This window comes from Streptopelia decaocto, assembly GCF_964273445.1.
Source record: "Streptopelia decaocto genome assembly, chromosome: Z".
In the NCBI taxonomy this organism is placed as follows: Eukaryota; Metazoa; Chordata; class Aves; order Columbiformes; family Columbidae; genus Streptopelia; species Streptopelia decaocto.
The window spans coordinates 804,530-876,225 of NC_138657.1; the positions used below are offsets into that span (position 1 = coordinate 804,530).

General features: G+C 46.0%; 1 protein-coding gene and 1 long non-coding RNA gene across 2 annotated transcripts; both read left to right on the plus strand.

The window, feature by feature from the left end:
- Positions 1 to 9,525: 9,525 nt before the first annotated feature.
- Positions 9,526 to 46,082, plus strand: LOC309451115. The gene is made up of 2 exons (XR_014186184.1): positions 9,526 to 9,649; positions 44,269 to 46,082. It is a non-coding gene; the product is annotated as an uncharacterized lncRNA (long non-coding RNA).
- On the plus strand, positions 16,437 to 46,082 carry PCSK1 (proprotein convertase subtilisin/kexin type 1). Its single transcript, XM_082074573.1, has 14 exons — positions 16,437 to 16,629; positions 18,426 to 18,530; positions 21,948 to 22,058; positions 24,202 to 24,348; positions 24,807 to 24,883; positions 26,927 to 27,015; positions 30,879 to 31,051; positions 33,245 to 33,457; positions 34,625 to 34,725; positions 35,685 to 35,918; positions 37,417 to 37,574; positions 39,592 to 39,725; positions 41,545 to 41,706; positions 42,751 to 46,082. Exons 1-14 carry the CDS (start codon positions 16,447 to 16,449, stop codon positions 43,111 to 43,113), a joined length of 2,250 nt encoding a protein of 749 aa, XP_081930699.1. The 5' UTR covers positions 16,437 to 16,446; the 3' UTR covers positions 43,114 to 46,082.
- Positions 46,083 to 71,696: the final 25,614 nt, after the last annotated feature.

The following is a 71,696-nucleotide window of genomic DNA, read 5'->3' on the forward strand; positions in this document are numbered from 1 at the left end:
ACGTTTGAAACAAGATAGCTGCAATTAGGATGAGAGGCACTACAGAGATCAAGGGAAATGCTTCTTCATAAGAACAAGCTGGTGCTTCTCTCAAGGGGAGCGAGTGCGAGGGGCGGGGGGAAAGGTAGCCTGCTTGAAACAGGCTGGCTGTATAAATTAGACAGAAAACTCAACACAGAGAAATCTTCTCCTCCTTTGAGCTCACAACTGATTTCAACGGAAAAAAATATTATTAATCTGGCATCTTGCTTAGCAATAAACAACTCCTGTTTTTCTCTTCATGTCGGGAACATAATTTTTGACTGCTTCTGTAATTTTCAAAGATTCATGGGCGACCACCACGGGGACATTTGAGAAGGACCAGACAATATTTAAGAACCCATCAGTGGATGTTTAATGGTGTCCCAGGTCTGCGGTCCCAACAGGGCAGCTCATGGATGCTGGTGGTGGGGATGCTGGGCTGTTCCCAAAATTTCTGCTAAATAAACTCTTCCCTAAATCAGCATCCCCCACTAGCACAAAATTCTGATCAGAAATCTCACTTCACCTTGCTTATCTCCTTCAGGGATCATTTTAGTCTTGCATATCCAACACAGTCTGCAGGTTGCTGGTATCTCTAATTTTCTGATGCCACTTTAGTTGTAACACAGTTTGGATGTGACCTGCTCATCCACAGAAAGCTGGAGATTAAATTTCAAGCACTTGAAGAATATGCTGAATGCAGAGCAGCTGATATTTTCCCTTAAAAGTTACTTAAAAGCAGCACTAATTATCTTATTTTTCTGAAATTCTGTGAATGACATCAATGCTTAAAAAAATCAGTACAATCTGGAGAGGAAGGTTTTGCTGGAAATGTCGAGCAGAGCTCCGAGCTGTAGATGTTAAGGTCACAGAAAAAGGGAGCACAGAAGCTGAATTCCTTCTGGCAGCCTTCCTGGTACGGCAATGCTCAGTATCGTAGAGAAGCAGAGGTTTTCATCACTAAAAATAAGTCCAAACAAGAGCAAAATGAGACCGTCTTAATAGCACAGTGCAGCAGTAGCCGTGGCACTGATCTCCCCAAAGCTCCAACTGGAAAGACTCAGACCACTGCCTTTCATATATTGTTTAAATTGAAACCCTCAAAAGAAGTGTCCTGATTTTGTCTGGAACAGAGTTAATTTTCCTCCTAGTGGCTGGTGTGGTGCTGTGGTTTGGATTTAGCACGAGCAGGGTGTTGGTCACACGCTGGTGTTCTGGTTGTTACGGACAGCCAAAGGCTTTCTGGCTTCCTGGAAATGCACGAGGAGCTGGGGGAGCAAAGCCGGAGAGTGACCCGGCTGTCCAAGGGCTGTTCGTGCCCACGCGCCGTCACGCTCGGGTGTGAACTGGAGCTGCACGGGTGGCAAACCCCACTGCTCGGGAACGGGCTGTTGGCCGTGGGTGGTGAGCAATTGCATTGTGCATCACTTGGTTTGTATATATATATATATATATGTTTTCTCTCTCTCTTCCTTTGCTGTTCTTATGTCAACACATGAGTTCTTTTCCTTTCTCTCCATTTCCATTCTCTCCCCCACCCCACTTGAGTGCGCGGAATGACTGAGCAGCTGCCTGGTCCTGGTTGCCAGCTGGGGTTAAACCACAACAACAAGCATCCAACAAGTGTTTTGACAGGAAAACATTGCCTTCAGGTTTCTGCTTTTTCACATGCTTTTTTTTTTTTCTTAAAAAAATTCCTTCCTGTCTATGCGTTGTTCTCCAGTCCATATCAATATAGCAGAGCTGGGTCCTCTCACGGACAAGAAGCCGGAGAGCGGTTTTGATTCTCGTCTATTTCAGATCAAAGGGAAGATAAAAAGACATAACAGCAGCACCTGGATGGAGCACAATCGGTTCTTCAAGTAAAATCCAGGATCAAGCCCCTCTTAATACTAGAGGAGTGCAGCAGAGGGAAAACGGGCTCGCAACCGGGCATCTGCCCCAGGCAGAGCCCCCGGCCCGGTGCTGTCCCGGCCCCTTGTCTCACATGGGAACAACCCAGTGGCAGCAGCGGAGCCCAGGGAGGGGACACTGGGGACCACACGTGCTCCTGAAAACCTGCCGGCATCGCTGCTGCGTCCCCAGGATGGGGAGGGGGCTTCTCTCCCCGGGGCACAGACCCACCTGAGAAAAACAGGCAGGGCTGTTGTTGGAGTCACACAGCCACGGATTTTCCTGTGTTCAGATGACAGCGTTCCTTTGTCTAAGACACATGCATGTTTGGAGGGGTAAATCAAACCCAGTGTCACTTTTTCCCTGAAATGACGCCTACATGGTCAATGACAGAGACAGGACTAGACGTATCTGCAATGCTTTGCCTCCTGCCCTTAATAAAGCTTAAAGAAGATTTCTAAGGAACCATGGGCATTAGAATGGAGAGGTGCTTCAATAATAATCAAAACTGAATTCATTTTCATCCAGCCAAGACACAACACCGACCACCGCGACAGCAAGGCCTGCAAGGCCCTCGTCCATCCTTCACCCCCAGTAAAGCTCGGGTAAATGCAGTGACACTGGTGCAATTTATGCTGAAGGTGTGGTGGAATAAGGACAACTTCAGGTTATGTATGAGTTGTCTGTACATCATAACTAATTCTGTGTCGTTCTGCAGATAAAATTGCCCCTTAACACTTTCAGTAGTATTAATGTTTTTGGTTGGTTGGCTGGCTGTGTTTTTTCCCCAAACTAGAATTTATTGCTGCTGTTTTGTGGGCATATGTTCACTTTTGTTCAGTGTCAGCAAAGTGTGCTGTAGAGAATGGGATTTAAAAGCTCTGAACAATGGTGATTGCTGTTTATCAGTAAATATCTGCTTTCTCTTCTCTTTGCAGGGGAAAGAGAACTTGCTCCAAGAGGAAAAAATAGGAACATTCTGAGTGAGATATTTCAGTGCCTGGAAACTGACTCCCAGTAGATATAAAGAACCAAACAGGCTGAAGTTTTTATGTTAACTCGTGTCCCGAGGGAGCACTGGGACGCCCGGATTTTCCCTGCCCTGCGTGGTCTCTGCTAAGTCCCCGCATCTCCCTGTTCCTCCACCTTCCCTCCGCATAGAAGAGGAATAACAATTCTGTTCCTCACTGTGCAGTGTAAGCTGATGAATCATGCAGTATTAGTGCTAGATCTGTTAACTTATCATTCTCCCAGAGGAAATTAACTGAGAGCGTCAGAGCACATATGAAAAAAAAAAAAAAAAAGGGATTTCTGCCCATGATTTTCTTTGCATCTGTAAGATCAGAACACATATTGTTTTATTCAGCTGAAATAGATCTACAATTTTTTGGCTGTCTTTCCAAAGTAGGAGCTGACAAACTGGTGTTAGAAATGGTGGGGGAACGTCTGGTCTGAAAGGTTTGTTGCTTTGTTTTTAAACTTGCACGCCAGCGTGAGAATTCTGCGTGGCAGCTTTGTGTTTCACCATTTCCTTCGGTCCCCATCACTGTTTGCACAAGACAAAAGGAGAGGCAGAAATGGAGATGACATCCTCCCAGCCCTGCCTGCCCCAGGACCGTCACCTGCCCCGGAGCCGCCACCAACGGGGCAGCCGGACAGACGGACACCAGTGGGACCTTGGCAAACGCTGTGGGCGTGCAAGCGCCCGGCGGTCACGGCACAGACAAAGATCTGGAACAGCAGCAGCCCCAACACCGACCGCTGAGGAACAGCACGTGTCTGCTCTCCACTTGGACACCGAGCCACCGACCGCTCCTCTCCGAGTGTGACCATCCCACCGATTCCTCATCTGTCAAGCGGTCCATCCATTAAACCCACGTCTCTCCAGTTTAGATGCACGGGTGTCGTGTGGACAGTGTCAAAGGCTTTGCACAAGCCCACTGTCTCTGACATTTTACCCTGCTGCCTGAGAAATCCAGGGCTCTTCCCTTCTCCTTTTGTTTTTATTTCCTAGCCCAGAAACGCTGCTGAAGGAGATGGTTTCAGAGCTGTCTTTTCTCTCTCATCTGCCTTTTGTTTTGAATTTTTCTCCAAGAAGTGTTTATCGTGAGAAGTGCAATAATAGGTTGAGCGACATGGTCACTTTGAATTCAGCAGCATCTGCCAACCACCCTCTCCCGTCTCTGAAGTCAGTGGGTAGGTGATGCACGCACCGCGACAGTGCAAACAAACATCTGCTCCAGTGGGTGTGCACTTACTCACTCCAGCTCTCTCCAATCTAATTGGGAATTTCCAGGCGTATACTGCTCACGCTCTTTCCAAAATAACTTTTATAAGTATAAAGCGTATGAATTAATCATCCTTTTAATCCAGCAAAAGCTGTGCTATATCTGCTCAATCACGAGATATTTATTTCTGTTCTGGGTATTCAGGATGGAATATTTTTGTATTTTCTTTTCTTTTCACAAGTGCCGAGAGGAGTTTCCAGCTCAAAGGAGCAAAGCAGACGAGTTTTGCACAGAGAAGCAGGCAGCGGCGCAGAGATTGAGCAGAATGGTTGTCCTAGGGAGGGGGTAAACTGGGGATGTCTGTTTTCAGAGATCCACAAAGCGTGGAAGGACACGAGCACAACAGCACGAGTGTCCTGCAGCTCAGAGCTGGGACGCACAGGACAGATGATCGGGACAATCGCTCCATCATGTCTCCTTGTGCGGCTGAGGATGAGCAGCACGGACATGCACGTACCGGCCCCGGTGCTGGATGCCCTTGGCCATTCTGGTCATGCAGTTGGCCGTGCTGGTATGAGTGTATCAGATCTGGGGTGGCCAGCAGGCCCAGGGCAGTGACCGTCCCTGTGCTGGGACCTGCGGAGGACAAACTTCAGACCCTGGAGGCAGTTCTGGGCCCCTCACACCAAGAAAGGGCTTGAGGTGCTGGAGCGAGTGGAGAGAAGGGGACGGAGCTGGTGAGGGGCTGGAGCACAAGTGTGATGGAGCGGCTGAGGGACCTGGGGGTTCAGCTGGACAACAGGAGCTGAGGGGAGACCTTCTGATCTCTGAACTGCCTGAAAGGAGCTTGGAGCCAGGGGGGTCGGGCTCTGCTCCCCAGGAACAAGCGCCAGGAGCAGAGGAAACGGCCTCAAGTTGCCCAGGGGAGGTTGAGGTTGGATGTGGGAACAATTTCTTCCCCAAAGGGCTGTGGGGCATTGAACAGGCTGCCCAGGGCAGTGCTGGAGTCACCATCCCTGGAGGGCTGGACAGACGGACAGGAGGTTCTCAGGACATGGGGCAGTGACAGGGGTGGTGGAACAGGTGGACTCGATGATCTGGAGGGGCTTTTCCAAACAAAACAATTCTGTGGTTCTATGATTCTGTGAATTTTTGCAGGTCATTTAAGACAGGTCTGTGGCTCAGAAAGCAGTGCAGAGACCCGTGGGTAAGGATGGCACAGCCGGTGCCATCCGAACGTCCACAGCCACAAGCAGTGGGTGCACACCTTCTCAACATGGCTCCTGAGCACCGGCTGAGCGCCCCTGTTTGGCTCCTGTCCCTGCGCTGTGTCTGGGCAGCAGCCAAACCAGCGACGCCGCCGGACTAACGAGCAAGGGTCAGCGGGTCCACAAGCCCACCGTGGGTACCGGGGTGTATTTCTCAGCCCCCGGACGAGGACTCAGCTTCACACGCACTGAGCGCTCTGCCTGGGATGAGAGGGAACAAGAGCACAACACCCCCCGAATTGCAGACAGTGCAGTGGTCAGAAGAAACACAGCTTTGCCACCAAAGGAGATGCTGCTGGGGTATTGGAAATACACGCTGAGTGGACCTGATCAGGGCAGCTCCGCCAGAGCCACCACCAGGGTCAGAGTCACAGGGCGGTTTGGGTGGCAGGATGAAGCACCGAAGGGTCCCACTCCTCTCTAGACAAGCTGAAGTTTGTGGCGTTTTTTCTCTTTACATGGAGAGTAAGGCTTAAGCAGTTATTGCAATTGTGAACATAAGGAATTTTTACAATATAGCATTTCAGCAAAAATTTCAGTTCCTGTGATTTGACTGGAAGAGGAAGTTGCACAAATATTGCACATATTAGTGCGAGGAATCTCTACTTAAAATTCAGCCCATTTCACTCATTATTCAGGGGTGGTCATTTAACAGTGGAAGCTGCCTTAGCAGTTTCACCAAAATGGCACCTTTCAGCAAAGTAACAGAACTTTTTATGTGATATATTGTAGAAATACGGTGAAACACAACATACACACAAAGCCATGTCAGATTTTTATGGAAAGAAACCACTAAACGAGAAGAGGTTACAGGAAAGTGAAATGTCTACAGCAATTCAAAGATGAGCTGGTCGGGCTTGCCTTCTATATTGATTTTGCTTTCTGCTTAGCAACAGGATTTCATGCTGGTTATATAAAAATACAGAGAAACCTGCAAACAGTCTCTTGCTGTTGCAAAAAAACCCCCAACAAAATTATTTAGGATAACCTGATCTAGAAATGCTGCTGATATTAACCTCAGGAGCAATTGTCATTAACTGGGAATATTTAGGCAATAAAATTCAAACCCAAGGATTTGATTTGTGGGGAAGTAACTGGAAGCAGTTGCTTGTGTCTGAAAAAGGGTTTGTCTTTAACTCGGTTAAATAAATCTCTACATGGAGTCCTGTTCAAACACGTCACAGACAACAGGAGACAGAGGACAAAGGAGACAGGGGGATGGAGAGCAGCTTAGACAAGAGGGCAGTCCATGACGGCACATTTCAGAGACGAGGGTTTATTAAACGTTATATAAATTTTCAAGATAAACCAAGTATTTCCATTTACGTAGATCCATGCAACTTCCCAGCAATGATATGGTAGCATATATTTTGGCCCAGGCTATTCTGATTATAAGCAACACCCAATCTGAGGGCTGTCACAGAACTACTGTCATATTTATTCAAGATGATTGGTCTGAAGTTTCAACTACATCTGCTTTGATTTCACTAACCTTTGATGTCTCCTTTCTAATGATACTCGACTGAGTGTATTCCCCAGAAAGCACATTTCTGCCTGTGGCGAGACACCGTCATCCTGGAAGATGCTTGATGTTCTCAGCTCTCTCTGAAATTAGGTTTGCCTTGCTGGGAGCTGAGTGTTCTTTGCTCACCCGCTCAGCCCCAGCGCCCGCGTGGTCCTGTGTCCCGCACCCCAGCCCTCGGCGCCGGGCTGTGCCTCAATGCTGCAGGATCGCTCCTCCCCGGGCGCAGCAGCGGTACCTGGGGAAATCACAGCTCGCCCTTCGCGTGCACATTTCTGCTGTTGTTTGGCATGGGAAAGGTGATTTAGGGAAGATTGCTTCTAGGACATACACCCTTCTCGTGCTTTTGTGGCTTCCTCCCAATGCAGGATGGGGATAAATCAACCGGTGACATTTGAAGCTGGTATTTTTATACATTATAAAGGAAATAGTTCCTCAGATAGCTGGCTGTTACCCTGTGGCATTTAGTATTAAAAAAAAAGAAAAGTCACAGAGCTAAAAACCGTCACAGACAGTAAAGATGGGGAAGGGGTCTTGTGTCTCTCCTTGGCTCCTCTGTCCTTAGCTGCGAATATTAAAAGTCCTAAATCTCAACACACGTGATGCCTTTGTGATAATTTGTGTTTGTTAACGGCACCCTGTAGCGGGCTGCCCTGGCCGCAGCCAGGCACCCACCCTGCCTATCCCAGGGGATGGGGAAAACATCACAGGAAGGCGAAATGACTCATGGAATCCGATAATGGAGTTTAACAGGGAAAGCAAAAGCTGCACACGCAAGCAAAGCAAAATAAAGAGTTAATTCACTACTCACCATTGGCAGGCAGACGTCCAGCTGCTTCTTGGGAAGTGGAGCCTCAGCTCAGTCAATGGCTACTCGTGCAAATGCCATAATTGTGAGCATTCCCCTTTCCTCCTCCTTCCCATGAGCTTTTATCACTGAGCGCAATGTCATACGGCACAGGATATCCCTTGGTCAACTGGAACATCTCCATGTCCCCTCCCAGCCTTCATCCCACCTCTGGCCTCCTTATAGAGTCACAGAATCACAGATGGTTTGTGTTGCAGGGTCCTCCCCAGCTCCCCAGTGCCCTCCTGCCATGAGCAGGGACATCTGCAGCAGCTCAGGGCTGGTGACTCCAGCACTGCCCTGGGCAGCCTGTTCAATGCCCCACAGCCCTTTGGGGAAGAAATTGTTCCCACATCCAACCTCAACCTCCCCTGGCGCAACTTGAGGCCGTTTCCTCTGGTCCTGGCGCTTGTTCCTGGGGAGCAGAGCCCGACCCCCCTGGCTCCAAGCTCCTTTCAGGCAGTTCAGAGATCAGAAGGTCTCCCCTCAGCTCCTGTTCTCCAGCTGAACCCCCAGGTCCCTCAGCCGCTCCATCACACTTGTGCTCCAGCCCCTTCCATCGTATTTGTGCCCTCACCACAGCAATGCCAGTGGGTAGAGAGCAGCTGGGTGGGTGCCTGGCAGCCAGCCAAGTTCAACCCCCCAGATATATAAAGATATTTAATATCTTTGTACTCTTAATATGCTTTTTATTTAGGACAGTGTTTTTGGTTTGTTATTTTGTAATTATATTTCCTGAAGTGAGGGTGGTTTTTGAAAAACCCTCTAAAGATCCTCTGGAGAAAGGATTCATCCGCACCACAGATGCAGAGACCAGCACGGCAAGATTCAGGCATCTTTAACGGGCCAAGTATGTGCATGAGATGAGAGAAATACGTCCCTTTGCTTTCCCTCCGGGGATCTGAAGTCTGCACCGAGCAGACAGCGCAGTCCCTGGTTTCGGACAGTGTCAGATGGAGGGATACGCTGCGGAATCTCTCTGATTTCACTACTGCGCCTTTAAAGCATTTTCTAAAATGCATATCGTATCCATAAAAATTGCATTTTCTTTGGCTAGCACACTGCTTGGCGCTGGTAGAAATGCTTCCGATAACGCGCAGGACCCGCGTGCACAGAAGGGCTGGCTCTGCGTTTGAGCGCCGCTGGTCAGGGGCGAGCGGTCACCTTTGAAATGCCATTGCTTCGTCACAGCGAACCTCAGCTCAAACGACATTTAAATCCTCTTTTCCAACAGCCAGTGGTGCTCCAGTAGCTCAACCACTTGCACCTTTCAAGCTGGATTTTAATAATTTGATATAAATTAGCATTTATTAGATGAAAGCACACAGGTAGCCCTCGAAAGCCTCTGAAAGCAGGACATGTGGCTGAGTGTCCCCGAGCAGAGCAGGCTGGGCATCACAGACACCAAAACGCGCCCTGGGCAGCAGCGAAGCGCCGGCGCCAGCCTTCCTGTGCACAGCCTGGGGCGGCATTGGCTGTACCGGTCAAACTAACACGTGAACAGTGTAATTTCAGTTTAAGGATGGTTAGCCTTAAATTTATTCTTCGCTGACCTAATGCATAGATTCACAGAATCACAGGATGGTGATTCCCAGCTCCCCAGCCCCCCTGCCATGACAGGGACATCTTCACCAGCTCAGGGTGCTCAGACCCCGTCCAGCCTGGCCTGGGATGTCTCAGGGATGGTTCAGCCACCACCTCTCTGGGTACCTGGCACAGGCTCTCACCACCCTCAGGACAACGATTCCTTCCTCATGTCCGGCCTGAATCTCCCTCCTTTAGTTTAAACCATCACCCTTGTCCTGTCACAACAGCCCCTGCTCTAAAGTCTGTCCCATCTTTCTCATGGGCCTCTTTTAAGTTCATAAAGGTCGCAATAAGGTCTCCCCAGAGCTTCTCCTCTCCAGCTGCACAGCCCAGTGCAAGTCAAAGTGCTTTAAAGTGAAACAAGCGTGGTCAGAGAGGAATTTTGCCTCATTTGAACAAACCAGCCTGATTTCAGTCAAGTTTTACAGAGAGCGGGTGCAGCTTCTGTTGAGGTGGCCTCGGGCCTCAGAAGGGCATTGGGATGCTGTAACACCCCAGGGTGGCACACAAGCCTGGTCTGGTGGGACAGAAAGGAATGCCATGGGAAGATGGAGGTGACAGCCACACGTCTCCACTCACACCATGTTCCCCTGCGCCTGGGGTAACGACCCGAGGCCTTGGCAGGGGCCAGGCATTGTCATCTTCTCTGCAAGGGGATGAGCATCCAACATCAGCCATTGCTTGCCATGGAAAGGGCTGTGGGGCATTGAACAGGCTGCCCAGGGCAGTGCTGGAGTCACCAGCCCTGGAGGGCTGGACAGACGGACATGCGGCTCTCAGGACACGGGGCAGGGACAGGGCTGGGGGAACGCTGGACTCAATAATCTTAAAGGTCTTTTCCAACCTCAGTGATTCTCAGAATCCACTATATTCCATGATTCTTTTCACATATCTGTGTACATTATGGGCCCAGCACCGGCTTTGGTGGGAAGCCCTCCTAGTTTATTTTCTCACTGTTTTCTTCAGTGAGACTACCTTTTCCTCAAACAACAAAACTTTCCTGACATTTTAACTTAGCATCATCATTTATTGTCACTTTTTGTTACAGTCATAAGTTGCACTAAAAAAGAAAGAGAGAAGGAATAGACCTTTTTTTTTTAATATATATATATATCTTTTTATATAGCTCTGACTGGGGTTTAATCTGTTTACCCATGTATTTTCACTCTTCTCCCATGTATTCATGCTCTCTGTTCTTTCCGGTCTTTTTTTCATCACACTTTAAATGGAACATGAAGAACACCGTATAAGAGCCATTTAAAAATAATTAATCAATGTACTTAGTCTTCTAAAAGGAATTCTACAAAACTGCTCCCTTTAAATTAAATGTGTAACAGAAATGGTCATTTTGAATTCTTAGCAGTGTTTTCGTCAATGCTAAATATTCTTTATGCAGTTATTAAAGTACATCAACAATTTATGAGTTTGTTGGACCTTGGGGATTTATTGGAGAGCTTGCAAGTGAGGACAATAAAGTCATTCACTGTAAGTAAAATATTATTAAAAGTATAACCCAAATATGTAGAGTTTTAAAATGTTGGGGTTTATATGATGAAATGTTCCCCTAAAACTCTTCCTTTCTTTGATCACCTCTGTTGTCTGGATGATGAACAAACAGGGCATGAACTTGCAACTGTGCCTCTTTCCATTGCCCACAGTAAAACACATTGAGGGGTCTTTGTCTCTTCCAAATAATGACATTATTGCTGTTTTTCCGGAGTTTTCCGCCTCCCCTACAGTCCTGTCTACGCATTTTCCAGGCTTTGTTTTTGCCTGAATTAGCTGGAGCTGCAGAGCAAACAGAATTATCCAGGTTTCTGCGAACGGGCGGCTGCTCACCCACCGCTCCCCGCTCCGCCAGCGGTGTCATTAGGCCCCTATTTAACCGCACGTATGGCCGCGAGGGCATGTTTGTGTTTCATTTATACGGGTACGATTAGCTGTTCTCGGTGCTCGTCTGCCGTCAAACTGAAAATGTGTCATGCGCTATTACCCAGGCAAATGTAATGCCCCCAAAATAAACACGCCCCGCTAGTTTGCAGGCGGTAATCGACGGAAAAACAGGTGTTTCCCATATTCCGTGTGATTGCTACACATATGGCTTCTTTTATGCTATCCTTCAATTACTTTGCAGTGTTGGCTCCTGCAGAAAAAGAAATAGAGTTACCGAAAAAGAGTGGTTTCAAGAGTGTTCTTTGGTCCACGGCCAAATTGAATACAAGTGGCGCAGCCCTTTTTAGTATTTAAATAATTGAAACGCAGCAGCCACCACATCCACTTTAGCCATCAAACTGCATTTCCAGCTACTCTGATTTTAAAACGTGGTGCTCAGACTTAGCAAATTAAAGCTACACATAACACGAATTCCCATTTGAATGGTGTTAACCTTCTCAAACTGGACCTTTCAAGTGGAACTGGTGAAATAACATCAACACCTGCGTAACCGGTTGGTTTTATACTCTACAACCAGAAGTTTTATCTTGCAGAAGCATTTAGCTCCTGACAGCTGTGTAAGATCTCCTGGTCCTGCAGCGCTAATAATGGGCAGATTTCGTAATGAGACGCAGGCAGAAATACCAGCGGTCACTTTTTATAACAGGCTTCCTGCAATGTGTTGTTCTTCAGGGTGAATGCGCTTGGAAGAGAAATAAAAGAAGAAAGAAGGCATTGTTGCTCATGGATAACAGCACGGAGCGGCTGCTCGTCAGCCGAGGTTAAAGTTGGAGGTGTTCTGCAGAGCCGGCAGCGAGCCTGGCCCAGGTCCCACCGGGGTTCACTGTGAGCCCCAAAACACTCAGACTAGGGCTGGGTTGATCTTCGAGCCCCGTGCGTTGATGTCTGACCCAAACAAACATCTCTGTCTCGCTGCATCAGGAATTGTGCTAGAGCAAGGCTTGCGGTGGCCGGCTCTCCGCTCCGGGCGCCTGTGACGGTGGAAGACGTCCAGACCGAGACCTGGTCTCGTCAGTTCAGCAGCAGTAACACGTTCGGGACACCCTCCTGCTTTGTCAACATGCCCCTCCCGTCAAGAACGACCAGCATTCAAACCCAATTAAGTTTACATGTTTGAAAGAAAGCTCTGCGGGTAGACAAAAAAATGGTCAGTTTCATATCACAAAATCAAATGGGTCACGCTCACAAAGCGACATCGGAGATGAATTTGCTCTCTGGCTTTTGCCTTGTGACTGATTCAAAATGAGATGTTGTTACATAATACCCTTCTTCATCAGGAATATTCTTTCAAAATAATAAGATGGCATGGCCCTGAAACTTCTTTTTTTTTTCTGCAGATAAACACAATTCTTCCACCTGCCTTTGTTCTTCCTCATGCACTGTTCCTGTTTATCTATGCTCTTTCATCATTTGCCTGAATAAAGCCATTGTTCCTCTCCTCCAAGGTGCACAAAGACAAAGGAATGTGACTTTATCTCTTTATAGCTTCCTGGGGTGCCTTCAGCTCAGTGACAGCTTTCTCACTTCACCAATTGCAGGGTTTCATGCATGTGCTTCTCACCTTAAAATCAATGTATTTCTCAGGATACTGGCTGCCATTCAGCGGTGAAGATTTCGCGCTCCCCAGCGTGTTCTGAGTGATGGGACGGGTTTGTGGCCGGCGCGGACGCGGAAAATCCAGCTGGAGCATGAGGAATTCCCACCCCAGAGCTCAAAAACATGGACTCAAGGCTTATACAAAAATCACCAGGTCTAAATGCACTTGCCCTACTCATGAGCAAGGAAACAGAATGCTGCATGGAAGTGCCTGGCTTCCCAAAACCAGTCTGTCTCCCTTTTTCATGGACATTTTTCTGAAGGATCAGAAATGTGGGTACAAAACCACAGCCATGGGCTGAAACCTTTACGTGCCTTTTGACAATGAGGGAAAAAAGCCCATCATCTAAACTCTTAGGCACGAGGGAGCAGGAAGGCTGCCCTTGGCACAACGGGGTTAAGTTTTTGCATGGGGTATGTAAGGACATTTCCAATACAATTTTCATCCAGATGTCCTGGAACAAGTTACTGAACATTAGCACAAAGCTCTCCAAAATACCCCTGCGAGCTAACTGTGTGACAGGGGAGGCATCGGGAACACCAGCAGGTGACGATGCGTATTTATAGTTGCTAAAGAAATACGAGATTTGATAAAAGATCCCTGCCCCGTGGATTCTGATTTACACTGCTGTAATATACTTTTCTTAATAAAAGTATTTTAGTAGAATTATCGTCCTTGTCAGGTCAAAATGAGGACTGGGAGGATTAATTCATGGCTGTCCTGCAACTAACAGTTTGGGTGAGGACCTCACACTCGGTATCACACACTGTGCTGATGGACATCTTACCTGTGTGCAAGGGAATATTTTGCACTTGGTCTACAAGAAGACATTTCAGCTTAGGAAATGTAACGATTCCCGCTCGGCTGCCACAGGCAGAAAGAAACCTCAAGGGCTTTACTGACAATCCTCCACCAGATGAAGAGAGGTCCTTAGCAGAATGTAGATCCCCTAGAAGCACGTCTGTCTTGAATATCATGTTAAACTGAAGTTATGCACTAGAAATAATATTTCTACAGCTGGTCTTCTGCTTGTTTCTGACTTTACACTCAGGCAGAGTAGCATTGGGTGCACCGGGGGCTCAGTTAATCAACAAGCAACAAACATAAAATGTTTATGAAGCATGAAACAATTATCTTTGGCTCCACCTGATGCTGCTGAGCAAGCTGTTCCTTTTTATCACGCTCCTATTATTTGGGAATGTAGTGGGCTGTACAGCATCCTTTGTTAACGGACAGGATAACCAAATTTGTGTAGCACCTCGCGCATTATCACAGCTCAGGACTCTGTGTACAGCCCATCTAGCTGAAGTCCTGAACAGAAAGATAACCCAATAAAGGAAGACATGTAAATGAATTAATTATTTACAAAAAAGAGCAATGAGGTTTTCAAAACAGTCTTAGGGATATAGATGTTCCAGCCACAGCTTAAGACTTGGCAATATAAATTGCCATCGTACACGCATGGCTCTCACCTCATTTCTGTATGCAGATACTGTTTTCTGCACAGTTGCTTAATGCAAAACATAGAATTCAAGCCAAGTTGCAGTCTCAGCGGTGAGAAATGAGAGGTAAAGAGCCCTCTGTGTTTTGAGTAGAACAACAGTGGTAAAACTGACCCAGGAAAAACCCATGTGGACCCAGAAATTGCTTGGCAAGACAACCTCATTTAAAGAAAGCCTCAGAAACACACTGCTAAAAATGGAACAGAGGGATCTTGAAGGCATCTGTCCAGGAAACTGAAGAAAATATATTTTTGGCAGTGAACACTGAGAAAATCATGCAGTGAATATGATAAATTAAAATGAGCAGAAAACACATCCTAGTCGCTTGCCTTGACTTTGACAAACCCTGTCCTGTCATTGTACCATGCTGCAGAAAGTGAGAATGGGTGAATACCAGGAGAGTGCTGTAGTGTCATTTTACTGGTATTCTATTCTGTATTGATACTTATTGATACTCTATTGGCGTTTCTGGTATACTTACTACACACTCATCCTTTTTGCCCTCCCTTGATCCATTCAGACTCCGGTTCTTTTTGGCTCCTGTACACGTCATGGCCCGTTACCTCATCTGGAGCAGTTACAGCCCCCGATCGCTCCGGATCCTCAGGATGTTCCTAGGACCGTACCCATCCCAGCACAGTGATGTCCGAGGCTGAGATCTTAGACACTGAAAAACCTTTTACAATGTTTTCCTCTCCCCCCTGTTTTGTATTCATGTTTCCCATTGTCTTCTTGATTTAAAAGCCAATGAAGAGTAGGGCAGGCATACCTGTCACTCTGTAATAAGCAGAAGGAAAGCAGTACTGAAGCTCAGCTCTGATATTTGAAAGCAACTTGTTAAAATTCCCAGTGTAAAAGCTGGGAATATCAAGCAGTTAAATACAGTTAGGTATAAAATGAAGCTACTAAAAGGTTCTGTTTCAGAGATAGAGGCAAGAACATTTAGGGAATATTAGGAAATTTTTAGAGGCGTCTTCTGACATGTGAGGAGAGGAAAGACAATGAAGTGGTAGCAGAAGAGCTAAATAAAACAGAAGCAGCTGGGGAGATGTGGATGGAAAATGAAAGTAAGAAAATACATGAGTATTTAACAAATTCCAGCATTTGCTGAGAAACTGCAATCTGCAGACCGCTGGATGCGATTAAAAAAAATAATTAAAAATGAGTAATTTTACTCAGGATGAAGATATTTGTTATATAATCAGACCGGGCAGTGGTGCCAATTAATGCAGCATACCTATGGTGTGTTGGAACTATCAGGGGGTGATGTGCATTAATCAAGCATTACCGCGCAGTAGGTCCCAGGTTATTAGCTTAATTGAAAAAAATAAGTAAGTAAATAAATAAATGTATGTATGTTTTTATTCGGCCAGCTCTGCCGTTGCACCGGCGCTGGGACCGAGCGCCGCTGCTCCCACCGACACGGCGGGGCCGGGGGCAGAAACCCGCCCGCCGAGGGCAGGGTCGGCGCTCCGCTTCACCTCCGCTCGGGGTGAATCCCGGCGATTTTCGGCAATAACGCTAATAAAGCAGCGCCGCGCTCTCCGCCCGCGGGCACCGCCGCCGCCTCCCGGCCCGCGGGCGCGAACTCCGCTCCCGCCCCCGCTCCCCCCGGGCCCGGGCGGGCTTCGCCCCCGCGTCCCTCCCGCTCGTTTCCGCGCCCGCCCCCCCCGGGGAATTACCACCCTCCCCCCGGCTCGGGGGCCAGGTACACTTGACGTCAGGGATGGCTGTCGTCGTTTTGACGTGTAAACACTCCATTTCCATTCCGGCTCCGGAGGGTCTGGGCGCCGCGCAGCCCCGGGCAGCCGCACCGCCACACGCCGGCAGGCAGGACCGCGCCGGGCCGCCCGCTCCCCGCGCTCGCCTAGCAACGCGCCGCGGCCCGCCCGCCTCAGCCCGCCTCAGCCCTCCCGCCTCAGCTCGCCCGCCTCTAGTCCGCTTCAGCCCGCCTCAGCCCGCCCGCTTCAGCCCGCCTCAGCCCGCCCGCCTCAGCCCGCCTCAGCCCGCCACCCCGAGCCCGCGGCCATGGACGGGCGCTGCTGGCGCGGCCGGTGCGCGGCCCTGGCCCTGCTGACCGTGTGCTGCTGCCTGGCCCGCGGCGGCGGCGCCGAGCGGCAGTTCCTCAACGAGTGGGCGGCGGAGATCCCGGCGGGCATCGACGCCGCCAGAGCCATCGCGGAGGAGCTGGACTACGACCTCGTGGGGCAGGTACGGCCGGGCAGCCCGGGGCTCCCCTCCCGGCCTCACGGCCGCCCTCGAAACTTGTGCCCGGCTGCCGCTCGCGGGGCTCCGGGGAGTTGGACGCGCCTTCTCCCCGCGCTCCTCACCCGTTCCGCATCTGGCGGGAGCCCCGCGACCGCAGCGCCCGGCCGGGGACGGCTCTGCCTGAGGGGAGCGGGCAGGGTCGGGCGGGACACCCGGCACCCCATGAGGGGAGCGGGCAGGGTCGGGCGGGACACCCGGGACCCCATGAGGGGAGCGGGCAGGGTCGGGCGGGACACCCGGGATCCCAGGAGGGGAGCGGGCAGGGTCGGGCGGGACACCCGGGACCCCATGAGGGGAGCGGGCAGGGTCGGGCGGGACACCCGGGACCCCATGAGGGGAGCGGGCAGGGTCGGGCAGCGCCACGCGGTTCTCCCAGGGAGCACCCGGCAGCGACCAGGCAAGGGCAGCCCCGCACTCTGAGGGGACCGGGCAGGCTCCCGGGCTCTGCTTGAGGGGACTGGGCAGGGACCGGGCAGGGCAGCCCCTCTCACCCTGAGGGCACCGGGCAGGGTCGGACAGGGCACCCCGCGCTCCTTGGGGGAACTCGGCGCCCTGGTTCTCCCTGAGGGGAGCAGGTGGGGACCGGGCAGGGCAGCCTCCCTCTCCACGAGGGGCCGAGCAGGGCGCCCCGGTTCTTCCTGAGGGAACTGGGTGCCCCATTTATCCCTGAGGGGGCCGGGCAGGGTCGGACAGGGCACCCCGCTCTCCCCGAGCGGACCGGGCAGGAGCAGGGCGCGGGCAGCTCTGGCTCCGGCCCCGCTCGCCCCCGCCATCCATCCATCCATCCCCGGGCTCCTCTCCAGCAGCCCCCCCGGGCGCTTTTTTTGGGATGCCGTGACGTCAGCGTTGTCAGGGATGAGTAACCGCCGTGAGGTGACAGCCTCGTCCCACCTCCGGACCAGGGTCCTGTGCCAGGCGGTGTCTGGGGACCCCGCGCCCCCGCCGCGGAGCCGCTTCCCCCCGGTGCCCCCGCCGGGAGCCGCGGGTGGGCCCGGGCTGTGTCGGCCCCTGCCCAGCAGCCGTGCGGCCCGTGCCCCGCGTCCCCGGCACCCTCATGATCTCAGGCTCTCAAACCCAGGTGTGATCCCACCTCTGTAAGTCAAGGGTTGGTCCTTCTGCCCTTGGAGTCAGTGGATTCACCCCCACTGATTCAAAACAGCCCCGGTGTAGAGAAGAGGGTTATTTCATACAATAATAGAATCATTTCTGTTGGAAGAGACTTTCAAAATAGTAATTTAGAGGTGATAGGGTGCACCCAGCTCTCCCAGGACAAGTGAGAATGCCACGTCAGTGGGTGCGTGTACAAACAAACCCCACAGTTGGTTTCTGGAGCCACACGAAGCTTTTTACACCTGTCCGCTGAACGCCAGGAAGAGCAGATCAAACTGGCCCGTGACCATACGTAAAACCTGCCCTTTGAAACGTGACCATGTTGAGGCACGTCCATGAGTATCTGCTGCATGTACTACATTAGTGAGTACTTTAGTAGTAATGACTGCTACTTCACTAGCTTAAATGGAATTATTTCCCCAGTTTCTCCTAGCATACACAGGCTGTGATCAGCACTTGTTAGTTGAAAGGTGCTTTTTAGTTTAGATTAAAATATGTAAAGGCTAGTTGCATGCTCTTTTCTTATGTCTTTTAGGCAGAATGAATTTTGGTCGGGTTGTGAGATTACTGATATTTGTTTGCAGTGGGGAAATATCTCTCGATAGTTAGAGTATGCCTCTGTCTTACAGATTGGATCACTGAAAAATCACTACCTATTCAGACATAAAAGCCATCCAAGACGGTCTCGAAGAAGTGCCATTCATATCACTAAAAGACTTTCTGATGATGAGCGGGTGAGTGTTACATTTATTCTTTTTCTTGCTCGCTGTTTATTCTGTCTCCTTATTGCTGGCTTTGTAATGAGGTCACAGACAGGCTTTCCTCGTTTTGCAAGTCTAATATATTCAGCCATCCATACTCGTGTTGAATAATACTTTATTATTCTGTCATTAACAGGCAGAATCTGACCCTCTCTCACCCTGTTTTTCGCAAGTGCTTTCCAAATTAAGATTTAAGGTATGCAGCATTGCAGAGGCTTGGAATTTCAGATGTTGATGTGTTGCTGATGAAAATATGAACAAGGAACCCCAGGGCTTGCATCAAAATAAAAATGCATGATGCACTAAGTTTAATCAGACCACATCTGTGCAATTACCATGGGAATTTGGTTTGATTTAAAGTGACCAAATATTAAAAAAATGTAAAAAGGGGAAAAGGGCTGAGGTTTTGCTGGATTCGCTTCTGCGACAAGCTAAAATACCTTCTTGAAGGATCCATCACACGTTCTAGACTTGTCGTCTTTTGGTGCGCTGGGATCCCACAGCAGTCAGAGAACAGGCACGCTGGGGAGCCAGGGATCCACGGAACGATCTGCTGGTGAAGCAGACTCCCCATTTATTTGATTTATTTAAGAGAGAAGCATGTCTGTTTGTAAACACACTGAAAAACTGGGGTGCGTGGTGAATTTAAGGAACGGACTGGAATCCGCAAATTTCAGAACAGTGAGATTTGAATTTCAAATTAGCATTATTGCAGCAATCATTGTAAAAATATGAGCGCTACAAAACATGGAGTAACGTAGTTGTGAAAACTAGCAATTTGTAATTTGAAAATGAGTAATTGGTTATCTGTATGTTTTAAGTGCAAATGTAATCTTGGAGGAAATATTGCTATATTTATAAGTATATGTATGCAGCTAGAAGAATTAAAAGAGGGGTGAGACAGTATTTTTTTGCCTGTTCTGTATCAAAACTGTACACTCCAACCTTCTTGCAAACATTGGATTAACAGTCTAAGTCTTCTAGGTGAAATTATTCTAAACTGTGGGCTTCAAAACCACAGCTTTAGTGTAAATCAGTGTTCCAATTTATACCCATACCTATGATCAGATGTTCCACTACTTAATAGTACAATGTTCAGGAACGGATTTTTGGTTGCAGTTCCTCTCGTTTTTGGATTTATTACATCAAATGCAACTCTTAGACAGGGAAGCACGACTGTGTTTAATATCCCGAATTCTAGTGTCATAAGCAGAATGGAAGCAATTGTGTTACACACATTGCTGCCAAACGTTATTGGAGACTCATATACTCAGATCCAAAAACAGAGCTTCAAAGTGCTGCAGGTGATTTGCTAAATTTACTCCAGTTTCCCTTTTATTTACCATCTAGTATGCAAATTGATTATGTGAATGAATGAGATGTAATTATGTCATTATGTAAGTGTATAAACACAAAGCAATCATGTAACACCGTGTAGTTATACATGGACCTCTGCTCCAAAGAGCTACTCTTGTTCAGCAGCAGCCTATTTAAAAAGATTTAAATTCAGTCACTGAAAAGGGAGGGAAAAGGGAATCCTGCTTTTGTTTGTATAACACTTTCATGAATTTTACGGTATGTTAAGTGTGAAAGCTGGGGTAAAACTTGGCTCTAATCTGAATATGTATTGGCTTCCTATAGATGTCCCCGTGTTTGTTGTAAAACAGATTAAAAAAGCCCAAATATATTGAAGGGATATAATTATCTGGTTCCTTAACTGCTTTCAGTATTTTTACTAGTCTCTGAATCTACTTTATTGCAAGAGATTTTAAATCAAGATTGTTTTCACTGCTTTATGCATCAGTGACTGGAGATTTGGCACAGGGCCTTCAGCTGTTGCCATAGATGGATGGTTGGAACCTCACCCAGCTGCTGAGTGACAAATATTTGGCTTGTTTGTCTGACATATGTGCTTGGTAGTTTCAGCTCATTTCCCTCAGTCCACATCAGAAAAAAAAAATAACAAGCATGGAAGCTGTCAATTGTTAATTAGTCTTGGGTGATGAAGAGGTCAAGATTTGCTGTGGGCAGGAGAGAGAGGTAAAGGTAATTGCTCTAACCCGTGCACCAGTATGTGTGGCCCTGGATATCAATAGGGCAGTTTAAAATAGTTGTGCTTGCATGGGTATATTAATCTTCTGTGACTTACTACGGTTTGTAGGGGTTTTAGCACTGAATATATGGCAAAGGGAATAGCAATAGAGAGTTTGCAGTAAACATGGCTGCTGTAGCTTCCATCGTTAAAGGTTTTTATTCTTGTAGTGAGCTTTCATTAGACTCTCACTGGGAAATTGTATTTTAATCAAATCAGCACCTTCTTTAGTCACTATAATTTCTGAGTCACTCTTACTGTTGTTTCATATAAGGTGATAGATGTAAGGACCATAAAGCCATTGGATCACAGTAGAGAAAAATAATGAAATCTATTCAGACATTTAAAGCAAAAGGTTAGATCCAAGGCATCCTCCACTTGAGGCTTTGTAGCAGATCTTCGCCATCTACTGAACCTGAGTTTGCTTTGCTCGTTTGGAAACTGCGATGAAAAGCACCAGCTTGATCTGTGCCAGGGTGACTGCCCGTGTACTAGCAATGAATAACATTTTATTCCCATTTCCAACAGGAGCACACGGCACAGAGAGACATCTCAGAATCAGGATTTGATTTGAACTGCGTTTAGTGATGTATTCAAGGGAGCTAAGCGAGATACGCTTTTAAAATGCGACCTGGTGATTTAGAGGTTGCCGTTTCTGTGCACAAACGCTATGCAACTCATTGTGTTGATGCTTTAGCAAAACACACTGAAGCATTTTGGCTTTCAGTTGCCTGAAGTGGAATTGTGCCAGTGATGAAGTTAGTCCAATATTCATGGCTTACTAATTGATCACACTTCAAAACACCACTGGGAAGGAGACTTGAAGGTCCAGATGGGCTATGAGTAACGGCATCATTATGATTGCTAGACTAAAGCCAGAGATAATCTTTCTCCTTCCCTTCTGACTCCCGGTAGAAATAGATGGGGATTAAAATGTAGGTAGGAGAAAGAAGCAAGCTGTGGTTTTGCTTGTTTCGATAACCACCTCTGCTTAGATAATCTTCTAACCACACTGCACATTTGATATAAAAGCCTGCATTGTGTTGCAGTCGCAGGAGTTCTACTCTTAACTTGTACTTCACAATTTTCTTTGAATTGATTTTATAGTACTGTGATTTCACCAAGTCCTCTTCCCCAAAGTACGTTGTACTACAGTATAAATAATCCTCTCTGCATCACATGTTGCTCATTTTGCTTTAGACATCAAAATTTTGCTGTGTGAGTAAACCCCTTGTCCTCTGGGCTACGAGTCCTAACCTACAGAAGCTTACTTGTCTTATTTATACAAATAATTGTAGGTGTCATGGGCAGAGCAGCAGTATGAAAAAAAGCGAACTAAGCGTGCTGTGGTGAGAGACTCAGCAGAGAATCTTTTCAATGATCCTATGTGGAATCAGCAGTGGTATCTGGTAAGAATTTGCTTCATTCTGGAACTGGGGATGGTCAATTTTGGTTGCGCTACTGGCTGCATTATTTTACTAGTGTCAGAGCAATTTCATTGAAGGGAGTAAATGAAGAGTCCCTCATTAGCATATGCTATAAAAATGAGAGAAATATTAGAAAGTGTAACACTTAAAAGCTACCTTTATGATATTTTTTAAATATTTGCTGTTGGCATATGATAAGTCCCCTGTCATGTCTGAAAGCTGGCTATGTATTTCTTTATTAAAATCGTTAGTGCAGAGCACACACTCTAGATGAAAATAGAAGCATGTGCGTGTGTGTGACAAGCACCTTCAGCCTCTGGGACTAGGATTTAAACTGAAGAGGGTCTCGACAGCTCACATGTTCAAAACCTCAAGGAAGAGAAATTTCCTGAGCTCTGTAGTTTCTGTCTGCATGTGGCAACTCAGAAATACAATTGATCTTTTATGTTCTATATGTTTTCTTTTGAGAGTCAGTATTTCCACTATGCATCTAGCTGTACCTTTAGTCTAGGCTTTATTGCTTTCAACACAGAACAGGGCTGGGATTAAAGGTGGGTACAACAAATAAAGAAGAAAGGTCAAGCACAAACGTAGCCCAAGTGACTGGAAATACCTTTATCTTCTTCAGTTCGGCTTAGGCAAAATAGACCAAACTCTAGGCTGTTTGTATAATGCTTTGATCTCTCTTTTTTTTTTTAGAGCTGGGAAAAATAAATTGTAAACAGCATAGCACAAAATATTTCCATGAAGGTTCTTGCACACTTCTTTTCAACATAAAAATTATTCTCTTTAAGAATATAACCTCTCTTTTGGGCTGGATATCTGTTTGTTTCTTTGCCTGTTTCCGATAGGAAACCAGAAATTTCTGAGATGACTGTATTGGACAAATACACAAACATTCACAGAGTTCAAAAAAGTAGTTTTTTTTTAAAAAATCCCCCATGTCTAGCTTTCCAGGAGACATAGTTATTTTTTCCACTTTTCTATGGTTTTCACTTATTTTCTGTGTAGTTTTCCCACATGAAAAACAGACACATGATGCTTACCCTTGTTTGCAGCTCACGTTAAATTTTGTTCTGATTAGATACATAAATGTGTTAAATATTTTCTTCCAAAATATGTTCCTTGCCTTGTAGTAAATAACTTACTATTACCTTATTATTACGATTTGATGCCAACAGTTTTTAGCTCTATTCAGTGTGCTTTCACACATGACCAGAAAAAATCATTATCTGTTGAATTTTAGAGAACAAAACTTGAAAACTCAAATAATTCCTTGTATGGCAGCAGTCAGAAAAGAAGTCATAAATAAAAGAAAGGTCATTCCCATAAGAGATTTCTTTCTGAGTCTCATATTTTATGCAACATTCCTTTGGAAACAAAGAAATGAAAAACCTGTCATCAGCTAATGTAATTATGCACAGAAAAACAGAATGAAAGTGCCTTTTTTTTTTACATCTCTGTTTTTATGAGGGTTGTCAGCAAGTTTTCTAAATTAGATGTGGGTGCTGCACATTTAATATTAGAGAGGAAAAATGACCCATTTAGGAGCTACTCTTCAAAGAACTTGCTGTGGAAGAGAAGGCTATAGATGATTCATGCTTCCAGTTGATTTACCGCAGGAACAGTGATGAAGGTAGTAAACAGAAAGTTGTGATTCAGCAAACCAAACGACTACCTTAATTGTTTTATCCATTAATTATTTTGCTCTGGCTAACTTGAACATCAAAGGAGAAAACACGTTTGGAGAAAATGCAGCTCACTGTGCTGTCTTGGCCTCTCATCAAGTAAAAAGAACAAATATTAGCAGGTCTGATTGTTAACTCAATTCTCCAAGTTTTGTTGGTACATCCCAACCATTCCCATGTTTCTGTTGCCTACCTCCAGTAAATACTAGATGCTCTGTGTTCAGAGGCGGTCATTGGGAATCTTCAGGTAATGGGGTAAATCTTTCAGTGCTACGAGTATTTTAAGAAACTAATTTTTGTTTTATCTTTGCAAAATTTGAGTGAAATGTACAAGTTCAGGTTGGGGTGGCTTAGGGCACCTTTAAAATACGACTTTAGACCTGCGTAGTATAAATGAATAAAAATGCTGACGTATTTTAATCCTTTCTGTCCCCCAGCAAGATACAAGAATGACTCCATCCCTACCCAAATTGGATCTCCATGTTATTCCTGTGTGGCAAAAAGGGATTACAGGAAAGGGTGTTGTCATCACCGTCCTAGATGATGGCTTGGAGTGGAATCACACTGACATCTACGCCAACTACGTAAGTCTGGACATTAGAATGCAATGAGGTAAATTAATCAATTGTAAATTTGATATACAGATACTGTTCTCCAGCTTGCACTCTGTTCTGTAAGTCAGCTCCTACAGAACAGAGACTGAAATATTTGCCTCGGGCATAATTTGGAACCTGGTCTGTGTCACAGGAAGCTGAGTGTTACTTAGCAATGATAGTGGGGTGTTATTTCTTTTTTATTTTTTTCCTCAGTGGGTTTAGTTCCCAGGCATGTTTGTATACAGTGGTTTAATGCTGAATTATTAAAGCTCCATGAAAAATTTATGGAATTGTTAATGCCAATCAAATTCTACCAACTTGATTGCTGTTGACATGATCCATGCCAAATAAATAAATACAGACTCGAGAACCCATTTTGTTACACATTTACAATATGTTTTTTAGTTGTCCGAATTAATTCTGTGGGTTTTTTTTATTAAATGTAGGATCCACAGGCAAGTTATGATTTCAACGATAATGATCATGATCCCTTTCCTAGATATGACGCGACAAACGAGAACAAGTGAGTAGCCTCCCAGTTGTGTAAAGAGAACAAAACAGTGCATTATTCATTTGTGTTTTAGAACATGCAAATGCAGAAATTTCTGTGTGTTTCTCCTATGGCAATTATATAATAAAAGGTAACATTTGTGTGACAGAATCACAGAAAGGTTGAGGTTGGATGGTTGCCTGGTCCGATCTCCTTGCTCAAGCAGGGCCACCTAGAGCCGGTTGCCCAGGACCACGTCCAGGGCTTGTTGAATATCTCCAAGGATGGAGACTCCATGACCTCCCTGGGCAACCTGCACCAGGTCTTGGTCACCCTCACAGCGAAAAAGTGTTTCCTGATGTTCAGAGGCAGCCTCCCGTGTGTCAGTGTGCACAAACATTTGCACGTAACATTGGCACAAATGTGGGTAACCACGGAAATTAAATTCAGCTCCTAGTTGAAGAGCTGCATAACTGTAATGTCCCTAGAATGTCCTGAATTTATTCATAACTTTGTATGTATAGGGCACCGATACATTTCTGTAAGCTGAAGGGAACAATTTGTTAACGCTACCATGTGTGTTCCTCGAATGATACTTCCCTGAGCAAATTTTGACTTCAGGTCTCTGCTTTGTACTGGGAATTAAAAAAAAAAATACGTCTCCTATAAAGTGCTTTGGGAGAACCTGTGTCTTAGAGGAATCTACTGAGAAACCCATCCCTTCAGGTCAGCTCTTGTGGCTGTTTTCCAGTTTTTGCAGCACTGGCTGGATCAATAGGCCCAGCACAGGTGACTGGAGCTGAAGTCGTACTCCTCACGATGTGGGTATGACACGTTGTCAGGCGCTGCAGGACCTTACACTCACTCCCAGGAAAATCAGTCTTCTGAGGCATATGGAAACTTTGTTTAGACCAGATTTGGCCTAAATCTCCTCAAAGTAGTAGCATAGGAAGTTTCAAAAGACAGAAGACAACCAGCCAGTTCACTTAGTGGACTTGTGTGTCTTGGAAGGAGAGAGGAATTTCCTGTGATGGCCTCCCTAGAGCTGCCTCCTGTTACTCTTGGTGTGTCTGCCACAGCCAGGCACATTCATGGTAGTTCACAGAGGGGTTTTGTCCATCACAGTGAGAAGAGAATGTCCCTCTTTAATAGCTGGTACACAGAACTCAGTTTCTTAAACCAATTAGCGTGCCGCTACTCAGTAAAAATACAGGAAGAAACTGATGCACCGGTTCCCTATTGTCTATCAGACAGTATGGTAGCGTCCACAACATAGATCGGTGTACGGGGAAAAATAATCAATCAAATGATAAATGTCCCACGAATAGACATTTGAAAAATGACGTTTCTACTTTGTTAGAGTGTTATTTAAGAGCAAGAAGCCATTATCCTCTTGTTCTGATGACATTATCTCTTAAATCTACCTGTATTACCTCTAATCTTTATTAATAAGTAAATGGAATTCAGCCCAGAAGCATTTGAACACTTCATTGAATGACAATCTGTAATATTAAATAATACAACTCTTCTACAATTACACTTATGTGAAGGTTTTCTGTATTGTGGAATAAGAATCAACTGTGGCAAAAAAAGAATTGTTTTGAAAACAGCTGGTTACAAGAAAAAATTAGCAATTGTGAGGATACTCTAACGGCTTACTTTCTCTAATCCTAAATAAACGCGACAGTGAAAAAAAGGGTATCTAAATCTGGCATTAACAAAGACTTATATTTCTGCCTGAAGAAATTCAGCAGCTTTGTAGCCCCATAATTTTACGCTACTTTTGCATTCTACTAAAATACTGGTATCTACGAGATCTGTGGCCTTCGGTGTGACTTAGGTTGGGTATTTATCATCTCATCATGATGATCCTTCGAGCATTAAGTAGGTAAAATTATCTTGCTTGAAGCCTAAGAGCAAGAAATACTTTTGTATCATGTGGATACAACTCAAAAGCTATTCAACAGCTGCTTTGCGTTGATTTAGAGGAAGACTTCCACCAAATCAAGAAGGTCATTGATGAATCTTTGCGTACCTTGTTGTGAGATGTCGTTTATTCTTGCTATGTGTATTCAGGCATGGGACGCGGTGTGCAGGAGAAATTGCCATGCAAGCCAACAACAGAAAATGTGGAGTTGGAGTAGCCTACAATTCCAAAGTGGGAGGTAAGAAAATAAAAATAATTAGATGTCTAATATGAATGGAAACCAGGCAGATCCTGTGAAGTGCCGAGTGTTTCCGGCTACCATTAATCTGAAATATGAATCATTGGTCCTTCTGAGAAGTCATCAATCTTGCAGCATTAGGCTACAAAAATCCCATCTGGCTGAGGCGCAGAATGTAACATCTGTATGACCGCATTTCTTGAGTGTTAATGTACTCTCTGGAATTTGGTTATCGCTTGAATATAGGTAGAATATATAACAACAGCAACAACAATACAGGTGGTGATGATGATGGTGATGATAATAGCAACAACCTATATTGTACCCAGAGATAAGACCGTATCATTTAAGGAATGATGCAATCACTTCTTATAATTGATTATCCTGGAAGGAGGTGGCATGGGGGAGGACAGAGACTGAGTAAAATATACAAATTTGTACCCATCATTGCTTGCAGCATATTGTTTCCATCTACACAATTACATTCAAAAAGTCATGTCATTCAGGATATTCAAACTGCAGTGGGTTTTGTTTCAACGCCTTACTTAGTTCTCTACTATCATCATAAGTTAATTTTGAAAATAAGTAGCGTCTTGCTTTTCTGTCAGTCAATATTGCCTTATCTTTTTAAGCCATGACTAGAAGTTTAATCCATTAGAGGTTTATGAAATAGTTATGATCAAAGTATCAGTTGCAAATGGTTATTTAGCTCAGAGGAAGATACTTGTACAGTTCTGGTTTTTCCATTACTCCCTTTTTTCCTTTTAAACAAAGGGATGATGAGTGGCAATTGACACCTATAACTGCCTTTCGCACCATTTCAGTATTATGTTTCTAGGTACCCATTTACTCTGCTGAGCTGTCACAGATGCCAGCTTTGCACTCTGCCTTTGCCATAACGCATTATGCTGTCATGCTCTGTTTAAATAAAATATCTCACTCACAAGACGAAGATACCAAATTTTCAAAGCAGGGCAAAATGGATGAAGCTGCAGAGATGTCTGGACTCCTGCTGTGCCCATATTTCGAGGCACTTGCATCTACGGAGAAGATTATTCCACAGTTATTTGCATATGCTCTGTGTTTATTTGCAAATGCAAACTACAAATCCACGGGGTGATTTGTCTAGAAAAGGAAAATAACAGGAGGAAAAGCAGCCAGCAATCCACTTTACCCAGAAAGCTGCTTATACTTGGTGGGGTAAGAGAAAGAATGGAGAAGATGAAAGAAATTATAAGCTGTTATATGTGAAAAGCCTGATTGAGAAAAGGACATAACAAAATATGTTCAAAGAGCAATGGAGGACAGGAGAAGTCTTCAAAAGATTCAGATAAATTTGGAGTGGTTAAACATGGGAAGACTTTTTTGATGTTCCAAGCTATGCAGGATTCATTTCTTCATAGGTTTTTTTCCTTCTTCTTCTTTTTTTTTTTTTTTGAATCCATGAAATGACGCGTTACACACTTCTATTTGACATTAGTTCAGGATGACTTCTTTAAGTGGCTGTTTGCTTGTAGCAATTGCCACACTGGATAAATCCCGAGGTCCACAACCGCAACAGCTGCTTCAGGGAAAGAACCCCTGACATTTGGAATACCTGTTTTCTAACTGTCAGCATCAGAGGTTGGTTTAACTTTGCCTTGAGGGACAAAACAAACGTTCTGTTCAAAATTTTGTTGTGTTCTGTGAAAATGCTGACTTTAATCATCCTGAGCGCTCTCACCATTCACATCAGTGCCTGGGCCTGTCCTGAAACCTCCATCAGTCTCCTCGGTACTTTGTGGCTGTGAATCCCATTGGCTTTTCTGTGCATCGTGTTAAAAAAGATACGTGTTAATGCCAGTTCCCCAAGTGACACCTTTCAGTGTCCTTTATCATGCGCCTCCTGTTCTGTGCAGCACTCAGAAACGTGTGTGTATCCACCACCTTTGGTGTAAGCAGTTTGTATATATTTTCATGCATATCTAGCCATAGCACCGCGCGACGATATTTCCCTGGTGCTGCCATGGAAATCAAGTGATTAAGAAGCTCCATTTTACAAAGGCCTGGGCTGAGAGTTCCCGCACAGCGACGTGTGGCTAAAAATAGTGTTCTGTCAGGCAGATACATAGATGTGTCTGAAATTACCTTGGGCTTCTGATTTTGTGGGACTGATGGTGGCAGAAAGCATGTGCAGGAACAGGGCAGAGTTTATGCAAGGGGATGTAATTGGACTCTGCTTAGGGAAGTATCACTGCAGTCATCAAATCCCTCAGCTGACTTACACGAGCAGGATTTTTGGCGATCACAAAGACAAGACGGTGTTGTCAGTGTTCCTGTTTTCTTCCTTATGACATTGTTTATCTGCGGAGTTGACTTTGTCTTCTTCTGTGAAAATTATCTGTACACTCCCGTCTGCATTCCTGGTGTCTCACAATGTGTTGCAGGCTCACACCCAGAGCTTGCAGTCATTCCACACAGGCAGATCTTGGCTGGTATGAGAGAATCTCTCAATTCTGAGCCAAGTGAAAAATGAATATTCAAAATATTACAAGTTTAAGCCTATCCAGAGTAAGGGGTGTTTTTAGTATGTGAAACACAGTATATTCCTTGATTTTTTTCCCAATGTCGTAAGTGATAGTGGAGTAGCAGCGGTTGAGCGGATTAACATCTTTGTCTGGTTGTGCCACTAATTAATATGAAACAATAAAGCCCAGCTTAATCTTGGAAGTGTTATGAGTCTTAGAGGCCAGCCATTTGGGAACAGAATATGCTTACAGTCTCTTTTTTTCCTGCTTGATAGTATATAAAAAAAAGAACAAGACCCTGAGCTGCAAGGGCAAGGTTGTGGTTTTTTTTGTTATAGAACGACCGCATTTTGCCTGCTGTGCTTTGGAAAAATCCCCATTTTGTGGCAAATATGATAAAATGACTACTCATAATTCACCGACTGCCAGTAATGGTGCAGCTGCTGTAGTACTAACTCGCCAAGTTCAAGACAACCCAGACATTTTTATTGCTTGAAAGCACAGGCTGAAGCCCGGCTGCCGTGTCTCTGATGTCGCTGCTGTTGCTGGGGGAGCCGCCGTGGGAATTTTGCCAGATCTCTGGTTTTCCTGTGTTCCTCCCGCGCTGGTTGGTGGTCGCAGTCCTGCTGCAGAGCTGGGATGTGCAGATCAGCACAGATGAACCGCTATCTGCTGCTGAATTTTAAGTACCGCTGAGATCAGGCTTGCTCTGAAGACGATGAGATCATGCAGTTCCTAATAAAATGTTAATGGCCAGCCATCTCCAGCATCTCTGGACTGCGTGCAGTAGAAAAAACGCGGTGGTGAAAAAGCAGTGAGAGTTTTCCGTGGTGAGGATTGAAGAGCTGGTGAATCGCAGCATCACAAAGACAGCAAAGCAGTGTGCTTTGGTCAGATCATTCAGAGCTACATCTTTGAGCTAAAACTCATAGAAGTCTTAAACACAAAAGTAGTGTTGATAAAACATATTTAATTTCAGTGACATGCCAGCAGTTCGAGAAGTCTTTGTTACAGATTTAACAGTGTCAAGAAATAGCTCAATGCGATAAGAAAAAGCAGGAACAATTAGCAAAACGTTGTCTTCTTGACTCGCTGTATAAAGAAAGAAAGAAGTAAATAAGAGGCAACCCAAGATTTTAAGAGAGTTTCTAAAAGTATCTGCAGAGAGCATTGAGCTCTGTAAACGAACTGTGACACTGACGCGAACTGCCCTCATTAGTACTTACATGATCAGCAGCAGACTGTGCTTGTAATAGTTACGGGTTAATTTTTCTGGAAGCATTACAAACAGTTAACAAAAACGAAGAAGAGGGATGTGAAGTAAATCTGGCCTGCTCCTTATTTTTTTCTGTTAAGGTATACGGATGCTGGATGGAATAGTCACCGATGCTATTGAAGCCAGTTCCATTGGTTTCAACCCAGACCACGTGGATATTTACAGTGCAAGCTGGGGCCCTAATGATGATGGTAAAACCGTGGAGGGACCTGGGAGGTTGGCACAGAAGGCTTTCGAGTACGGGATAACAGAGGTATGGCACGAGAAACATACAATAAAATGTGGCAGAGAGCAGAATTTTAAAATGGTTCCTATCAGGGAAGAAATGAAAATGGTTTGTGATCTTTTTTGCTCAAATATATTTGAAAAGGAGGAGACAGATTCTAATAGCACAGGTCAGAGAAATAACCAACCAAACCAGCACTTTAAAAAAAGCACCATTAGTGATTTCTAAGCTGCTTTTAAGCTGCTATTCTCTTTTTCCATCCTTACTCTTGCTGCCTTTGTCTCACCCTACCCCCACCCTTCTCTGCTAGTTTCTTTGCACTGAACAGTAATTGGATTTCTGCACTGAAAGCCTATAAATTTTAATACAAAATTTCTGCTTTATGAATATTTTGCTGTGCGAAATAATGATACATTTTAGCACACTGTGGATGGGCTTGTATTGTGTTAATTGCATTAGTTTGTAAATTGGTGCATATCATGATCCAATTAAAATACAAATGGTAAAAATGCATGATGAAGAGCATAGGAAAAAATGTTTTTTTCAGTTCTTTTTTCTGATAATCCTGTTTAGATGTGGTTGGATGACAGGTAGGGTGCAAACTGAGAGCTACCAGAGATGCATTAATTGACTAGTCTTGCTCTTGCCAGTGAGGTGAAAAGATATCTAAAGACTAATACAGACAAGACAACTGAATCAGAGATGGGAGAGGAGAGAAACAGAAGAAAGCTCGAAGGACAGAAGCAGAGAGAAAGGATTTTTGGGAAACTGCAGCTTGCATTAGCAGACAGGAGGAGAGAAGAAGAAAGATGAGTCTGACGGCTGAGAAACAGACTGAGGGAGGAGTGGAGACTGAGAGGAGTGTGCTGGTGGTGAACAGAGACCTCAGTCCGTAGGTAGGCAGCAAGAGAAGAGGAGAATCACAGGCAGTAATTAGGGAACCAGCCTTCAGCAGTCTTACTCAGGAAAAGCAGGTTCTTTGGTGAAGAATGTGTCTCTTTTTCACAGCTTGTTTTATTTCTCAAGGGGAGCAAGTTTGCCCATTCATTTGTCAGGCTTCCCTTTGCAATGACCTGGTCTCCACCTGCTTTAAGTCAACCAGGGCTGGGGTTTCCAATGACTTTCATCACTGGCTCCTTCATTGCTGGCCCGGTAAAGCACTTAAGCATACGCTTTGCCTTAAGCATCTCAGAGGCATTAGTACCACCCTAAGTGAAATCCTAGCAGGTATTTACATTTACCAGTGTTTTTCTGGCCTGCAGCCTTTATTCTCAAAGGAAGAGACTATCTTATTTTCTGTAGTTGACGTGGCTTGTCCTTCCCATTTTAACAATTGTATCATAAAGACTACAGCTTACTTTTCTTTATTTTTAATGTTTTAAGTGCTGCAAACGTCTTAGCACTTGCATGAGTATCTTCAAATCTCATCTGAGTGGGACGATAAAAATCTGGATTTCAACTGCCGTTTCCAGTGAATGTGCATACATTAATAATGAACAGCAGATGAACTTTTGCTTTTCCCACAAGATGGATATTTTTTTTCCTCTGAAGGACTAGCACAGCTTAAGACTGGACAGAGCCATACGTGTTTCCTCGGTGATAGCTGTGATGGGTTAGTTGTTGTCTGCTGCTCCCTCATTACTGGAGACCAGCGCAGGGGATGAACACGGTTGTGTTTGGAGACTGGTGGTGCTGGCCCACAGACCTGTAGGAGGGGTGAAGGTTTTCAGTCAGACGCGCTTGCTGGTTTGTTTCAGCAAATGAAGGCTGACCGTGACGGATTCCTTACAAAAAGTAAATTGGTAGGAAAGTCAAATCATGTGCATCATTCATGCGGCTTACCTGTGCCTCAGTTGTTACAGGAAAGGCAAGTGAAATAAGCCCTGATTTCTTAAAAAAAATGGGCATTTTTTTAGAAATGTTCGTGACCAAAACACCACCTGTTGAGCACAGACTCTATTTTTAACTTCAAAACCTATTCTGAGGGAAGCTGTGGTGCCTAGAACAGTGAACCTAGACCAATCAATGTGATGTACTGTGTGAAGTGTGATATCTTGAGCTGGTTTCTTCTGTCTTTGTCTTCTACGGTGCTTATGGAAAATTGTCCTTTTCTACCTGAAAATGTTTGATATTTTAGGCTTTTTGGAGGGGAGGAGTTGTTTAGAATACATTACAGAGACTGAAATCTTTTTGATAACCTCTCGTGTCCATTTTCTCTAGGGCCGAAATGGGAAAGGGTCCATTTTTGTCTGGGCTTCTGGGAATGGAGGCCGCCAGGGTGACAACTGTGACTGCGATGGTTACACTGATAGTATCTACACTATCTCCATCAGCAGTGCTTCTCAGCAAGGCCTTTCTCCCTGGTATGCAGAGAAGTGCTCCTCAACTCTGGCCACAGCATACAGCAGTGGGGATTATACTGACCAAAGAATTGTAGGTTGTTTTTACTAACATAGAAATGTACTATGTATACGAATAACAAATGAGAGCTCTTACGTGCTTGGTTTCAGGTGCCTGCCTTAGGTTATGTGTTGTATGTTTAGTGCTTTTGCCTTGAAACGCTGAGGGATTTGTAATCCAAAAAGTGACGGTATTCCTGGAACATCTTATGCTGTAAGACAATGGCCAAACAAAATTGTTGTGTCAGTGCAGTTAAATCCGGATGCTGAGTTTGTCTGCTGTTTGTTTACAACAGAGGTCTCTGCGTGAAGTTTCGTATGGTCCCATTCTTCAGAGAGGGCAGATGATGAGACATTTAGAGTAAAAGCAAAAAGAACTTGGGAAGTCAGTACACCATGAGTCAGTGCCTCTGATATACCATTAGCTGCTGTAAGATTGTCAGCCCCCGAGTTCCCACTTACAACAACAACGATTGTGCTTCCAAACCTGCAGAGGGTTTGGAAAGCAGGCAGAGCAGCTCGTGTGCCTTTATCAACTGTGCAACAATATCTTCTGCTGAAGAAAATTGCTGTGATAAAATAACATTGAAGTACCTGTAATTTCTGTTCCGCGCTGGTGGATGCTAATTTTACAATAAACTACATTGATGGGGGTTAAAACAATGTCCCTCCAAGTTAGCCAGGAGATCAGTCCTTCCTAAGAAGCTTCTCTTCGTAGCCGAGATGTAGATACATGGGCAGATGAGCTTGGTGTTTAATTTCCAAATAAAGCACGTGTTTCATTGCAAATTATAGTTCTTCTGCTGAAGAGGGAGAAGAACACCAATACTAATCCTATGAGTAATTTTCTAGCAAGCAGTAATTTTAAATGTTCTAGGCCCAACACAATGATCTGTTTTTATGATTCACCAGTAAGCCTGAAACACTTATTGTGAAACCTTAGAATAAAATAAGATATTCAGTGTGGGAGTATTTTGTTCCAACACAAAGCGTTTTGATACAAAAATTATAGTTGAAGTAAAAAGAGTGGATTGAAATATGAACGGATTTAAACATCCATCACTTTTTCTGCTGGTGAGGAATGTATTAATACGCACCAAGTAAAGGATCCGTGGTTATGTTTGTGAGTGTGGATATGACTGTATTTACAACCGTTTATTCATGCAATCTGTTTTTTTTTGTCTTTTTTAATTCCCGTCAGACGAGCGCTGATCTTCACAACGAATGTACAGAGACTCACACTGGGACTTCTGCGTCCGCACCACTGGCAGCAGGGATTTTTGCTCTCGCGCTGGAAGCAAAGTGAGATGTCACACAATTACCTTTGAAACTCCTCTCTCTCAGCCACCCCACCATCTTCCCTGAAACCATGTCGGTTTGAAAGCGGCACCATCTCGTGCTGCAGCTCCACTTTTTGTCAGTCGGGCTTACTCAGCCTGATGACAAAAATAAGCAGCTACTTGCCTCAACACCTTCCTAGCAAAGCAGAACCAACGTAAGCAAAACATGGTGAATGAGGAATTTTAGTCCATTTTGTGCATTGGCAACAACTGTTTGCTGAGTTCTGGTTGGCTGGACTGGAAAGCAGTGAGGCTGCACGTGTATCAGGAGAACATAATTGGAAGACAATAGATAGAAGAAATTTAAATTAAGTCTTTGATCAATTTACAGAATCTTTTCTGCCAAAGATGAGACATCAGCTGCAACGCACCTGAGCTTGACTGTCAGAGCAGGCAGGTTCAGATCCTGTGGGGCTGGTGGTCAGAACATATGCCTTAGAAAGAGTAAGAAAGAACAGGACAATGGCTTTTTCACAGAAAATACTTCAGATGTTAGGACATATGCTTAGTATTTGAATTATGTAGGTTCAGCTCCATTTTATTTTGCGTACTCCTTTGATGACATAAGCCAAGATACTTAGGGCCATCTTTTAAAGGGTAATCACAGAATCAAATACCCAGTGAATTTTCAAAGTCTGTGTCCCTTAAAGACTGGTGGAAAATACTAGTTTTATTAGTTAACTTTAAATGGCTGAATAATTTTGATGAACCAGACTCTGATCTTGCTAGATACCCATTCTTCATTTACACAGAAGCCTGGTCTACCCTGAGAAGTATTGTGAGAAGAAGCATGTGTCTTACGGTATATTTCAAAATAATGGGATGCCATATATGTTCAAAACGTGTTCTGTTGCAGGCTAATAATTGAGCGAAAACAGTAGACAAACCTGAAGCAATTAACCAGGACCATTTTCTCAACAGCCCAGATCTAACGTGGAGGGACATGCAGCACTTGGTGGTGTGGACATCAGAATACGACCCACTGGCTGGAAATCCAGGATGGAAAAAGAATGGAGCGGGACTGATGGTCAACAGCCGATTTGGGTTTGGACTGCTCAATGCTAATGCGCTGGTAGATTTGGCTGATCCCAAAAAATGGAAAGGTGTACCAGAAAAGAGAGAGTGTATTGTCAAAGACAAAAGCTTTGAGCCAAGGTAAGAATTTGCTTTATCAGTAACTAAGCTTATGTCTGTCCTAGTAAAGCCTGAGGGATAGTATTCTGCACAGGTTGCTCTGAACCAGACTAAGACATTTGTTTTTATTCATTTGGTTTTGCTTTATTTTATTCCTCAGGGGCAGGCAAAGAGTCTTTGCTCGCTTTTTTAGTGTAAGACTGATGGGAATTACTAGCATGAGGCCTTAACAAAAAATAAGATTATTATGTCCACCTGTGCAGCCGGCATATGGATGGATGATACTGTGAGACTGAACCTGATCAGATAAGATACGAATGTTTAGAGCAATATCGGAGTATGAATAAAAAGATACCAAAGTCTCCCAGGGATTTTTTTTTCTCTTTTTTTAATCTGTAGTTGGTCTTAGCAATTCTTTTCCTGTGACAGGCGTAGTATATGTTGAAGTCAAGGTGATATATTGAGCTTTAGTCACATCTGCAGCATGTTTGTTATGAAACACAAATGTCTCAAAGGCTCACAGGGAAGACTTACCAGCCACATTCCCAAGTGCTCACAGCATAGTGAGCCTAAACTGAGCTCAAATACACATAAGCTATAATTAGTCACTAAGCTGGTTAATCAATAAGAGTATGTAGACTGTTTTTGTCTCCACATGTTCACTTACAGATTTGTTGTCTAGAAAAAATACATCTATTTCAAAGGTCAAAATTATACTGTGTCAGTGCACCAAATATCTGTCTGTAGAAACATATTACAGTGTTTTGGAGTGTCACTGCTTGGTAACCCTGTTATTTATGCCATTTTACTATCAATTTGCTTTTATGAGCTCTCTCCGTTCCACAGTGCTGATCCAGGACTGATGTATGTAATACTTGCTGTTTATATATTTTTATTGCAGTCCTCTGTGTTACATTATAAAAACACTTCTGAGTTTAGAATTATTTATGTGGAGATTTAGATACCCCATTTGCATTAGAGTCAATGGAAATTGTGCAGAGAAAGCTATGCACAGTGTCTCTCCGTACAGAGAACGTATAGATGATGTTTGCTTTTTCCTTTGAGATAGCATTGACTACAAAGGTTTAACACAGCTGTGCCTGCTGCAATATTTTAAGTCCCTGATAACAGCTCTCCTGGATATTTGAATGAGGCAACCAAGTGTAAGTCTGATGCAGTTGTGTGATGTAGCTGCCTGCACAGACTGTTATTTGTGGTCTCTGTGGGACAGTGAAGCGTTGGCAGAAACCCTGGATTATCAGACTTGCTTCCTTGCTTCCAGGGTATGTGGCACAAGTCTGCCTTATGCAGTGCCTACCACTTGGTCAGTATTATCTCTGCTTCCAGAACTTCCCATGGTTTTACTGGAGCATTCAAAACAGTAACAAATGTAGAATGTGTGTTTACTTCTTCTTTTCTCATCATTCTGAAACGGGCATTAAATGTGTCATTTGCACTTCACTTGATGACGCAGAATCAAAGGTTTCTGTACATAATCAAAGTCCTATGATTTTGCCAGGTTATTAAGAGCAAATGAGGAGGTCATCATTGAAATTCCCACAAAAGCCTGTGAGGGTCAAGAAAACTCCATCGCGTCTCTGGAGCACGTGCAGCTTGAGGCAACGATCGAGTATTCCCGTAGAGGTGATCTTCACGTCACTCTGGTGTCTCCATCAGGTACAGGAGGCAAAGACATGCTTGCTTGGTGTTGCTGCAGTGTGTAACGTTTATTTCATTAAAAAAGCACCTCTCTGTTCTGCAGTGCTTTAAAAAGAGCTAAATATATCATTAAACAAATCTAGTCACCCCCAGCAGGGGAGTGCAAGGACAAAGCATCCCAGGGATGAGAGAACTGGTTCTCTGAAACCCTTTTCCAGCCCTCAGGTGTTCCAGTTCATTTTTTTGAGATGAGGTTTGAAAATCGTACTTCAGAAAATGAAGGCACTGTTTCTAATACGTTTTCGTTCTGGCAACAGGACCTGTAAAAACTGAGAGTTCTTGGCAGAGAACGAATTGCAGGTCAATAGTGCTTATCTGCCTTACTGTGATTTAGCAAACCAATGGTAAAGAGGGTATCTGACTCCCTAAAGTTCATGTAATTGTGTCTCCCCATTGGTCTGTTTAAAAATCCAGTGTCTCTGTTAGGCACCTTAGTACAACTATTAATATACTAATTGTGTGAGAATATGGCAAGCTGTCTTGACAAGGCCCTGAAATGACACCATAGGGAGGAAAATAAAGAAAAAAAAAAGAAAGGAAAATGGGTGTAAACAACTTTGGAGAGAGTAAGATCTGTTAGATCAACTGATATTATTAGAAAAAATAGACAAGCTTTCAGGTATGAATTTAAACATCAGGTTAATCTTTATTTACTGATATTCAAGGCTAATCTAGTAATTCACAGATAATAAATGATTAGAGCATTGTTCGTATCCTTATCGCAGGACTTCACCAGAGAGCAGGGTTTAGATACTGTACATACAGTAGTTTCCAAGCTCTGCTTTGCCTGGGGTTCCTTTTAAGCCTAACCTTAATTCTTCCTTTTCTGAGTTTCATCTTATGGGAGCAATGCTGCTGTGAGGTGTTTTACCATTGACTCTTGGTGGTATTTTCAAATTTAGTTCCATCTTATCTAAGTTTTAGTTTGGGAGTGAATATATGGACAGTCTGTAGGTACATCATGGAGATGACAGCAACAGTCGCTCTCATTCTGCTTTTATAGAGGTATTTCCCTCCCAAGACACTGTTCTACTGCTAACATGCAGGAAGCATGGCTTCATCTTAGAAAAACATCCTTTTTTGAAAGGCTGACGGCAGTAATGTGTTCTTCATCTTTGTATTTTTAGGGCTTTAGCTGAGGTAGCAATAGTCTAGTGCTGCTGCCTCCCCCGTAGTATCATTTTGCCTTCATAGTTAAACTGTTATTTCCCGTGGTTCTTGCTGTTTTTCCACTTTCCTGCAAAACAGTGCTAACAAATGTATGTCATTCCTTTTCTGTATTTATGGTGTTACCTTTAAATAGATTTATAACTCATGATCAGGCTCCCCGTGGCTTCTCAGCTCCTTATTATGTAAATACAGCTCCCTTGCTCCCTCCTTACATGCAGACAAGCACAACAAATTTCCTACTGTGCAGTAGAGTCTCTTCTGCTGCAGAAATACTTTGTGAACTGTGGCATTTTTGTAATAAAAATAACAATGCAAATGCTTCTCAACCTGCTGGAGTTCCAGGCTGTAACAATTTACATCCACTCACCAAAAAAAAACCCCAAACAAACAAACAGTGATGAATTCAGAGTAAGGCTTTGGTTTCACAATACTGCCTGAGCTGGTTTGCCTTCAAAGCTTCCATTCAGAAGTTTCCTGAACAGTGGAAAATACTGCTTGTGTCTGACCTTTATTTCTTTTGCTTCTTTATATGCATCCGCTACTCTTTGTGTTAGAAATTGAACACTGAGCAAGATGTACTTTTGTAGCATGACCTAATGTGGTAGGTTTTATGCTCTTAAATACTGCTATGAAGATAACTCAAGGAGCCACGGACAAGAAATAGCATGTTTCCCTTCCACAAGCCACTGCTAAATAGTGTATTTTCCAGGTTCCCTGCACCATACATAGTGTGCAAGCTGAGCAATGTGCAAAATAGAAGTGGATATGTGTGCAGAGTCACTAATGTGGATCTGGACTTACACAGGGACCAGCACTGTGTTACTGGCGGAGAGAGAGAGAGATAAATCCCCCAACGGCTTTAAGAACTGGGACTTCATGTCTGTTCACACGTGGGGCGAGAATCCAACAGGCACCTGGGTGTTAAGAATTACTGACGTGGTAAGTATGTCTGTACGTTAACGAGCTACGTACGGAACCTCGCACAGGTGAAATGATCACTAACCTCTACCAAGCACTGTGAACAGTTGAAGTCTTCTCATTAAGCAAGCTACAACAAGAGTTTATTTACACTAAATATCCATCTGGATTAAAGATTAAAGAAAAAGAATAGGGTCAGATTTTCTTGTTCTTTACATAAATGCAAAGGAACATCCTCATTTCACAGATGTGTACCTGTAAAAAAATTTTCATGCGTATGTTTTTCACATTATATGTCACTGAAGGAAATCACTTAATGTAATTTTCTATTATTCATGGAGTGAAATATGTAATCAAATCAACATATGATTAACTGCAAATTAGGTTTTTCAGCAGAATAGAATACAGGGTAGATCTAGTCTTCTCTTGGTGCATGTGCATAATTTTCGTTAACTCAAAACCTTTTGAATTAGTGAATTTTGGTGACCTTGGGGAGTTATTTTGGTGTATACCTTTCACTAACCTTTTTCTTAGAGTAATTACTGCTGAATAATGTTTAAGGATTAAAGCCAAGAAATCTACAGATATGAAATAAATAAATTTACTAAAACCACCTGGGGCTGTGCATTGCGACACTGAGAACCCAGAATAAAGCTGCTTGACAGGCAACTGAAAAACTGTTCTCTTTGAAGAGAGAGTGGTAAAGCGCACTCGTCTCTGGAGAATTTCATCAAATTTGTCTGTTAATAAGCTTGTCATCAGGGGTCAGATCCTGCCAGAAACGGAACGCTTCCTATCAGACACGGAGCCTCCAGCCCCTATTGGCCTCAGACTGAAACGGGGGGATAATGCCAAGTACTAAGCAGATGGACAAGGCAGTAGAAGTAAATATTATTATCAACAGTGTTGTGTTAATACTGCAGGCTTGTAGATAAACCCATGGTTACAGATATCCTGCTCTTTGCAATTAATATAATGCATTTTTGGAATGGTGATAAGAAGAGCATTTTGTTTGTAATTTCTCTCATTTTCCATTTTCAAGTGAGGCGTTCCTGAAACTTACAATAAACCCAGCTTTTTGTACTCAAGAGTTAAAGCACTCCTTCCTGAGCTTGTAGGGTTTTACGATTCCTGACACAAGTTTTCACATTGATGACCCTAACGAAAATCACAGATGCTCAAGCAGAGTTACTCATAATTTAGTTGCTGTGTAAATTGTGTATGTAAACTGTGGTAAGAGCTTCAGCAGCCAACTTCAGTCACTAAATGACCGAGGAAAAAATCTGAAAGAAGCTTTGGCAAAATAAAGTGCCAGGGTTCTCTGTACTTGTCTCTTTTCCACTCTTTACTGTTTAAATATTGCCGCCAAGACTAATGGACAGAGCATTTGTTCCTCACTCCTACAAGCTGTTTTTCACATTGCTTTTGTTCACCACTGCAGAATAATATTCTGAATTACTATTCCAGTGGTAACTTTTGTGGGGAAATTGCCACGGAAAGGCTTAATGTACAAATACTAATAACACAGAATACTAGTTCAGTAATTTTTAGCACTCTGTGTTATGACATAATTCCACTGATGCTTACGTGATCAGTTAATAATTCTGTTACACCATAATGTGCATATTTGGAGTAGCTAAGCCATTGTATTGAATCTCACTTTCTGATATATCCTGTCTCTAATCTGTCAGTTTTTCGGTGCTCGTAAATCATTGTTTAAATTTAAATACTGAAGGCTTTGTAATTTATTTTAGTCACTTCTTTCTACTGTATGATCACATGTCCTGTTTCCTCTTCTTATTTCCTGACAACCTGTGCTAATTTTGTGCTTGTCCTTTAGTCCAGAAGAATACAAAATGAAGGAAGGATTGTAAACTGGAAGTTGATTTTGCATGGCACTGCTACCCAGCCTGAACACATGAAGCAGCCACGTGTATACACATCCTACAATGCTGTGCAAAATGACAGGAGAGGGGTGGAGAAGATGACGGACTTTGTAGAGGTAGTGTTACATTAATTTTTTTCCTTATTTGTTTTCCAATTTATAAGAAAATGGCATTTTTTCCTAGTGAGGAGACACATTAATTCTGTATTAATTTCTTCTAGCCCCTGACCACTTCTCAGTTGTGTATTGCAATATCGTCCACGCCAACAACTGATATTTTTGTTAGCCTCTGTTTTCACATGCCAACATCTAAGGTTTTTAGAATGGTAAGAGGATATTGCTCTTAAAGCAGTGAACTCGGTATCTAATGCAGTTGAGGTGGGAGGAACACACCTCTGACCGAAACACTGAATTTGTGTAATTCTAGTCAGAACAAGTGTCGCATCCAAAAGGAGTTTTGCCTGCTGAAGCCCTTCCAGGGAGTTTGGAAGGGAGTTAGTAGTGAAAAACGTGACAAGTGCCAGGGACTTGCTAATTCGGAAGGCTTGGTAAGTGGATCTGTTGCTGCTGGCTCCTTTGTCATCACTTCTTCACCTTTCGGGCAGAGTCCTCTAAACATATTCCAGGCTTTTGAGAGAGACATTGGGTTTCTGGATGCACAGGGTGGTAATATTGTACATTTTCACAACGCTTGATTATGTCAGCGTCTTTGGAATACTTTATTAATTACATCACATCAGTTTGCCTCCCCGTTAAGTAATTAGGGTGTCTGTGAAGTGTAGAGAGATTAACCTTCCTCAGCCAGGTGATGGAGAAGAAGATTGAGAGACAAGTGCTTATGGTCTTTAAATACGTTAAATAGGTATCTGCAGGTGTGGCAGCCATGTGCAAGAAAATAAAGACATATTGTATCCTGCCAGTCTGGAGTCGGACTTTATAATTTCCTGCACTGTGAGGGGATTTGATATTTCATACAATGTAAACCTTTTGATAGTCTGTTTTGATGTATAATGGTCCAGTTATTTTCCAGATGCAAAGTGGCTCCTGAGTGAAGAAAAAAGCATCTACCCACACATAGATGGAAATTACTAATCAGAGCAAATCTTAATCCAGTCAGTTTATCATCGACACCTAACCTTTTAATGCTAATCTGTATTCTAGGACCATACCACACAGGAGAACCTGAGTGGCAGACCCAAGCTCGCAGAAGATGCCAGCAGCAGCAGTGACAAAGCTGAAGATAAAATCCCATCAGAGGCTATGCTGCACTTGCTGCGAAGTGCTTTTAGCAGACAGATGGCTCAGAAGCGGCTGCCAAAGAAGACTGGAAGTGAGAAGTTAAATATTCCATATGAACACTTCTATCAAGCCCTCGAAAAACTAAACAAGGCGTCCCAGTTGAGAGACTCAGAAGAAAGTCTGTACAGTGACTACGTTGATCTTTTTTACAATGCCAAACCATACAAGCATAGAGATGATAGACTGCTGCAAGCCTTGGTTGATATTATAAATGAGGGAAACTAAACTATAGGGTAGGGCACTGAGTTGGAAATATTCATTCTCCACACCCCACCTGTAGTTTTTTTTCAGAAGTCTGTTGTATGCTCTAGTTCTGTGATTGCTGCTTTGATTGCTTCATATTTAATACAAATATCAAGGAAAGGAAAAAACGGGTGTGGGAGGATAAGGCAGTAAGCTGAAGCTTTTTAGTAATAGCTCTTTTCAAATCCTTTCTTCATTACCATCAGAGTAGATTTGCCCCCTCAGGCATGAAATACAATAGTATTCCCCAGAAAACCTTAATGCTCTATTTTAAACAATTTTCATGTTACTTATTCTTCCACCCTATTCACTTAGCTTGTAGACGGATTCAAAACCTGAATTACCAAGCATTTTTGAAGCGAACTGCCAAAGCTATGGGGAGATACTCTCATCCCTGGATTGGTAATGAATATTGCAGCCTTTCTTATATTTGTCATTTATTCCAGATGTGGCAGTCACAGCCAGTACTGCTTCTACCATAGTTTTTTGGTCCCTTCTCCGAAAGATGCTCCCTCACCCTTCTGTTCTCCCGTGAAGGGGCAGCTGGGAGGCTGGAGCTGGATTGAACACTGATGAAATTATTCACAATTTAAAATACAGGCAGACATACACAAACATAAAAGAGGCCCGAATGAGGCATCCTAGACCATGAGATGGCATTCTCATCATCCAGCCCATGTGAAGTGCCTGAATTATGAGCCATGTCTTGCTAGGCTGGACATAGTTGATGAAGATGCGGCTTCTGTAGACAGAAATTCAGAGCACTTGGCTGGTCCTTGCACTGAATTACCCAGTGCGGTACTGGTCTGTTTGTACTGACTGTACAGAATCACAGATGGTTTGGGTTTGAGGGCCCTCCCCAGCTCCCCAGCCCCCCTGCCATGACAGGGACATCTCCACCAGCTCAGGGTGCTCAGACCCCGTCCAGCCTGGCCTGGGATGTCTCAGGGATGGTTCATCCACCACCTCTCTGGGTACCTGGCACAGGCTCTCACCACCCTCAGGACAACAATTCCTTCCTCATGTCCGGCCTGAATCTCCCTCCTTTAGTTTAAACCATCACCCTTGTCCTGTCACAACAGGCCCTGCTCTAAAGTCTGTCCCATCTTTCTCATGGGCCCCTTTAAGTCCAGAAAGGCCGCAGTAAGGTCTCCCACCTATGAACTTTGGGGGACCAACCTCCTACCTATGGAACATCAGTTACATTTCTAAAATTAAATGACACAAATGCCTTCTGAGATGCCTATGCCAACAGCAGTCAGGACAACCAAGCTTAGATCACTTTGTCCTTTCCTTGAACTGTGACCCAAGTGGAATAAAAAGGACGACTATACCAGCAAAGTCCACCTAGAGACTGGATCTTGGAGTGTCTGTGGTAGACTGGAGCATTTCCCCAAATATATAGGAAGTTAAGGCAAATTCTGTAGGGAGAGATGTGAGATAAAAGAAATACCCTGAGAAGGGACTCAGAAATTGAGGGAATGAGCACATGGGAAGTGGAGGAGGGAGAGGAATATTGGGAAGGAGAAGGTGGAAGAGGCGGAAACAGAGGTGGCCGTCAGAAAACAGCAAGGGTGGGCAGCTCCCTAGCATCGGCAGTTTTCCACACATACCTCCTGAAAGTCAGATTCAGCATTGACATACTGTTGTTTTGCTTTTCATAATTTAAAAAACATAATGCAGTGTTTGATGCTCAGAAATTTAAGGGAATCTAGAACAAGGAAATGAGGATTCCCAGGGGATATTCATCACACTGCAGTGCCAAAGTTAATCCAGATAAGTGCTGACCGTTCTTCGCTTTTGTTTCTCATCTGCTATTGAAATGTGTTTTCCAGACATTCTAGAAATACTTGACTCTCCTTTGCTGTCTATTCCTTAAAATGATGTAAGTGTCTCTAAGACAGGAATTCAGCGTTTTGCTCATAATTCATCAGTTCTGATAGAGATTTTTCAAACTTCACACTAAATTCTGTAATTTTAAGGTAAATTTATTTACCGTAAGAGTACTTAAGTTTTCTTTGATGGAAAAAGGGACTACTTAAAGACAACTTTGAAAATTGTCTTCTCAAAATTAAGTTTTAAAAATCTCTGTTTATTCATTGTTTGTGATGGTTTCATGCCTATCTTTGGCTTAGTCTGCTTTTTGGCCAGCTTTAGATAGATTTAGCGTAGTTGATTTGACTATTTCTTCCCTATTTCTAGTCCGTATGTCACGGATAGCAACTCCACCATTTAATGTCTCTTATACTGAATTTCTCCCCCGGTTAAGAAATTTGCTGACAGTGAGAAGTGAATGAAGGTGGCCCAAATGTAAAAGCTTTCCTGTGCTGTCCCTCGACACAGGAGCTTTCTGGCAAAATACAGAACTGCTGAATGAGCAAAACATTAAAACTTTTAACTGTGTGAGAGCACAAACTTATTTCCACTAATGTTTAATTTTCAGAACCGGGAGTTAATCTCCATGCTGTATATTCCCATCTGGTGCGGCAGGGCCACTTTTAGTCCTGTGCAGTGAAGCTCAGAGTCTATTTTCCTCAGAAAACAGTGATTTTAGCGCGTCCTCATTCAGGTATGCTACAGCGAGGAAAGTTCTAGCAACCCTCAATCAGCCTTTGAAAGAAGTTTTCAGATTAAACAGGTGGAAAACATAGGACCTTCCTTTGTTTTAAGATAAGTTCACGTGTTGTAGCCAAAGTTTCATCAGAGGACAAGTTTGAAATCTCTCTTTTGAATGTTTCCAACCCAGAGTAGATTGTACAGGAGTAAATTATTTTTATTGTTAGTCTTTCCTTGGAGCCTGTGTGGGTTTTGTGAAAAATGTAAAAGGAAAAAAAAAATGTTTTCTCTCAGAATTTTAAATTATATTTTCTTTACAGGTATTTATAATATAGCAAAGATTTTATTGAACAGACAGAATTTTAAAAGGCTTAATAAATTATATTGAAGAACCAGATTTTTTTCTTGGGAAAGAGACAATTTCATCCAATAAAGGTATTTTTTAAAAGGCATGTTCCAACAACAACCGCAACATGTATGTGATGTGATGTTAAAATTTGTCTACTAGTAGCATAATACAGTGTGTTAGCAGAGCTCAGTGTGTGGTCTTACCATTTGTAAAGAAAACAGTAAGACAAAGTCAAGCTATTGACTTAAAAGGACCGGGACTTATAGTTTAGAATTAAAAATAATGGCTTGAGGAGAATATGCAGGGGCTGGGTGGAGAAGGTGTGTGGTTTATTGGAGATGGAGGCTCACAGGGGGTTTATTGTCTGGGGCAGCGGGGTTATCGCCTTTCACCGCAGCTGGAGTGAGATCTGCTGCGGACATCGTGCAGTTCACACCGAATTACAAAATTCTGCTGGTTTCACGTGCAAACGTGTGTGTCTGAAGCACTACAGCACAATAACACAGCAGGATGGGTCGGGGTCAGGGTAAAGATGTGGCTCTCCATTTCCTCGCATCAATCAGCAGCAGCTAAAACACTTGTTTTTCTCCCCGCTCCACTACTTGTATTTCAAGGCCACATATACTGGAAATAATTATGGAAAACTGCTTTTTAGGGGCAGTTATTTGCTGGTCTGTGTTGGGAGCGGGCTCTGGGGACCACCTGCACTATTTGGGGTGTTCCTGGGCTGCTCTGATGTGCCCAGAAAGATGCAGCTCCACAGAACCCCCTTCTGCCACTGTTAGGCCAAAAAACCCCAAGTTTGGGCAAACATGCAGGAATTAATGAGTCTGTTTTGCTTTCCAAAGCTTCGACTGCTGGAGGACTTATGGATCATACTTGGATTTAGTTTGTTTCTCAGGTCTCAATTAGTTACTGCTTGGTCAGCAAAACCTGCCGTGTCAAACACTGCAAGGATAATTAAACCGTGCTTTGGTGCTCGCAATGGGCTGCATTTCTACAGCAGAAATACTTCTAGTAAATGTGCATAGAAAACAGGTCGCTGAAGTAGCATAAAAACCAGGAAACCTGAGCCTACATTTGGGAGATATTGCTTATTTTCTGCACTAAACAATGGATTTTCTGTCAAGTTGGCATGGTTTTTAAATGTCATGCTGCATTCGAGCCTTCTAGCTTTAGCGGTTCTGAGCTACCCAAAGGCTCAAACTCCAACCCTACTCAGCACTAGTAGAGATCATTACAGTAAACATTTTCCTATTTAATGGCACAAGTACTCATTAAAGATATTGCTTCTTTTATTGCAGTTTATGAGGATAATGTAAGCAGAAAGAATGAGAAATTTTGCTTCCAGCAACTCAGTAAATGCCCAGTGGAAAAAAAACGGGGTCAAATATGTTCCAAGTTCCTCTGAGATACCAGAGAAAAATAAATAGATAATATGTGAATGTGGGTAGTTATCAGGAAAATGTATCTTAATGGTTGTATCGTTTCAGCTGTTTGACTACCTGGAGTCAGCTGTCGCTGAGCATGGATCTCCTTCTTTCTGGTGTCATGTTCTTTCCCTGGAACAAGTGGATTGGTTGCTGTGACATGCACCGTTTTGTTTGACCGTGACCATGTTATCAGTCCGTGCTGTAAATCGCAGACATAATGCGGTGCCATATACTGTGATAAGGAAACGGAACACGGGGCGCGCGCTGACCCACAGAGTCCTCACGTGAAATGGACCCATGGAGGTTAAAGGTTCTGTGCAAGCAGAGCATTTCAAAAGGTGAATAGAAATATGGTCATTATATTACATTAGAGAACAGATGGGTTTCACAGAGCTTTGCCTTGAGTGTTTGGTTCATGGTTTGTTGTTGTTGTGGGTTTGCTTTGGTTTGTGTTGTTTTGTTTGTTTCTATAAAGCTATGCCAGCAGATGTAAAGAGCACAACTGCTCTTTATGCATTTTTTTATCGTATCAAAGACTTGTGTTGTTAAGGAATAACTTACATTGCTATGAGATGTCTTTGAACACGCTGACGTTTTGTCAGGGGAAACACTCAGTTCTGGTTTTGGTGCCGTATGGAAAGAGCGGAATATCAGTTCACGAACTCGCAGTACGATAGGTGCGACTGGTTGAAAAACCGCATTCATTTGGTGATTTTGGTTCACTGTCAATAATGATTTTTCATTTATGACTTGGAAAATTGCAGTTTTAGGACAGACATGGCAGCTCAGCAGGAGCAGCGAGAAGACGCAGCGCTGATTTGCTATAACAGAGTTTAAAGCTGAATTTGGCCCCAGATTTTGCACCGAAGTGGTGTTGTTCATGCAGGTTGCTCTGGAGGGCGGCAGAGGAGGAAGAGAGATTTGTTCGTTTGATAATCCTTTTAGCAGCAGGGGTACATTTTGCCAAAGAATTCTGTGTTTCTGCAGTTCGCACTAATGGAAGAATAGTCCGGCTCTTATTATGCAAAAAATAACTATAATTGTGCGGGGAGCTTTGAGCAGTTTAGACAGGTAAGTAATGCTGGTTTTATAGGAGAACAGGTGAGTATTCTGTCAGACCCTATAAATGTGGGATCTTGTGTCTCTTGTGAAGACACTGCAGTAAAAATTCCTTCATGGCTTCGATCGCCTAATCTGGAATTCTTTAGGGAAGGAATACTGAATATTTCTTTAAATTTCCTTTAAATAAAATAGAAACAGCGTCCTTTAGAGCATCCGTAGGATCCAGAGGTTCCTGTGGATCACGCTGTAGAGGAGCCGGTCCCGGCGTTGGTGTCAGCCCCGTTCTAACTCACACGCCTGATTCAGGGGCTGAATTTCCACGGCGAGGCAGCGTGGATGTTGTGCTTGGTCTGGTACCGAGCTTAGCTGAGCGCGCCTGGGCACAGCCGCCCAGTGCTGCTGGAAAGCTGGGCTCAGGCTGTTAATCCCTGCTCAAACCACACAAACCTCCAGCGTCTCCCATTTTAGTGCAAGACTGTCCTGTAAAGACCGTGTGTGACCCCCCGGGCTTGGGGAAAACCAGCTCAGAAAACAACGGGCATTCTTCAGTTCACAAGTCATTTAAGCACATGCTGCAGGTGATGTAAAACCGTTAAGCCTGCGCTTCATCTTACCCACTTGCTTAAATCACTCTCCTGTCGTGTTCAGGCGTGTGTGTGGGACCACGTACCTGACGGAACGCTTGACTGAGCCGGAGAGGATTGATCCTCCAGGCTGGAGAGTGACGGGATGTGATCATAGAATAGCAGAAATCACAGAGCGGTTTGGGGTGGCAGGGATGTTTAAACCACCCCCAGTTCCCTGCCATGACAGGGACACCTTCACCAGCTCAGGGTGCTCAGAGCCCGTCCAGCCTGGCCTGGGATGTCTCAGGGACGGTTCATCCACCACCTCTCTGGGTACCTGGCACAGGCTCTCACCACCCTCAGGACAACAATTCCTTCCTCATGTCCGGCCTGAATCTCCCTCCTTTAGTTTAAACCATCACCCTTGTCCTGTCACAACAGGCCCTGCTCAAAAGTCTGTCCCATCTTTCTCATGGGCCCCTTTCAAGCACTGAAAGGTGCACTAAGGTGTCCCGGAGCTTCTCTTCTCCAGCTGAACAGCCCAGCTCTCTCCCCTGTCCCCAGCAGAGCTGTTCCAGCCTCGGGTCATTCCTGGGGCTGCTCTGGCCCCTCTCCAGCAGCTCCATGTGTGTCCTGTGTGTTGAAGTTTCCCGACGTTCCAGTTCTGCCTGCGGTTCTGTATCAATTCTGCCCGATCTCCGTGCGCTGTGCGCTGGGTTTCACAAGCTGCAGCGCGATGGGTCTCAGCCTGGAGGGGCACGTTCTTCATCAGGGAAACAACAACGAACAGAGCCCTGGGCAAGCCCTGTGCGCCAGAGACCCGCCTGACACGGGATGGTTTCATCTTCTTAATAAACATTTCAGATGTTTGGTCATTTCGAGCCTGTGTGACCTTTGTCTTCTTATGAAGTTTGGAGAATGCTGAAGATAACTTGAGTCGGGGGTCACTCCCCAGCAGTGGAAAGGAAGAAAAAGGAATGGGTGACAGATCGGAAAGAGACACAGAAAAGAGCGAATTTTGCGTTCTTCTATTCTCTTTATTCAAGCAGTTTTCGGTTGCATTGCCCTGGCTTCAAAGGACAAATTTTAGAGATCTTTCTGCTGCTCACGCTGATGAGTCAGATACAGCTTGTTTTGTGACAAGATCAGTCGCGTTCTTGCTCTCCCGTGTCTCCCTTTCCTACTGGCATTCTAAACGTAAAACCCAGAGCCCAGCATTTCCCGACACACAAGGTTCATCGCGCTGCAGTTCGTGTTGATCCGCTCAGTTCCTTGGCTTCGCCCCTGCAATTTATACGGAGTCTGAGCCGCTACCCGTGTTTAGGGATGTTCACCGACACGTGCTTACCTGCAGAGGCGCTCGGTGTTGACTTTTCTCAGCAAAGCTCAGTCCATTGCTGTTCACTAACCCTGAGCACGACCACAACGCGCCACTCCCGCAGATGTGCTGATGGAGGGTGCGACACCGCCGGACCTCAAACAGAGCAGAGAACAGGGCCAGAGCTCTCTTCACCTTCTAATGTCATCTGAGCACCTAAACCCATAGGATTTATTTAAACCGCAGCCCAGTATTGCATGAGGAACAAAATATCCCGCGTGGATTGCAAAGTTTGGCTGGGGATTATGCGCTAAACGGAGCGTAACGTCTCCTGCTAGCACAAAGCCGAGGCTCAGCGTCCAAATGTCTTCTCTCCACCGGCATCCGCAGCGTGCGGAGCCACACAAGTGGTTTATGTGTGTGGGTGGAATGAATAGTGGAAGAGGAAAAGGTTTAATGTGGTGCGTTACACCGTGCACACAGAGGCGGCCGATGCTGAGCCCTGTGCCCCCGCCGAGCCGACCAACCGTCCCTCCGAGTCACGAGTGGAGCTGACCTGCCTCAAAGAACCAAATCAGGCACGAAATAAAGAGCTAAAAAACTTTGTACATGCACAAAAAAACCCATATTCTTTCCTGCTTGCCTCCTCCTTTCCCCGGCGAACGCTGGGGGGTGATTTTGCATTAGGGGTCACGTGGAACCGACCACACGACGTGCAAGACCTTGGCAAAAATGCTTCTTTCTCCCTAACCTGGGGAAACTCGAATAACCTGTGTAACCCGGAGCAGCTCCGGCCGCGCTGGCCCGAGCAGGGGGTGTTCCAGCCCAGCCCAACTCTGCTGCCGAAACGCCCAAACAAGGGTCCTTTCTCTCTGCTGGTCCCTGCCCGGGGTCACAACCAGCTGGGATTTCACCTGTTCTGGGCGGTGTTTTCTGCTGTGGCTCGTCCAGGTGTATTTATCAATGAAATGTGTGGTTTATATGGTCTCCCAACAGAACAAATTATACCAGTTTCACTGGTGTGTGTTTTCACCAAGACGTTCTCGCAGTCCAAACATTCCTTGTCCCTTTTACATCCGAATAAAAACATTGCGCTTTGGATTTCCGTGCGTTTTTGGTGCAGCGAAATTAATGACAAAATCCAGTATGTTGTGTATTTAATTCCCATTACTGGCAATAGGATCTACACATTGTGTGCGAGCTCTGCAGGCCCCCTGACATGTGGGAATTTACTGGTTCCCCCATATGTACCAAAGCAAACTCCAAATTGTGGCCAAGGGCATCCTCGGGACTAAAAACTGTAAATTAGCCACGAGCTGTGAGATGTGAAACAGAACTACCCAGGCTGAAGAAAATGGTCATTCTCCCCTGGAATTATTGATAACAGGAGCATACAAGCATGCATGCGTCTCTACATAACACAACACAAACCGTATAAACACAAGCATCGCTGACTGCTCTCCCGGCAGCGTCAGTTTTCCTCGGTGGCGGTTCAGGTCAGTCCGTGGGCAGCAGGATGTCACCGTCCCGCTCCGTGTCCTGGGGTTAATGTCACGGGCTGCAGGTGGCCGGGGGAGCCACGAGCAGGAGCGCTTCACGCAGCAGAATGGGGGGCGGGAGAGCCGGGATCACCTCCTGCTGACGCCGAGGAGAGGGGAAGGCCGGGTCACCCGTGTATTTCGGAGCTCGTGCGCTGTCTGTGCGACGGCTGCTCAGAAACCTCCCGGTGGGGTTATCGTGGTGCGCCCAGCGCTGCCGCTGCAAAGAGGCTGCTCGGAGCTCCTCAGCCACAGTAAAACGTTGTTTATGGTGTTTCCAGGCAATGTGTGAACCTACAGCCGTGCTTTTCTTGTGTTTAGTAATTCTCTGCTTTCATCAAGATAAACACAACCCGGCCAAGATGGAGCCGCGGTGCATGGGACAGAGAGGGACGGTCCCTGCTGCGGGTGGGATTCGGGGCAGGACCATAGAGCCACGGGATCATGTTGGTTGGAAAAGCCCTTCAAGTTCATTGAGTCCAACCATAACCCACCCCTGTCCCTGCCCCATGTCCTGAGAACCTTGTGTCCGTCTGTCCAGCCCTCCAGGGCTGGTGACTCCAGCACTGCCCTGGGCAGCCTGTTCCAATGCCCCACAGCCCTTTGGGGAAGAAATTGTTCCCAGATCCAACCTCAACCTCCCCTGGGCAACTTGAGGCCGTTTCCTCTGCTCCTGGCGCTTGTTCCTGGGGAGCAGAGCCCGACCCCCCCGGCTCCAAGCTCCTTTCAGGCAGTTCAGAGATCAGAAGGTCTCCCCTCAGCTCTGTTCTCCAGGCAGACGCAGTGAGATGAAGGGTGAAGGTGGGAATGGGTGTCAGACACAGTCAGATGCTTCGACAGAGACTTTGGCAGCAATCGCAACAATCACAACTCCTGGTGCCCAACAGCTGCCCTTTACAATCTGGAGCAGCAAAGACCATGCCTGCAATGTTGGCATCACATTTGGTGCTCTTGTCGTGACCCTTCACATGCAAAGAAAACATGTTTTGTTTTCTGAAGAACCACAATCAACCTTGGGTTTGTTTTTTATTGTTTTACAAGAACAGTTTGCTTTGTTCTGCTGTGAACAGAACGAGCACGAGCTTTGCAGGGAGCTGCTCAGCGCCCTCCTGCACACGGCTCTGATTCCTGCTCTGGAGAGGATGAGGAGCACAAATATCCCACAAATATCTGGACAGAGAGAGACCCGCGCTGCCTTTGCTGCTCCTCTGCCCGGGCAGGGTCCGTCCTGCAGAGTCAGCAGTTTTGGGCAGGCGGCAGCTCCCGCTGTGGGCAGGTCACAGAATAATAGAGTCACAGAATCCCAGAACGCGAGGGGTTGAAGGGCCCTGGAAAGCCCATCCAGTGCAATCCCCCCATGGAGCAGGAACACCCAGCTGAGGTTCCACAGGAAGGTGTCCAGGCGGGTTGGAATGTCTGCACAGAAGGAGACTCCACAACCCCCTGGGCAGCCTGGGCCAGGCTCTGACACCCTCACCCCAACAAGTTTCTTCTCATATTTAAGTGGAACCTCCTGTGTTCCAGTTTGCACCCATTGCCCCTTGTCCTGTCCCTGGTTGTCACCAGAAGAGCCTGGCTCCATCCTCCTGACACTCCCCCTTTCCATATTGATCCCCAGGAATGAGTCCCCCCTCAGTGTCCTCTTGTCCAGCTCCAGAGCCCCAGCTCCCTCAGCCTTTCCTCACACGGGAGATGCTCCACTCCCTGCAGCATCTTGGTGGCTGTGCTGGACTCTCTCCAGCAGTTCCCTGTCCTGCTGGAACTGAGGGGCCACAGCTGGACACAATATTCCAGGTGTGGTCTCCCCAGGGCAGAGCAGAGGGGCAGGAGAACCTCTCTGACCTACTGACCACCCCCTTCTAACCCACCCCAGGTCCCATTGGCTTCCTGGCCACAAGGGCCCAGTGCTGGCTCATGGTCACCCTGCTGTCCCCAGGACCCCAGGTCCCTTTCCCCTACACTGCTCTCCAACAGCTCGTTCCCAACTCATACTGGAACCTGGGGTTAATAACCAGCAGCACCAGAGGATTCCCCCTTGCCCACATCATGTGGAAGAATTAACTCCGTGGTACCTAATTTTTTTGGTGAACTTGAAGGGATTACTCCTTAAGGGCTTTAATTTCCACTCCACGTGGCTCTGTTGAGATGAAATATACCCTGTGGGCTTTCTGCCTTATTTTCTGACTTTTTAGGGGTTTTGAAAGCCTTGCTGCAGCTGCCTGGACATGTGGGAGAGATGCTGCCCTGTGATGCTCTGCTGCTGCGTCCCTGCTGCAATGCGGGGTGACAGGGGTGTGTGCACTGGAATGAGCTGTGACACACCTGAACTGCCTGTCACCTCCCTCAGGAACAAGGTACTGAAGTTGTTCAAGATTTTTTAAGTGTTTAACAAGTGGGTGCTGCTCGTAGAATGGGAAAACAACACCTAATCCCTGATGTGGCTCGAATCACGGACGAGCAAACAGCCTGTGAGGTTTTGTGTGGCAAAAGCTGCTGCTGCCTCTGCTGCCCATGAAACCGCGCGGGTGCGTGTGGTGCGCGGGGGTGTGCTGGGGATGCTGTCACCAGTCGGGGACACCTGGCCACACAAAGGCGGTGACAGACGGGCCGAGGAGCGGCTGCTGCTCCCTTTGCGGGACTCAGCAGTGCCGGCGGGTGCAAAGATGCTCGTCCGGTGTCAGGGGCTGCAGACGCGTCCTGTGTCTCCTGCATTGACCACAGCCTGGAACACCCACGGCTGCTCAGAAATGTCCTTCACACGCTGCCACGCTGCCTTGCTGACCCCTGATGAACTAAAGGCCATATTTGTTAAGGCTGATCTCTTTTCCGGGCAGGTGTTAATGTCGCATCATTGCCGACTTGCTAACTGCGTAAGATGGTATAGGTATTCACCTTCAGATTGCTCTTGGGTTCTCAAATGTGGGAATTTCCATGTGTGCTCTGGCACATGGGAAGGGTCGGATCTTCCTTGTCTGACAGGCAAAGCTGCAGTTTCAGTGCTCTGAGCTGCATTTTCCCGTCCTGTGCGTCCCCAGACGCAGGTGATGGCCACGTCCCACGTGTTTCTGGCTGCTGGGTGGGTTTACTATCTAAACTACTGGTGGTACAAATCACGGTGTGTGAGCTGCGTTTTGCGCCTGCACCGAGGTTCGTCTCGTCTTCCCAGCGGCAAAGACCCCCTGGATGGTTACGCGGTGCAGCGTGTTGTTCCTTCGACACAACCCTCTGCACGTGCAGCGCGGGGGAAGAGCACAGAACGTCCTGTGCCAAACAGCGATGGAGCTGCAGCTCTCCAGGCTTCCCCCACAGACTGAGACACACGAGTCCTTCACCACCACCTTTTTTTGCTCTTTTCTGGAGTCTGGCACGACGGGGACGTGTGGGATGGAGCAGCTGAGCACAGCGGAGCTCTGCAGAGCGGGACTGGGATGTGGAGCTGGCTGAGCTCCCCAACAGGTGACAAATTACACATGCAGCGCTGGAGCAGCACGGAGCTGCTGGAGAGGGGCCAGAGCAGCCTCAGGAATGACCCGAGGCTGGAACAGCTCTGCTGGGGACAGGGGAGAGAGCTGGGCTGTTCACTGGAGAAGAGAAGCTCCGGGACACCTTAGTGCACCTTTCAGTGCTTAAAAGGGGCCCATGAGAAAGATGGGACAGACTTTAGAGCAGTGGCTGTTGCGGAGCGTCTCTCTGTCCACACACACGTGGGGGGCGCACCGGTGGTACCACGCACCCACCGCCGCTGCATTTTGGCGGCCGTTGTCCCCACCGAACTCACGCAGAGCCCTTCTCACTGAGCTTCACGCTTCACCCTGGCAGGCACTATTAAATAACACGCTTTTTGGAGTGGAAAGCGAATTGAGTGATGTTTGTTTTGTGTTCTGGTGTGTGAAAACGTGATGGCTTTTCCACACGCGGCAGGAAAAAAACCAACCTGCTCAGGTCTTACTTTCCCAGTTATCAAGAAGACCGTGTGTAATTAAAATGCTGCCTTCCTATTTAATGTGCCTGCAAACCACGCGGAGCACTCCGGCTGCTCTGAAACTCATTGAGCTTGTTAAAACATAGAAATCGTACAAAATAATTGGACAATTACCAGTATCGAGAACATCCTTCATTTTACCGCCGGAAAATTATACACTTCACTGAGAAGGTAATTTTGATAAAATCAGCACTTTGGGATAAGAATATATTAAGCAAATAAAGGTTGATGACCAGTACTTGATAAAAGCTTGAAATAGTCAATGGTAAAGTACTAATAGCACAAAAACCTCTTGCTCTTTTTATTTACCGAATCATCTTATCTATTGACATAATAATTACAGCACATGAGTTCAATAGTAGTCTCGATTTTGCCATCAGTTAAATGAAGGAAAAAGCAATATTCCTGTGAAGAATTGCGAAATTATGTTTTAATTTCCATATTGTCTTGTGACCTTTGGAAATAGTTGCTGTGTAACCTTGCACTTCTTCCTGCAGCTCTTCGAGACCATATGTTTTGTTTCTAATAAAAGCGATGAGGATGATTGCCGCCTGGTCGCTATCTGCATGGCGCCTTCCTCCCGCCTCCCTTGGCTGCACAAATGCCGTGATTTATTTAATATTTACATATTTCTTATAGCCAACAAGTCTCCTGCCACCAGAACATTTATCCCTGTACCTTGGGCTGCGGAGACCCATTCCTACGGATATGATATTTCAAGGTCCCTTGTCGCTTAATAGTAAAATTGACAGAAAACTTGCACAACAGGGACTTGGGTGCTTATCTATCTATCTATCTATCTATCTATCTATCTATCTATCTATCTATCTATCTATCTATCTATCGTATTACCGTAACAGAAAATACGAATGTACTTTTGAATCAACACCATCACTCCATATTTATTTACAAGTATTTGGGGTTATTTGTGTCAAACTTTCAAATGCTTGAACTAACGGGATGGCAATTAAAGCAAAACTCTACTTGCATGAGAAAGAGGGAAATGTTGGTTGATTAATGGGGTGTTGAAGGCGCTATTCTGTATACGTTAGATACAAACTGCTCATCCTCCTAGCAGGATTTTCTGAGTGCAAAAATATTGTCCCTACATGTGTTAACGCACTTTCATTGGATGAAAACTTCTGTTTTACTCACTAGTACAGCAGGTGTGAAGAAAGTGTTAATAACTTTTTAACTCTGCCCTGTAACCTGCTCTACCTAAACAGGTTATCTGCTCAACTATTATTAGATTATTTTATTGAAGTTTTATCTTGGTATACCAAGACCGGGTCCATAAGGAAGAAGGATGAGAAGTTTATGGAAGTTACCATCACTAAGCACAGCTGTGAGCAGCCAGGAGCAGAGCAAACAGAAAACCCATATCCACTCCTGCACACAGAACACATGAGGTTTCATTTCCTTAGCAAGACCCAGTTACGGAGCATCTGAAAGTTAATAGTTCTGTTTGTGTGGGTTCACCTTTACATCGGAGCTTAGCAAAGACAAGCCCTGACTATCGCACCAAACTCATCCTTCAAGAAAAACAAGCCATTTTCCAGAGGGCTGTGCCACTTTGGATTCTCCAGGAAAAATAATGACTTATTTAGTTCTTAGTTAGCTGGTAGAGAAGAAATCCTCATGCAAACAAGGACAATTTGCGGCCGGATCCAGGAATGTGTGTGTTGAAATGAGCTTGGTCTCCATCAGCCACCTCCCGAGGCAAAAACCACAGCGTCAAATTAGAGACGCGAGGAGGATCAGGGCAGAGAGGTCGGATGTCTCGGGCTCATTACACTGAGCAGAAAAGCGTGGAGAGGGTTTAGTCTTAAATCCTGCTGCCAGGGAGCAAAGCCGCTTAATCCTGGTCTAGAGGGAGATGCCTGATACTGGTCTGAAACTCTGGCACTGAGAAGTTCTCAGACCAGAGCTCAAATCCTCCTTGTAAAATGCAATTTAACTCAAAGGAAATCTCCCTGAAGAGCTGACAACCTCTTATTCTGTATTTGTTTTCAAAACATTTATGGGGACGGGCTGAGAGAGTTGGGCTGTTCATCTGGAGAAGAGAAGCTCCAGGACACCTTAGTGCACCTTTCAGTGCTTAAAAGGGGCCCATGAGAAAGGTGGGACAGACTTTAGAGCAGGGCCTGTTGTGACAGGACAAGGGTGATGGTTTAAACTAAAGGAGGGAGATTCAGGCCGGACATGAGGAAGGAATTGTTGTCCTGAGGGTGGTGAGAGCCTGTGCCAGGTACCCAGAGAGGTGGTGGATGAACCATCCCTGAGACATCCCAGGCCAGGCTGGACGGGCTCTGAGCACCCTGAGCTGGTGAAGGTGTCCCTGTCATGGCAGGGGGGGCACTGGGGGAGATCTGAAGGTCCCTTCAATGCAAACTGTTTCATGATTCTATGAAATGCAGGAACTGCTGCTGTTCCCATTGTACTTTTAACATCACCGAACAGAAGTTTGGGAGAGGGGACACAGGCCGACGCCATTGTGTGCAGCGGGTGGGATAAGCTCAGCCTAAAGCCGCAGCTCAGGGAGCTGCTGCCGTGAGCCACAGCAAAGGACACAGGTTGTTCCTCAGCAGGCAGGCTGTCTGTCTGTCTGTCTGTCCTGGCAGGCAGACAAGAGCAAGACAACGCCATGCTGTGATGAGGGTTCCTTCAGGTGGGACAAGGCCCTTTGCCCAGTCCCTGCGTGGTGTCAATGGGCTCTCAGCTGCTCCTGCTGCCTTGGAAATGGGGACAGTGACCTGCACAAGAAATGCCATTTAAAAAACTTTGTGTTAGGAGTAAATAAATGCATGTAGGATGCACGCTGCTTGAGTCAAGGTGTCACCAGCCCTCGGGCGGCCGAGCTGGCCGCAGCGGGTGAGTCAGGGCTGCCCTCCTGCCCCGGGCCGGAGCTGAGACGCTGAACATTCCTCTAAAAACATCAACAGCAGCAAAAGTGACTCATCTGGGGCAACACGGCTTCAGCTGTTAGAAATGAAGGTGTCACCGTTCAACACACCGACCTCCCATGTGTCCCTCCCCTCCGAGAGCCCCACTGGCAGGGAGGGCAGCTCCAGATATTGCTGTTTGGCTGGTAAACTGGCTCATGGAGGGATCTGCTCAGCCCAGCCTGGGCTACAAAGTGGAGGTGTGTGCCCAGATGGGGCAAAACCATCATGTTTCTGTCCTGCCCCGTTTAAGGAGCGTGGCCCCCAGCTTGTCCAGTGCATGTCACTTGTTCTCATGGGGATCACGCTGTGGGTCTTCAGGGCATTTAACCCCAACTTCGCCCCCTGGTGACTGTGGTGAAAGGAGACGCTCTGCTTGCACAAATGTGCCCCACCTGCTAACCTGTCCTCAGCCATGTCACGGGTGTGGGAGGAGGAGATGCCTTTGGACTGGGTCACAGCTGTCCTGGTTTTGTCAAAAAACACGTTTCTCTGTTAGTGAATGTGCCTGTCAGCTAAAGCTTCATATCAGCTGCATTTTCCTGGAGAACCAGATACATGTTTTGGTAAACAGAGCAATGGAATGCGAGGTCATTGCTAAGGATGGTTGGACATCCTGCGAGAGGGGCAACGAGAAACAGGTGACCAAAAACTGATCAACTAAGTATCCCATCCCATCCCATCCCATCCCATCCCATCCCACCCCATCCCATCCCATCCCATCCCATCCCATCCCATCCCATCCCATCCCATCCCATTCCATTCACGTGATACTTCATATAAAAGCAGGAGATCACAAGGATCTCGTCCCTTTTCCCTATGGCGACATTAGGAGAGGACCTTGCGAGTCGTCCCTGCGAACTGAGGCCAGTGAGAGACTGAATCCAGCTCCAGTTGGCTGCAGAGTCCAGTCCAGGACTTCGGGTGCCGGCTCTGCAGTTGCCGGGACTTTCCAGATTGGTTTTGTATATTTTGTATTATTTTCTCTATTTTTATTGGTAGCGTTAGTAAAACATTGTTAATTTTTCCAGCTCTCTTCTTTCTGTCCTTCTTTGCCTCCCGATCGCCTGTGCTGAGTGGGAAGCGGGGAGAGGGGGTTAACAATACATCTGCCATGGTTTTATTGTCACCCCACAATCAAAACCTCAACAACAGTAGCCAGACACAACTTTTCAGTGCCATTGCTTAAACATCACTGATCAATATTGAAACTGAAGGGAGGTTGTTTCAAGTGTAAACATGTAGCATAACTTACTGTTTAGAAAATATCCCACCCTTGTCAATCTTGAGATATGTGTCTTATGATTTATAGGATACAAGTGCAGGTGTGGGAGACAGTACTATCTTCTATGCCCATGCCTTTCTTTCTCCAACACCCCATCCAGCTGGTGGTATTTTGTGTGTCAGTGGGGGATTTTTGGCCCTTTGCTCAGTTTTGTCATCACGGTCTGAGCAGCTCCGGGAGGTCAGAGGCAAAAGTCTCTGGTGCTTCGCTTCCCAAAACGCTCCAGCTGGTCCCACCCCTGCAGGGGTGGTGTCACGGGCAGAGACACCCGGACACCTCCTGCCACGCACGTCCAGGGTCTGGCAGGACCCGGAGCACCAAAACTGGGCTCCAGCACAGAGGGAATCAGGTCACAGACCCACAGAGTGTCCTGAGCTGGAGCCACCCACAGGATCATGGAGTCCAACTGCTGTCCCTGCAGTGACAACCCCACAGGTCACCCCGTGTGTCTGAGGACATTGTCCAGTCTCTTCTTGAACACTGTCAGGTTGGGGCCGTGACACCTCCCTGGGAGCCTGTTCAGTGTCCAGCACCTCTGGGTGAAGAACCTTTTCCTCATGTCCCACTGACCCTCCCTGGCACATCTGCTGCCGTTCCCTGGGCTCTGTCACTGTCACAGAGAAGAGCTCAGTGCCTTTATACCCATTTTGCCCATGGCACCCAGACCTGCACACGGTGCTCCAGTGAGGAGCTGCCCAGACAGATGGATTCGGCAGGAGCTGTGGAGGTCTGAGTTATCACTGCCCTGGACAGAAAACAATCCTGAGAGCAAAGCACCTGGGACAAGGCATGGGAGATGACAAAGGTGTGCTATGAGTGATGGTGGGGGTCAGGGTGAAATAGCGGCCAGTGAGGCCATCTGGACCACAGCGCAGGACTCGGGGTGGGATCTGAAGCACCAGCTGAGGAGCAGAGGTCATTAGCTAGGCTGAAGAGCCAGGGTGCAAGAGACTGAGGCCTTGTCCTCCTGTCCTCCTGCACAGGCCGGCATAAATGGTAATGTTTTCCAGCAGTTGCAAATGGAAGTGAATTAGCACCCTAATTGAGGAGCCCTGATGGGGATGTTGCCCTGGCAGTGTCACCGCGCTGCTGTCCTTTGTGAGTCACTGCTCCCGTAACAGGAGGTCAAAGCCAGGTGATGGATACACAGCGGCTGCTCCAGCTGAGGAGCTGCTCATCAAAAAGTGACGAGAAAAATCATCATCTCAATATGAGTGACCAGCGTGTTGCTGTGGCAAAGAAAGCCAACGACACGCTGGGCTGCATTAGCCAGAGCATCACCAGCAGGGACAAAAAGTCATTATTTCCAAACTTAAAGGGGTTGATAAGAAAGATGGGACAGACTTTAGAGCAGGGCCTGTTGTGACAGGACAAGGGTGATGGTTTAAACTAAAGGAGGGAGATTCAGGCCGGACATGAGGAAGGAATTGTTGTCCTGAGGGTGGTGAGAGCCTGTGCCAGGTACCCAGAGAGGTGGTGGCTGAACCATCCCTGAGACATCCCAGGCCAGGCTGGACGGGCTCTGAGCACCCTGAGCTGGTGAAGGTGTCCCTGTCATGGCAGGGGGCTGGGGAGCTGGGGAGGGCCCTGCAATGTAAACCGTTCTATGATTCTGTGATTATCCTGCTCTACTCAGTGCTCACCAGGCCACACCTGGAGGACTGTGGTCAGTTTTGGTCCCTACTGTGCAAAAAGGCTGTGGCCAGGCTGGAGAGGGTGCAGAGAAGGACCACAAAGATGATGCAAGGACTGGGAAACCACCATGTGATGAAAGGCTGAGAGAAATGGGCTTGCTCAGCCTTGAGAGCAGAAGGCTGAGGGGAGACCTCGTCACCATATTCCAGTATTTTAATGTGGCTACAAAGTAGATGGAGACTCTTCGTACAAGGACACACGTGGAAAAGACGGGGGGTGATAAGTACAAGTGACTCCCGGGGAAATTCTGATTGGACACAAGAGGGAAATTTCTCCCGATGAGAACAACCAGACATTGGAATAATCTCCCCAGGGCAGTGGTGGGTTCCCCAACACTGGACGCATTTAGGATTCCGCTGGGCAGGTGCTGGGCCAGCTTGTTTAGGCCAGGCTTTTTCCAAGAAAGGTTGAACCAGGTGATCCTTGAGGTCGCTTCCACACCGGGATTCTGTGATTCTGTGATTCTGTGATCTATGTCCGCAAACCCAGAGGAATTCAGGCACATCTGGCAGGGTGCACGTTGGTCCATGGGTCCATCACGAGAAGCAGGGGTCTTGCTTCTGCCCCTGCACGGAGCTTCCTCCAAACCATCTGCTTTTAGTGTGGGTGTGTGAGCGGTGATGGAGCTGAACAGAGTGGCACTTACCCAACAGATTCAAATGACCTTTAGCCAAACTGGCTCTTACTTTGTTCAATATTAGCTATAGTTTCCACAAAAAGCAACGTGCTATGAGTTGCAGATCTTGGCTCAGTGTTTTTTCCACCAAGCAGTACAGGGTGTTTCAAAAAGATGGACCTGATTTCAAAGCCGTTTATTTCACCATGCAAACATGTTACAATTACACAAAAAATTTACTAACGGTTTAACGAGTTCTCAGGTTTTAGTAACCTTTCAATAAATGATCTATGTTCCCTCCACCTGCTGTACAGACAACACTGAGACAATAGCTGAATTAATCCAAAACGTGTCTTCTTTTGCTGAGGTCACAACTGCTGCGGTTCTGGTTTTGAGGTCATCCAGATTAGTCGTTAACAGCGGCACAAAACCATCGTGTTTGACATATCCCCACAAGAAGAACCCACAGGGTGTAACATCTGGGCGTCTTGGGGGCCAAGGCTGTAGCACCAAGCCCTGAGGTCCTGTGTGACTTACCCGATGTTGGTGCACTGCCTCCATGTTTTTGAAACACCCTGCATAATGCTACTAAAATGCCGATATTTGGGGTAGAGGCCCTGGGTCCGGGCTCAGGGTGTCAGTGTGGACCTGTATCCCCTCTCCAAACTGATGCTGAAGGTCTGGGGCAGGGGGCTCAAAACCCACCCGCACGTCCCGTCAGGCACCAATAAACCCAGCCTGGCTCATCTGAGCCTCAGAGCTTAGGCAGGGACAGGGAGCACACGCAGTATTGCTCGTGGAAACGCTGGAGCTTTTAGGGGATCTACAGTAAGAAAGAGAACTTTGTGGCTCGTCCCAGGTGACACCAGCTCTGCTGCTCTCAACCTTATGAGAAAAACAAGCACGAGATCTCCTGAACACACTGTCCCTTGGAAAGGTGGGTAAGATTACTCTGATTACTCATTTTGTTTCCAGTCTCTGAAGTTACCATGACCTGTTTGTGCCAGGGCTGCAGGGAAGGCGTTTACATTCCTGCCACAATTACAGAAATGGGCTAGGTGAAACTACTCAAAACTTTTCAGTTGAACACTTGAAATTCTTCAGCATGATTCTGCCTGTGTCAATTACCATTAACTGTCATTATCTGCCATCTGAATTTGCACATAATCTCTGCCTTCTGGAGCTTTCAGTGTGGAAGTGAAGCTGATGTAACACTCTTTGTTCATGATTATGCCCCATTTTCTAATAAGACACTTGGTTCTGTACTTCACATCTAAGAGGTCCTGTGATTGCACAGGAGAGCAAACCGGCATTAGATAAAGTCAGAGAAGCAGGTGGAAAATAAAACCCTCAAGTTTACTTTTGAAGCAAGCTCTCATTTAGTAAGGAAATGAATTACCCAGCTTTACAGTTCTGCAGGGTGGACAGGGGAAGGAACCGAGTGTAATGAGTGAGATGAAGTGTCCTTACAGGGCTCATGGTAACGTCTGGAGCTCCATCTCGTGGAAGGTGGCCACCCACAGCGGCCACTGGCCACGGTGCTGAGACCCATCAACCGCTTCGGCATCTGCACCTGGAGCAGCGCGACAGGGACACGGACACACTTTTTAGTGACCTTGTTGTGATCACTTTCTAGTGCTGATAAAAGCAGTGCAGGTGCTATCAAATTTATCTTAAATGTCAATGTTTGAGTTACTGACAGATCTACCTCCATGTCCTGGAGGTTGTTTGTTAATTCTTTCTGCTCTCTCATGAAACAGCTGAACCAAAAAGGGTTGCTTTGTCTAATTAAAATGGTTAACGTGCAGACATTCATCATCTCTAACTGAAGTGCTGCCCTCTTCCTTCAAGAGGCATGTTCAGCTGCCAAGATCTTTTAAAGATGTGCAGTGTCCATATGTCAGCTACAAAATACACCCCACCATATATTTCACAGTGTTGTAATATATGCTAATATAATGTATAGCATCTGCTTCAGGCAGAAACTAGGACAAAATCATTGGAGAGTGTAAAAAAGTCTCTGACAGGTATGTGTGCATGAGTAACTATAGGGAAATAAGTTAACAGAGGGCTGTCTGATAAACACGGGATGTAACGGACAGTTTAATGTCCATCTTCTGGCACATATTTTGGGAAGCGCCAGCAGCCCTGGCACAGTCTGTGCCGCATTCTTGCCAAAGCGCAGTGCCGGTGGTGCTGGCTCCTGGGGACGAGGGGATGACACCTGAAATGAGAGCAGCTCACGGGCTGTGTTTGCACCAGGAAAGGGGGTGAGCACGACAACCAAAGCCTGCAGAAATAAGACATCATTTGATGAAAAGAGATGTAAATAGCTGAGCTGGTATTCGAGGCAGAAACACAAAGTTAATGGTGAGTAATGCTGACTTGGTGGCTTTATGGCCACAGTGAAGAAACCTTGTGTGAAGAAAATATTTAATTTGGTTCTCTGGATGGAGAACATCTCATGGTGAGCACCTAATGTTACAGCACAGTCAATATAAAATGATTGTAGCTCTTTTATGAAACCTTTAAACAGATCCATACTAAACTACATAGTGAAAAACAAAACAAAACAAACAAAAAAACCCAAAACCAAACCAAAAATGAACAAAACAAAAAACCCCAACAAACCCAAAACAAACAAACCAACTAACCAAGCAAACAAAAAACCCACACACACTGCTCTGCAGCACTGACAGGGATGCAGAAACTGAGAGATTTAAATTAAGAAGTGGATACGTGACAGATGTGTAGGACAAACGCAGCTGTTTGTGTCTGTCTGCCCTTCCCTGGGACTTCCAGACCACAGTGTTTGGAGAAGATGCTGCAGCAAAGTTCACCCACCAAAGCACACGTGTTCTCAGAAAGCAAAGCTCCCGTTTTGCCATGTCAACAGATGTGTACGGCTACAGAGCAGGCTGAGAGAGCTGGGCTGTTCAGCTGGAGAAGAGAAGCTCCGGGACACCTTAGTGCACCTTTCAGTGCTTAAAAGGGGCCCATGAGAAAGATGGGACAGACTTTAGAGCAGGGGCTGTTGTGACAGGACAAGGGTGATGGTTTAAACTAAAGGAGGGAGATTCAGGCCGGACATGAGGAAGGAATTGTTGCCCTGAGGGTGGTGAGAGCCTGTGCCAGGTACCCAGAGAGGTGGTGGATGAACCATCCCTGAGACATCCCAGGCCAGGCTGGACGGGGTCTGAGCACCCTGAGCTGGTGAAGGTGTCCCTGTCATGGCAGGGGGGGAACTGGGGACATCTGAAGGTCCCTTCAACACAAACCATCCTGACATGTGGAGCATCTCCCGTGTGAGGAAAGGCTGAGGGAGCTGGGGCTCTGGAGCTGGACAAGAGGACACTGAGGGGGGACTCATTCCTGGGGATCAATATGGAAAGGGGGAGTGTCAGGAGGATGGAGCCAGGCTCTTCTGGTGACAACCAGGGACAGGACAAGGGGCAATGGGTGCAAACTGGAACACAGGAGGTTCCACTGAAAGAGGAGAAGAACCTTGTTGGGGTGAGGGTGTCAGAGCCTGGCCCAGGCTGCCCAGGGGGGTTGTGGAGTCTCCTTCTGTGCAGACATTCCAACCCCCTGGACACCTTCCTGTGTAACCTCATCTGGGTGTTCCTGCTCCATGGGGGGATTGCACTGGATGAGCTTTCCAGGGCCCTTCAACCCCTCACATTCCGTGACTCTGTGATTCTAAATAAAGCTCTTGCTGAACAGCCATCTGGACGCTTTCAAATGTGCTCTTAATGCTCAACTGACACAGCAGAACTGATGTGCACAATCCTCTGTGCAGAGGGAAATTATTAACAGCCACTTCCTCAGCTACGAAAGGTGGTGGGCGAGTTGACCGACCTTGCAGGCAGAACGATGTGATCCATGTGCAGAAGCCCCAGACACATTCCCACCAGGTAAGTCACTTTTTAGCTTCACTGACATGCTGTGGCCAGCGAGGGGTGTGTGCCACACATAAACTCTGGATCTGAACTAAACACCAGTTTCAGCCCAGGAGCTCTAGAGGGCACCGTGCTCCTGGAGTACCCCGGCGCTCGTCCCGCTCATGCAGATGGCTCTTTGGTGGCAAAACCTGTCATTTAAAATTGCACTTCTTCATTCGGGATGTCCCCGCTGCCCAGAGAGTGTTAGTCCTTCCTCCTGGAAGACTTAATCTCCCCGTGGGTGTCTGACCGCATCAAAAGGTGTGTAGTGCAGCCAAAAATTTGCAGTTTTAACTTTTTATCACTAAAACTGATTTTGCGTTGCTGCAGATGTGTGCTAATGAACGAAAAGCGATCAGCTGCTGGAGTGGCCTTTGTGGGGACTGCTGCCCATAGCTGGGACGCGTTCCCGTCGCTCTGTGTGCACCGTGCCCTCCCACACCCTCAGCATCTCATGGGGCAGTGCCAGAGGTCTCTGCCCCCGCCTGCAGAATCACAGAGTGATTTTGGTTGGAAAAGCCCCTCAGGATCATGGAGTCCAATCATAACCCACCCTGTCCCTGCCCCGTGTCCTGAGAACCTCCTGTCCGTCTGTCCAGCCCTCCAGGGCTGGTGACTCCAGCACTGCCCTGGGCAGCCTGTTCAATGCCCCACAGCCCTTTGGGGAAGAAATTGTTCCCACATCCAACCTCAACCTCCCCTGGCGCAACTTGAGGCCGTTTCCTCTGCTCCTGGCGCTTGTTCCTGGGGAGCAGAGCCCGACCCCCCTGGCTCCAAGCTCCTTTCAGGCAGTTCAGAGATCAGAAGGTCTCCCCTCAGCTCCTGTTCTCCAGCTGAACCCCCAGGTCCCTCAGCTGCTCTTCAGAAGAGTCATAGAACCCCAGAATCATTTTGTTTGCAAGACACCCTCAAGATCATTGAGTCCAACCATTAACCTAACTTTGGACTAAACCATGTCCCTAAGAAAGTCATCTATACGTATAGAATCATAGAATCGAGGAGATAGCTCTTGAACTGGGTGCAGCCATCACCATCTCTAAATAAATTCACAACTGGGATCTTCTGGGGTCATCTTGGTAACCATTTATCTTTTGATATCTTTTCTTTACATATAAGTAGCCACGCCTTTGATCCAAATTACCAGCAGTTTCTTCTAGAGTGTCCTCAAAGAAGAGACTACTGCATGACGAGAACTTATCAAAGTTCAATGGAACATGAAATGTTGGCTTCTTCTCTTTGACAGACCTTGGTGCACATCCCTAAATGCTGCCTCCTCCAACAACAAGGCTTCAAACGGTGTCTTCATGCTGTATCTGTTTCTAGCCCTGTTCCTGGCTTCAGTGCAGGAAAAAAAAAGGCAAATACTTTTGTTAAAAGTAGCCTATGTTGTTCCCCTGTGATACAAATGGGGGGTTTATGTTCCACAGCTGGCACAAGGCAATGAGCAGGTGAAGTGCTGGGATGTTGCTTCTAAATCTGGGAGCAGGTGGAAGCCCAGGCAGTAAAGCAAGTTTCCAGCTGCCACCAGATTTATTTAGACCAGTCTCTGGAGTCAATTTATTCCTTTGAAAGTTCATCTGGGATTGCAATCATGGGTTAAAAAGGAACATGTTACAAAAACTGCTCTGACATTACTAGAGTCCACATAATTTTCTGTAATTTGGCCCCTAGTTGAACAACTGACTTTTAAGAACTGTGATTTTCAATTAATTCACTAATGGCAGGTGCTTTCCTCGCAATAGCTGTGTTCTGGCACAATTAAAGCTGTCTTGCTTGGCTTCAATGCAATCTAAAGTGCTGGAGGAGTTACCCTGGGCTGAATTTTTCTCTTCAGCTCCTCTAATTTATTCCCTGAAGAAACTATTTCTTACTCTGGCAACATCTGAAAAAGCAATAATTAGCAAGGGGCTAATTCTAACAGGTAGATTAGTTAGACACAGTGCCAGGTAAATCAAATGGCAGGTGAGACTCTCCGGGTCTCAGATGGTGTTGGGGTCCCCCGTGTGAGACCTTCTTAGTACAGGGGGAGAAAAGGAGCTTTGGATATAGGTTTTACCTCTCAGAAAATCCTGGCGAACTTTCAGGTTTGGTGGATAAAGAATGCAAGTCGAACGTTTCTTTTTCTCCCCTGCTAGCAGGAATTGAGGAGCAATTCAGGGAGAATGGGGGTGCTAGAAAGTGAGGCAGCAGAGAGGAGAAATGAACGAGGGGATCCCAGAAGTTCCTGTGCAGCTCTGCCATGTCCCATAGCAAGATTTGTGTTTGCGATAATAATTTATTTGTGATAAAACACTTTATTTTTGTAAAAGCAGTTCCTGAAGGGATGCCATAGACAGTATTTGTCTATTCCTGCCCGTATGCTGGGGCACCCTGCAGAACATCGTGTCCTGCAGGGACCTGGCACTGACCATGTGGGACCTGCAGGTGTTTTGGGGCAGGTGTTGGCCCCAAGGGGAGCCCACACAGCGAACGTTCTCCCTTTCTCATCAACGATGGACCCTGCAGCCCTCCCCGGGTCCCCTGCAACCACCCGCACCTGGTGACCACGGAGCAAGAGACATGTGGATGGGCTGACACAGCACGAACCGTTGCCCAACCGCCACCAGCAGCAGCTGCAGTACAAACAAACACTTGCTAAATTTAGGCATTCCAAGAAGGATTTTTTTACAAAGGTGGAACACAAAGGCTGGCAGGGCTGTCCGCGGTCTGGCGGGGAGCCCATCCCAGCAGGACAGCCGCCCGGCTGCCTGTCCCCTGCTCTGGCCCCAGGACAACTCTTCCTTCCCCTGCGATGTCCTGACAGCCCTGTGCAGGTACCGCTGTGTTTGGCGACCATCCTATGAAAGCACAGGCAATGCCAAGAAAAATAATGCAGGAAAACTGTTTTTTTTGGCCATCCCATAGCTCCGTGGCTGGCAGAGAGGCATTCTGGCTTAATTTGGTCGGTGGAGTATCAGCAGCTTTGTGTAAGAGACGGTTTTATTACTCCTAATTAAGTGACAGCTGGACATTCACTGGCACTTGCTGACTGTCTGAACCAGATGAGGTCTAGACACAAAGCCAAGTGAAATGAGCAATGGAGGCAGAGGGGAGTTTCACCGTGTATCCACAGAGTAGGGGTTTCATCTCAAAGTTTTTCATTTAAAATTTAAATGGTCAGTGTAAAATGGAATTAAAAGGGTTGTCAGGCATGGGAACAGGCTGCCCAGGGCAGTGGTGGAGTCACCATCCCTAAAGGGGTTTAAAGAAAGCACAGATGAGGTTCTTAGGGACATGGCTTAGTGGTGGACTTGCCAGTGTTAGGTTCACTGTTGGACTTGATGACCTTAAAGGTCTTTTCCAACCAAAACAGTTCTATGACTCTATAAATAGAGTATAGATAGAGTCCATAATCCTGTTGCCTTTAAAACCAATTTACTGGGATGGATCCAGATAATTTGCTGGAGAGGACAGAGCTTTAACAGTGACGTTGAAGTTTTCTTGAAAAGCAGAACAGAAACTAAGCAATGATTGATAACTAAAAACTTTCCAGACAGTGAGAGAACACAGAATCATAGAATCACTAACGTTTACAATAAATGTTTACAGATATATAAAGGGGGAGTGTCAGGAGGATGGAGCCAGGCTCTTCTGGTGACAACCAGGGACAGGACAAGGGGCAATGGGTGCAAACTGGAACACAGGAGGTTCCAGTGAAAAAGGAGAAGAAACTTGTTGGGGGTGAGGGTGGCAGAGCCTGGCCCAGGCTGCCCAGGGGGTTGTGGAATCTCCTTCTCTGCAGACATTCCAACCCGCCTGGACACCTTCCTGTGTAACCTCATCTGGGTGTTCCTGCTCCATGGGGGGATTGCACTGGATGAGCTTTCCAGGGCCCTTCAACCCCTCACATTCTGGGATTCTGTGAACGTTGGAGTTGTAGACAGAAGCATGATGAAAAACCATAGAGAACTGTTTTTTCTCCCCTACGTGGCGTGTCAGATTCCGCAGCTGTCAGGTTTGTGTGCCGATGAAAGTCGCCCAAGCCGTGTTGTGTGTGGGTGGAAGCGGGTGCCAGGTGGGGCAGGACCGGGCTGCGCTGCCGCAGGGTGGCAGCTCGCCAGCAGGGCTGCGGTGACGCTCCCCGCGCCCGGCCGTCCCTCGCCATGGCAGTCGGAGCAGAGACACCATTTAAACCACTGACATCACGGTCAGCCCTGGCGGTGACCAACAGCGCCTGGTGATGCTTCCAGCAGCGCTGGAAGGGGACAACCCCTCTGGGCAGCCACGAGCAAATGACGGTCTGTGCCTGGATCCTGATGCCCACAGCTCATCCAAGCGCTGGCCGAAGCTTTAGAGCAAGAGTTGATTTGTTTGCCCAGGTAGCTGTGTAGCGCCCTTGAGTACTGCCCAAAGCGCCAATGGTTTGTCAAAGGGGAAGTTAGGAGGTGACTTGATTATAACCAAAAAGTACTGGTGGTAGATGAAAACAGGCATCCCGAAGGATTTGTTAAGTGTCATGAGCAGAAATGTAACAGGAAGCTCTATGTCATACGTGGATAAAAAGTGAGGCAAGAACATCCATACAATGGAATATCCCCCTGAAGACCTCAAGAAAAGACGGGATCACTTTTTGTGAACACAGGTAACACAGTGGAAATGTAATTATCTCCCTTGGCAGATGAGTAATGGGATGAAATGGATCAGCCTGTAAATTAGACTAGATATTATCAGTGTCCCTTGACTTTGAGTTGGATGAATGCATTAGTCCAGCATTAATCCAAATAAAGTCAGTAACCCCAGAAAACAAACACCTAACCCGGTCAAGAGAGAACTCAAAAGTTAACCTGCGTTTTGGCTTTTGTCTTCCCATTCTCTGGCAAACAACACACAGAAGTGCTAAGCCTGTTTTACTGGAAAGTCACTCCGTAGTCAGGTAATAGGCGGGTATATGAAGAACTTTTGGGAGATAGTGATCTCGTTCCTGTCTGTACAGGAATGTAGAAAAGGCTGATACTGAAAGTTGCTGGTGTTGAACCATCCAACAGGAACCAAAGCTCATCCTTGGACGCAGAGTGATCACACACGTCAAGATCCCAACACAGCGTTCGGCTGCCTCCGTCAGCTTCAGTTGCACAAGTGTAGATGTTGCAAAGTGCCTACGGGGTGCATGAAAGAGACAGCCAAGCAGAAGGGCCTTCCAGAGCTGCAGCTGCTGTAGAAGACATCACATTTAGTGGTATTTTTTAATAGCCTGGAGAATTCACAGAATCACAGAATGTTAGGGTTGGAAGGGACCTCGAAAG

Bases quoted from the DNA above. Each gene is read 5' to 3' on its own strand.
- PCSK1 (XM_082074573.1), top strand. From the start codon at position 16,447: ATGGACGGGCGCTGCTGGCGCGGCCGGTGCGCGGCCCTGGCCCTGCTG. The intron at 24,349-24,806 runs GTAAGTCTGGAC...TATTAAATGTAG, and splicing joins CTGACATCTACGCCAACTAC to GATCCACAGGCAAGTTATGA. The intron at 37,575-39,591 runs GTACAGGAGGCA...GGACTTACACAG, and splicing joins CACTCTGGTGTCTCCATCAG to GGACCAGCACTGTGTTACTG.